Here is a 60,875-nt window from a genome sequence, read left to right on the forward strand (position 1 = left end):
TCTTTTTTCTCTCTCTACCCCTCCTCAAATCAACATAAGTGAAAACCCTGGGCCAGAGAGAAAGGAAGGCCTGAGCTGATAGTCCAGTTGGGATTGGTGTGGGCAAGTCCTATCACTTCAATATGCCTCAGTTTCCCTTAACTGTAAAATAGGGATAATGATGTTTACATTGTACCTTAAGGAGTGATTGTAAGGATTCCATGAGAATGTTGTGACAGCAACCTGCATGGAAACTTGCAGCTATATTTTCATTACTTGTACATCCCCAGCCCTTTGCTTTTTCAGCAAAGATCCTGTCTCACAAAAAGTGTGTCATTAGTGAGCATGAGCATAACTTTGATCAGGGATAAGTGGCTCTGACTTGATTGGTGGAAGTTTCTACATTGGTTGCAGCTGCATAGCTGTTTTTATGCAGGTTGTATGCAATTACCTAGCCGTTTGCAATGGTTGTGAAGAAAGCCAAGGGTCAGTGCTATAGCAAAGCAACCCCTCTTTGCTCTGGCTACAACAGGCCTTTTCCATGCAGTGACAGACACAATCCATCTTGAATCCAAACAGATAAAGAAATAAAGAAGGACAGAGAAAAGTAATAAAAGCAAATAGGGGGCAACAGAGGAATAAAAAGAAAGGGATGCAAATAAATGTGTTTTTGAAACACTCTTCTAATTCTTTGAGAAGAACAGACAGCAGTGTTGAGCTAATGACCCAAAAACAGATCTGAGCAAACATTTGCCAATGATCTGGAAAAGAATTTCTTTTTTCCTGACACTTCCCTAAGTAACAGTAGAACTTTGGATTCTGGGAAGGGAGAGTAGTGCTGAGGCCAGGCAAGGTATTGCCCACCCTTCATAAGGTTCTCTCAGGGACCCCTGCCAAACTTCAGACCTGGCTTGTGACAAGGGAACCTCTGAATGCTGTGGTTTGGATTTTGCTTGTGGCTTAATTTTCATATGTGAGGTCTTCTCACGCCCAAGAAACCAGGCCTTGCCCAATCGAAATCAGACAGAACGGCCACACGCATTTGCAAGAATGCATGCCATCTTGTCTTTCTTGATTATTTTCATGGGGCTTTCTTAACAAAAATGGGAGAAACAGGTAGAATAGGAGTCACGGGAGTTCAGTCCTTTCCTTATGTCTAGACCGACATTTTACAAACTGACTACTCTGAGGCATGGTCATTGATATTAACAAGAAAAGTGCTGTTAGGACAAATAAGTTTGAGAAGTAGGTTTAACAAAATGAAAGAGGTATTTTTCCTGCAGAGCACACTGATAGGCTAGATGGGCATTATGCTTATTCTCAAGCCTCCTGTTATTTGTTACATCAGCATCAATGGACACTGTTACCTACGCCCTCCTTGAAATACTTTCTCCAATTAACTCCCAAGTTGCTGCCCTCTCTTGGTTTCCTCCTACTTCACAGGCCTCCGTTTCTCTGTATCCTCCACTGACTTTGAATTCCTCTTCCACAACCTGAGGAGACTTAGCCTCAGTCTCAGGTCCTCTCCTACTTTAGCACACATATTCATTGAGTAGTTATCTTGGTTTATGGACTATTTATTTTTTATTTATTTTGAGACTGAGTCTCGCTCTATCACCCAGGCTAGAGTGCAGCAGTGGCATGATCTCAGCTCACTGTAACCTCTGCCTTCCAGGTTCCAGTGATTCTCCTGCCTCAGCCTCCCAGAAAGCTGGGACTACAGGTGCCCGCCACCATGCACAGCTAATTTTTTTTTTTTTTTTTTTTTTTTTTGTATTTTTTAGTAGAGACGGGGTTTTGCTATCTTGGCCAGGCTGGTCTTGAACTCCTGACCTCAGGCCTCCCAAAGTGCTGGGATTACAGGCGTGAGCCACCGTACCCGGCTGGATTATGGGCTTTAAACACCATGTATATGCTGATGACATCAACATATCTTTTCCGCTTAGTGTGACCTCACCAATTATCTTCAGGTTCATTCTTTCGATTATGTGTATGAACTTCAGGTTCGTACACACAAGTGACATATATGTAAATATATAAATATATTACATACATATTGAATAAACATTTTACATGTAATATCTCCAAAATGGGACTTCCTCATGGTTTCTACATAGTTTCCCACTTTCAATGAGTGAAATCACTGTTTTCTGTATTCCTCAGGCCAAAAATGCAGGAGTCCTCCTTGATTCCTTGCATTCCCTAACACTCTACATCCAATTCAACCCCATGGTTTAACCGCATTGCCTTTAAAATATGTCTTGAACCTGACTGGGTTTTACCCTTAATGTGCTTATTCCAAGCCATCATCATCTTTCACATAGACTACTGTGATCACCTTCTTACCAGTCTCCCTGGGACACACTCACTCTCCACAGTCAATTAACGACACTGTGTGATCTAAAACACAGAAATCTGATATTGCCACTCTCCTCTTCAACACCTCCTGAGATTTCCCATCATACTAAAAGTAAACTGCAAACTTTTCCCCATATCCTAAGAAGTTCCACATAATCGGACCCCTGCTGATCTCTCTGACCTCATCTGTTACCACTATTCCCCTTACTCACTTGTGTAATGACACATCAGTGTTTGTGCTACTAGAGTAGGCCAAGGTTGGCCTCAGGACCTTTACACTTGCTGTATGATTGGTCAGTACTGCTCTGCCTCACATCCTCAACTGGCTTTTTGCTAACAGTTCACGGAATCAATAAGTACTTTTCCCTCTTACCCTCAGTTTTCTCCTTCTACATAATGATCAAAAAGGAAATCTGCTATACTTTTATTATATGAGGGAGGTGCTAAATGGACAAGTGTGGCAAAACCCAGGATTTGCAGACTGCAAAAATGTCAGCACATGGAACAGTATTTTGGTCCCATGCAATAGGATTGATTCATATTATCAATAACCAGATCAAACTAAAGGACACATTAAACATTTAGCACTACAATTAACCACGGCCTTTGTCATTTCAACATGAAATGTCTTAGTCATTTCAAAGTGAAGACATAATGTATTGTAAATCTTGTTCGAGTCCCATGTGAAAAAGTTCCATTCCTTGGTTAGAGGTTTGAACCAAAGTTGAATCATTTATTTGAGCATAACATTTCAGAGGCTTTTCCAGGTAGTTCATTAGGAAACAGATATTCTCCTCATGACAACCTTCTGATGTGAGTATCATTATCCTAATTTTACAGATGAAGAAACTGATGATTGGTGAGTGAAACACTTCCCCAAGGAGACAGAGCTAACAAGTGACATAGATGGTTTTTGAAATCCACATTTTTAAGAAAAAAATTCACATTGTTTTACATAAGCAAAAATTCAATGTTTGCTCATGAAACAGTTGAGTTATGAGCTGTTTATACTTAAAAGAAGATTCCATCAATAGTAAGAATATCTGATTATGTGTGGTATGGTCAAAAGCCATGGGGCAATAACATAAACAAAGAAAAGTTTTAGGTTGCATCACTTTTTGTCTCTAAATCTCAGAGTATTTTCATAAGGAAGAATATACGACATTATGGATGCATTTAAAAACATAAACTAGGGAAAATGAGAGCCTTTCTCAAGGAAGCAAATTTTCATTGACAGCTGTCTTACATTAGAAAGATTTGCCTCACAAAAGTGGTATTCCCATCCCTGGAGGTACATCAACAGAGAATAGACAATTCACAGTAAGGGATGTTATAGACTAAACTTTGCTGATTCACACAAGCTGGACCAGATAATCTCACACAAGATGGACTAGATGTCCTTTAGGGTTCTTTCAACCTTAAGACATGGCTGCTCAGTCAATTCCATCAATATCAATTGTTCTGTGTTTAAGCTTGGTCTCCTCCCAAGGCAGAGTCTGAGGACTGGGTATCAGGCAGTTTAATTGGGAGATGATCCTAGGAAGTAGAGTGAAAATGGAGAGAGAGAAGCAGGAAATGAGGAAAAGCCAATCAACTGTGGGCTGTTGAATTTATAATTATTGTGGTCCTGCTGACACCCTTGGAGGAATCTTAAAAATTGAGCCTTAGTCCCTTGTTCCCAGAAGGCTGGGGGCTTCATTCATCAGCTTCCACCCAACCGGTCAAGGCTAGGCTTGCGTAAGAGTTTACTGCACTTCTACAGTTCCAGAGAAGGCCATGAGGAAGAAATGTGGAGGGATATTGTGGTTTACCACTGAAGGTGCATTTTATTACATGTTGCATTTTGAGCACATTTTGAATTGTCCATCACAGCTGCACTAAGGTAAGAGATAGGCTAAGCATATAAAATGTGGGGCACCAAAAGCATTTGCTCTACCTAGTCTTTGTTTTGATTTGCTTTCTAGGCTGGAGTCTTGAGCAATCAGCAAGAGCCCGATAAATAAATACTTCTTCCACTCTGCTCTTCTATGAGTACAGGGTTAGCTGTGGTTCCTGTGTTAAGCAGAATAATACCCCCTCCGACCCCCAATGTGGCCCCTTAATAATTTATGGAACCTGTGCATATTTAGGTTACAGATCAAAGAGAAATTAATGTTGAAGATGAAATTAAGATTGCTGATAGTTGGCCTTGAGATGGGAAGGTTATTATGAATTATCTGTGTAGGTGCAGTATCATCACAGGTGTCTTTATAACTAGAAGATAGAAGCAGAAGAAAAGAATCAGAGAGAGGGAAGCATAAAAAGAACATTGCTGGCATTGGTGATTGGAGGAAGGCCCAAGAGCCAGGAATGCTGTTTTTTTTTTGTTTTGTTTTGTTATTTTTTTTTTATTTTGTTCATTTGTTTGTTTTTTAAGACAGAGTCTCACTCTGTTGCCGGAGCTGGAGTGCAGTGGTATGATCTGGGCTCACTGCAACCTCCACCTCTTGGGTTCAAGCAATTCTCTGCCTCAGCCTCCCGAGTAGCTGGGATTACAGGAACCCACCACTACGCCCGGCTAATTTTTTGTACTTTTAGTAGAGACGGGGTTTCACCATCTTGACCAGGCTGGTCTTGAACTCTTGACCTCGTGATCCACCTGCCTCAGCCTCCCAAAGTGCTGGGATTACAGGCATGAGCCACTGTATTTGGCCTGCTGGTCATCTTTAGAACCTGGAAAAGACAAGAATATGGATTCTCTCTTAGAGCTTTCTGAAGGAATGCATCCCTGACCGTACCTTAATTTAGTCCAGTGAGACCTATTTCAAACTTCTGACCTCCAGAACTGTAATAAATTTGTGTTGTTTAAGCCACTAAATCTGTGCTAATTTGTTATAACAGCAATAGAAAATTAATGCAGTGCCCCATTTCACAGTACTGTAGGGCAATCTATGGACTCTAATCCAAAAAGGATTACTGCATTAGTCAACTTTTGGCTAAAATAATGTTGCTGCATGACAAACAACCCTTAAATCTGTGGTTTACAATAATAAAAATATATTTCAGGCTCACAGGTTGCTTAAATTCAGTTGTGGTATATATGTGAATCCGTATATTATCATATGACTGAGCTCTGCTAGGCTTGGCTGTGCTATACTGGGGTCTTGGCTTAGGAATGGGTTCAGGTCAGCTCCACATGTCTTTATTCCATGACCCAGGCTGAAGCAGCAATAACTCTATGGGGCATACTATTCTCCTGGTGGAGGAAAGAAGCTCCAAAAGGCTAACACACGCTCGCCATGTCTCTTAAGGCTAATTGACTAAGGCTGACACACACAGTTACTTCTGCCCACATTCTATTGGCCCAAGTCAGTGATAAGATTCAGCTCGTTATTGGAACCAAGAAAAGCACCCTGACCTACAAGAAGAATGTCAAGGTCAGGGTGGGAAGGAAGAATTGTGGACAAATAATACAATCTATCACCAAAGGGCATCTGTACCTGTGAAGATGTGAGCTCACCTGTCTCCTGCAAAGACAGGTCTCATCATGGTCTGGCCAACATGGTTGGGTCTCCCAGTAAATGATGCAAATCTATAGAGATCTATTAGGCTGCAGTGCATCTCAACAGACTCTTAGAATCCTAGCTTTAAGAATCACACAAAGAAGTGTAATCCAACTGCCATATTTTTATAGGAAAAAAAGTGTTCTAAGAGAGGATTTTCCCCAAACCAGACAATAGTAGAACTGATAATAGAACAAAGATCTCTAAAACAGTCAAGGGCTCAACCCACAGTCTCTTTAATTCTGAAATCCTGCTCCGTAGCCCACCCCAACTATGTTACAGCTCCAAGTCCTTCAGAATCTATATACTAACAATACGACTGAATTGACAAAGATGAGGTTGATTATACCAGCATCAGACTGACAAAGTCCTCATTTTTCTCCTCTAAACCTTAGGTTTGAACAAACCTTTATTTTGGATGGCACTAGGGAAATCCCATTCTGCCTCTGCCTGAGGTTCTGTTTGGGTGTTGTAGAGCAGTGATTCACAGGAAAAGCACCTTCCAAACCCACATGGGTTCCTTCTTCTTCTTCTTCTTTTTTTTCCCCTGATAGAAGTAATTTTTGGACTGCTGTGAGATGCCCAGATGGAGAGTGCTGTAGACACCAAGGCTCTCTTCTTGGCCATGGGTCAGGGAGGGTATCTTCAGGGGCTTTCTCAGCCTTTCTGTCGCCAGGAAGTTTCAATCCTCCAGACAAAGAAGGGTAGGTTTTTCCCTATACCTGAAAAGCTCTTTTGTTATCTTTTTGTTCCTCCCATCCATGGAAAGACCCCAGACTAGTTGTTATCTGCTCTAGGAAACCTTCCCTGATTTTCCTGAGCATAGTTAATTGCTCATTTGTCTGTGCTCACTAGCACTTTGTGCAGCCTCTGTCCTATCACTTACCACATTGTATTATGTTTTTTTTTTTTTTTTCCTTTGTACAGCTACTTCTGTCACCAAATTATGCCCTCTTCCATTGCTGGGACTTTATATTATTCACCAGTATGTCCAGAGCATTTAGTACAATATCTGCCATAGAGTAGGGATTTAGTAGAAACTTCTTGATTAATGATAGAAATTATTCTATTGTTTATTTTATCTTATTTTAGCCAACACGTCATAACATCATATAATGAAATACCGCAATATAATCATTTATTATATATCCCTGAATGTATGAATAAATGAAAGAGATGTAACAATTACTGAGTATCTTCTATGTGCTGATCTCTATTTTACACATCACCTCAACACATAGAAGCAGGCACAGAGTCACACACACACATGTTCACATGATGAATGTTTATTTTAGAAAAAAAAAAAGGAAAATGGAGGTAAGGATATGATGTGGTGTTAATGTTTGTGCCCCCATCCCCCCAGATTCATATGTTGAAACTTAAATGCTAACGTGACAGTATTATAAGGTGGGACCTCTGGAGGGTGACTAGTTCATTAGGGCTCTGCCCTCATGCATGGAATTATGCCCTCATAAAAGAAAGCCAAGAGAGCTTGTCCACATCTTCTGCCACGTGAAGACACACAGAAGGCACCATTTTCGAGGAATGGGCCCTCACCGGACATCATATCTGCTGGTACCCTGACTTTGTGCCCTGACTTCCCAGATTCCTGAACTGTGAGCAATAAACTTATGATGTTTTTACGTTTCCCAGTCTATGGTATTTTGTTATAGCAACCCAAATGGACTAAGGCAGAAATCTTAAATTGATTTTCAATTACTCACTATATTACAACTCAAAGATAATATTCTTTCATGTTTTGTTGAAAGTCATTCCAGAATTTTTGAAATACATGCATTTTTTTCTTGTAAGAATGTAATTATATCATTGTTGAGATTTATTGTTAAATTTGAATTGGTAATAGCTCTTTGTTATTTGTGTTTTAAGCATGTTGATGTTAGGTCTTTTCATTAGCAATAAAGTTAAAATTGATATAATCATAAATATCACGCCTTTTCCTTATGATTTCTACCATCGATGTCATATATAAAAATGTTTTGGAATTTCAAGATGTAAAAATATTAATCTCTATTTTCTTGTGGTTTCATTCATTCCAATGTTTTTTTTTCCCTTTTTTTCTGCCTCCATCCCTTCCTTCCTCCTTTTTTCTTACTTTTTCAGTCAAATCTTAAATCCAAGTGAAATTTTATTATACTCTGAAATTAGGCAAGGATCTACCTTTGTTTCATTTTTTCTAATAGTTTATCAAATTCAGTTTTATATAATTGGGGGAATTTACTAATAGTTTGTGGTAGTTTTAAAAGTTTTAATAATTTGAATTTTCTAAGAGAACAATTATATAATGTGCAAAAAATTTTTTTGTTCTCTTGATTAATAGTTATATGTTCTATATCTTCTTTTTGTATGGCCATGGCTGTAACAGTGTTAATGACAATGTTGATAATGGACATCTGTATGTCCTGTGAAATTTTAAGAGAAATGATTCTATTAAAGTTGCAGTACTGAAAGTGATAGTGGTTGTTACTGTAAGTTAGGTTACTTCAATAATGTGAAATAAATGTTCATATTTCCTAGTCTAAGGTTTATTTCTGTATTAGAGAACAGACAAGCATGAGCAAACAAAAAGTTAAGACAAATATAGAAACAAAAAATATGGCAGGGATATAGCTAAGTCCTTTTTAAAAGTTAAAGTACTACTAAGTTGAGTTTTAAAAAGAAGAAAGTTTATTAATATATAGTTCCCAAGAGTTATTCCTGAATAAGAGACTCAAAAAGACTAAAAATAAATTTTGAACAAAAGCATTTGCTAATGACACACACACACATACACACACACACACACACACGCACACACTCAGCAAATGAACAAGAAACAAGAAAAATAAACAATTTCTTTATTATTAAATAACTCACTTATTACTATAAGCTATTCTTTTCTTTTGAGACTTTTGGCGAAGTCTCTGTCGCCAGGCTGGAGTGCAGTGGGGCAATCTCAGCTCACTGCAACCTCCACCTCCCGGGTTCAAACAATTCTCTTGCCTCAGTCTCCCGAGTAGCTGGGACTACAGGCATGCACCACCACGCCCAGATAATTTTTGTATTTTTAGTACAGATGGGATTTCACCATGTTGGTCAGGATGGTCTCCATCTCTTGACCTCATGATCCGCCTGCCTCGGTCTCCCATAGTACTGGGATTACAGGCATGAGCCACCGTGCCAGGCCCCTAAGCGATTCTTTCAGTTCCTAGGCCTGGCACTTAACAACTTTCCCAAAACGTAACTACTCACTGCTCCTTAAAAACAATGTAGGACTTCTTGCCCCCATTCCCTCCACTTAAAATGTTTTTCCAGTTCTCTTGGTTCTCTTCTTTGTTCATGACACCCAAATGTGTCACTCTTCCAGAAGTCTTCTACAGTCACTATTCACTTTGGTGATTATCCTTTCCTTGGAAGCCCTTTGCTTCTTCCTGCTTGAGTGGTTCTGAAGGAACTCAGAAAGTTCCACTTGTCCCTATGTGTGCTGGTCTTGGGCCTCGGCTCATCATTTCTCTCCTGGATTACTAAGGCAGCCTCTAACTAGTCCCCGTGTCATTACAATTCTAAATAACTCCTCCCCTGCAGTCTAACTGACTTGTATATGATGAACATAAGATTATACCACTCTTGCTCCCAACCATTCTTTGCTTTTATTAGTTATTGAGATTAAGTCAAAGTTTCCTAGTGCGGCCTTCAAGGCTCCTTATAATTTTGGTTCTGCTTGTTTTCCCAGTCTCATCGCATTGCTTCAGACATGATAATTCCCTTCAGTTCCTCACATTTTCCAAGTCTTCTCTCATCTTTGGATCTTTTTTATATCTTTTTCTCTGACTGAAACATCCTTCTCACTTTTTATTGAACTTCCCCTTGAGGTTTCATCGTAAATGTTGCTTCCCTGATTAAAACCTCTCCACCACCTCCTGGAATGGTTAGGTAACCTTACTGTGTACTCTCCTGGTACTGACATAATCCCCTCTTTCTAGAACCATAGAAAAATTGTTAGTTACATTTTCAAAGGTGCATCTCCATAGACACCTAGAAGAGATTGAATAAGGTGTTCTTAACTTATATTTTTCTAGGATCTAACATATCCCCTGGCATATTGAAGTTAATTCAATAAATATTTGGTGAACAAAACAATAAAGCAGTGCTCGGTGAATACCTTAATTAACCTCTTTTCTTAATAATGTAGACAGGGGCAAATTAATAAACACTTATTTGGAAGACATCTTTTTAGAGCTGTAGCTTCCAAATAATTTGTGTGAGCCCAGCAGTTAGTCAATGAGTTCTGTTTTATTGATCTAAAAATAAACAAGGAGTACTACATTGCCAGAAATGATTTCAGCTCACTTCTGGGAGGTTAAGTCTTCATTGGAGGCATTTTTGTTGCTCAGCTGCAGAATGGAGGTCCCCTCCAGCAATATCCAATTAGCTAAAGGGGTTTAGGGATGATTTTGGCAAACTCAACTCAGCTTTGGGCATGACTTTGTTCCATCCCTTACTGTGCACATCTTGCCATTTCTGAAGCTGTGAGTCAGGCTGATGGCAGCCAAGCAAGTAGCTGAACCAGCATGTCCAAGGAGATCCGAGGTGTCCTTGGCTAGGGTCTTTGATGCTATCCACTAGGGGCAGATGTTCTAGAAGTGATGTCACTCTCTTCCTGTTCCAGTCATAGCTATACAATGGGATTTGTGCAAAGAAGATGTCAAAGTGAATTATAAGTGGCCTAAAAATGCTTTTCTAGGGAATGCTTATGTACGTATGCACGCATGTATTTTTGCCTATTTAATTACTAGAGACCCAATGGTTGCGAATTCTAGTCCTTGCTTTGTCATGATTCACCGTATGACCTTGAGCAACTTACACCTCTTCTTTGGGTGAAGCTCTGTTCTCCCATCTACACCACAACTGTGTTAGGAAGGTAATCTATCAGGCTCCTTCTAGCAACTTTGTTCTCTTAATTATCATGGAGAATAGCAATATTTATTTTATTGTGTTTAAGGAACTGATAAATCTTTCTGAATGCATGGCTAGCAACTCAATGGTCCATTTAGTCTTTTATTACCAGTGCCTCAAACAGGTCTGCATTCATAAAAATTCAATACTCTTGCCAATATGTAGTGGAATTTTGAAAAGAAATTGGGTTGCCTTCTGCTGGTTGACTACGGCCAGGTTTAAGAAGCATGGAATTCAGAACCAGAATCCAATGGGCAAAGTGGAGTTTTTGAGATGGCTAAGTTATGTAATGAAGTTCAAGATCCTAATCTGGAATTAAATTTTTTGTCACTTTAGGTCTTCTGAAAATGAATTATCAAGAATGTTATGACACTCCAGACCTCTTCAAAATAAACTTTTCTTAAACACTTACAACTTAAACACTGATGACCTTAGGAAAGCCATCTCCAGTCTCTAAACCTGTAATGTGTGGCTTTTGGATCAGGAAGCCTCTAACATTCCCTTTCGATGAACATGAATAATCATGGAAAATTTACAGGTCATAAAGCATAATCTTGTTGAATGCTTTTTCATTTGGACACATTGCAATATCGTCACCATTATCTGTTGCTATTATACTATCCCTGAAATGTCACTATTGGTCTGAACGTGGAAATGAACAGAAAATAATAGAATAAAGGCACAGGAACAAACATTGACTGAATGCTTTTCGTGAAGCAGGCCAAGTGCACTGTGCTCAAACACTTTATCTCCTCTAACCCTCGCAGCAGCACTGTTATGTAGGAATTTTATTGATGAGGAAAGCGATAACTCAAATTATACTTAGGAAGGCTATATTGGATAGGTTTATCATGGGGAAAAAGATAATTCAAAGGCTTTTGATGAAAGTAACATTTTATTTTCTTGATTTTGTTTTAAATCTTTCTTTTTGTTGTTTAGTTTTAAAACGAAAATCTTCAATATTTTTGTCTAGTATTGATTTAGGCAATTGGTGATATTCAGTATATAAATCTTATTCTAATCTTTTTTTAGATGTTCTTAACTTTGAAATGTTAAATGAATTAATCTAATGTAAAAAATAAGCAAGATATTATTTATTTCAGCAACTGCTTTTGACATTGGTGCAAAGGAAGTTGAACTTTAACGAGGAAATATCATGGGCATTTTAATCACTCCTTTGCTTATGCTTTCACCTTACCCCTGCAATGTCTTTATAGTTGGTTAAAGGCAAATTAGTTTGGTCTTCACAGCCTGGGAGACCTGGGTGTGAGTTGTGCTTGAGCTCCTTCCAATATGTAATCTTGGCCTTGCTCCATCAGAATACTGAGCTTCTGTCACCATGTGGATAACCAGGCCAACCTAAAGGGTTGCTGTTAAGATTCAATGATAAAATGCACTGCGCATTCCTCAATACCAGGTCAGAGTTTTCCTCACAAAATTGTTCCTTTGATTTGAGAATCTGTGATGCTCTCTCAATTACTGTATTTTGAATAACAAATTTTGTTTGGGAAAGGTATATTATCTGGAAATGTTCTCAGCCAATTCTAGGGTTAGATTCTTACAGAAGTCATCTAATAGAAGCAGAATTTCTTTTTAAAGGCAGTTAAATGTAATCAATATTTCATAACAGCCTCATGTCTGGGGAAAGAAAGAGAAGGAAAGAAGGAAAGAAGGAAGGAAGGAAGGGAAAGAAGGAGAGAGAGAGAAAGAAAGAAAAAAGAAAGAAAGAAAGAGAAAGAAAGAAAGGAAGGAAGGAAGGAAGGAAGAAGGAGGGAGGAAGAAGGGAGGAAGGAGAGAGGGGAAGAGAAAAGAAAGAAAGAAAAAAGAAAAAAAGGAAGGAAGGAAGGAATGAAGAGAGAGCCTTTAGATTCTGTGGCCCTTGTTAGAATTCCAAGGAAGACATTATGTAAACGTTCTGAAGCCTTCCTAATTTTGACTAATACAGAGCTATTGGTATAAATCTGTATTGCTCTGAATTACACAAAGTTTATATTTTTACACAAAGTTTAAAAATAAATGTAGATTGTCTTTTAAAAAACATATGTTAATTCAAACAAATTGCCAAGTAGGTGTCTCTAGGGACAAATCTTAGTCAATAAAAAAGAGTGATTTTTTATAAGTTTATCAGCTGATATGTAAAGTGTTTGAGAATAGCTCATTCTCTTACAGTGTTTAAACATTCTTTCAAATGATATCAAAGTTGTTTATTTATTTGATAAGCAAATCCTTTTTTCTCAAAATAATGTAGTGGTAAACTTCATTCATTTATGTGTCCTTACTGAATATTTTATGTTCACTTTTCTAAGATTTAAAATATTAAGAAAATTCATAAAGTTATTTTTATTAAGCTACTTTAGAAGAATAAAAACAGATTTAAGAAAGCTATTGATTCATTTTAAAAATACTTGGTTTCTCATCAATTTTAGAAATTTCTACAGGAAGAACTTTACTGAGGCTAGAGTGGGGGTAGGTAAGAAGAGGGTTGCAAGTTTGGGAAAATCTCTACCAGATGTTTGATTTCTGTTAAACTTTTCACCACCAGTCATCTGGCAGGATTTTCAAAAGACAGATATCAATCTCTTTCTTACAACTTACACCCTATGTTCTAATATTTCTAAATATTAACACACCATCATAACTCAGTTTTTACTGTCAAGAAAATATCAGTGAGATCGTGTTTACCCCTCATGTGCACACCATCACATAGTGCACTCTTTCTTCTACAAAATCCCCATTCTCCTTCGTGACTTTCTCTCCTTCATCCACAAGGATCACATCTCTGCCATACATCCATGGCTATGTTCCTTGAGTTATTTATTCCCAGACTGTAGGGAAACTACTTCTAAAGTAGAATTATAGTTCACACTGTGGTGAGCTATAAAAGAAACAGATTATGAAGTTGAATAGACCTGGTTTTAAATCAAAGTTCTGGCATTTTCTAGCTATATGATCTTGAACAAGCACTTAATCTCTCTGAGCCTCTGTTTTCATAGCACTTTTGAATGAGTTAAGTGAGAAATATAGAGAAAATCCTTATCTCAGTGCCTAATACCTAGTATTAGATATAAGGGGCAAAATAAAGGGTAGGTGATCATAATTTTCATCATCATTATCATCTTTGTTATGGGATAGTGTAATGTACTGAGGCTCCTTGGAACTGAACTCACGTCTTTGACTGCCCAAAGTCATAAAAAATGTGGTAAATTTTCTTTTAGCCATTCAGCAAATATTTACTGACCACACTGTTGCGCAATCTCTGGGAAGAAGCAGTGTACATAACATGGGCATTGCCCCTCCACCCCCACCTTGCATGCAATTAAACAATTAGTCATAGAAACTAGCATACAGTTATAAATGGAAAGTGGTCGACCAAGTGAGAGGGAGATGCCAGGTTATTGTGAGAAAAGATGTGTGTGTGTGTGTGTGTGTGTGTGTGTGTGTGTGTTTAGGTGAAGCATGTATTAGAATTAACCAGGTTTGAGTAAGGAAGTGAACATTCCACATGAAAGGAACAGTAAATGTGAAAGCTCAGAGATATAAAAAGACCATAGAAATGTGTCTTTCTTAAAGACACATGGCTTCCTTGTTCACTTTAGCCACATTATCTTTTAACTTTCAAGAAAATTAAGGAGAGATGGGAGAGGTAGATGAATATCAGAAGACACAAGGTATAATAGGCCACGCACAGAAGGAGCTTGGTCTTTATTCAAGAAGTAATGGGCAAACATTTAAGTGTTTAGGCAAGGCAATAACAAAAATGAACTCATAGATACATTTTTTTCAGAGGGAGGGGACGGGGACTCACTATAGTCCCCAGTCTGGTCTGGAACTCTTGGGCTCAAGAAATCTTTCCATCTCAGCCTCCCGAGTAGCTGGGACTACAGGCGTGGTCCACCATGCCCCAACTCCCCAACTAATATTTTTAAATGCCAACTGACTATTAAAATTGTACTGGAGGTGAGGAAGTAAGTTGATAGGAAAACCATCACAAGATTTCTATAGTAGGTTAGGAGAGAAGTGACAAGTGGCTTGGAGAAAGAAGGTAACAGAAAAAAATGCCCTTTGCCAGTATATCCTTTGACTGTGCTTAGCTACGATGACCAAGTCATAAATATGTGTGCCCTCTTGCTGCCAGTCTATCTGCGGGGCAGGGGAATCACCACAGAATATTGGAGTTGACATGAAAGAGGTAGTGATCTGTGCTTCACAATTAATTACATCATAATTAATTACAACGTTCAACCTTATGCATTCATTCTTTTTTTTTAACTTATCACACATTTATAATTATGAGGATCTATGAGAATCCCTAGGTAATGGTTCATGTTAAGTGAGTGACTGACTTTTCATAACTTCAGCATTCTCTCATTTATCCTTTTTTAAACTAGAAGGGCATGTTTAGCAGACACACAAAGGAGACAGGCCCACTTGCCACTCTGCCTGTTCTGATGGGCTGGGAACAAGTAGGCTCCAAGACTCAGAAATGACTGTGGTTTCTGCTCTACTCTCTGGATAATCTAACTACCCAGGGGATAGAAGATTTGTGCCTACCAGATTAAAAAAAAAAATCCTTATTTTTGGTTCTACTGCTACCAGCTTCTTTGACTAATTTTGAAATTATGTCTCCTTTCTTTCAGCCACATTGTTACAAATTTATTATCTAGGCTGATGATATCATCTGGAGAGGGTCCAGGACTGTGGTCATTCAGCTCCTTTTTCCACATTACATAGGCAGCTTCTTCTCTCCCCTTTCAGGTCATTAATTTTTTAAAAGAGGGCTTGCTTTAAATATCTAGAGGAGTGCTTTCAGCTGTGACACAGAGAAGGTTTCCCCTTTCATAGCCTGCAACACGTGCCTGCTTCTGATTGAAGGCTGCTTGCCCAAGTGGGCATTTGAGATCCCTCAAAGTGTCTCATGAGAAGTCTTTGGTCAAAGTCATGCTAAAGGCACTTGTTAACTTTGTTTTCAAACTGGAAACAAACTGGAGAAGGAGTAGGAGACCTGACCTGGAATTGTATGTAATGGGCTATAGGCCAGGAGATTGGAACAGCTTCTCCACAGATTTATTGTGGGGTGTTAGTAATTCCTTTATGGCTCAGCATCCTTCTGTGTAAAATGAGAATGGCTTCATCCCTCATCTCTAATTTTCAGGAGTGCAGGAAGCATTGGAAGAGGTACCAAGTTTTCTAAAAGCACTTTGAAGCTCATACATTCTACAAGTATGTATTGAGCACCGAATATATGTCAAATACTGTGCTTAGCACCAGGTATACAGTGGTGAATAAAACAGGCCTATATGCCAACATGCAACTTATAATATAGTTGGATAGGCAGATGATATACAAGTAGGCAAACAATAAGTATATAGTTACAAACTGAAAAATGCTCTGAAGGGGTTGGGCTATAATGATATTGGGAAATGGGAGTCTGTGTAGAGTGGTCCAGGAATGCCTATCTGAGCAGCTAACCTTGAAATTAAGGCTTAAAAGTTGAGAAAGAGGCAGCCATGAAGGAGGTATGTGTGGTATGTGTGTGTACAAGTGCACACATCAGGGGAAAAGACAGATGTTATGAGCAGAAGAACCAATTTCTGTGGAGTATATTAAGTATAAAAGAAAGTTTGGTGTATTTCAGGAACCACATACAGAGTGATGTGGCTGAAGGCTGATGACAAATGGGTGAAAAGAATTACCCACATATAAGATATAATAGTACTACATTTTGCAAGCTGTTGAGTGAGAATGCTGATATTAAAATGCATCCAAATAATAGATTAAATTTTCCAATCAAATTACCAAATACTGAGGACATGTTGCCAGCTGCTGCAAAAATGAATGAGTTGTGGTACTTTGTCCTCAGATAACTCATAGTGTGCTAAAGGATGGAAAGACACAAGAATAAGCCAATCACTATAAATACAAGAAAAAAATAAATAAAGGTACATATAACGGGTTATGGAGAACAAAAAGGAAGAAGCGACCACAACCTTTCATAGTGGTTTTGCATATTGAAGCAAAGCTTCTTGGAGGAGGTGAAATTTAAACTTGTCCTTGAAGATGGGTCATATTTCCACCAGTGATACTGTCATTTGTAACCACCTGATCATCTGCTTTTTAATTTTCTATTAAGACATCTTATGTAATTAGCTGGAATTTAAGAATGATTATATGGTGTGAGGTCAAGATCACATTCCTACCATTGTTTTTGCCCTTCTTGGCTGTGATAGATCAAAATGACAGAATGCCAAAGAGTAACAGGAGGAAAAGAAGGAAATCCGTGAGGCTATTTCTATGCTATTTGCTCATGTGATCCCTTTAACCTGGAAAAATGTGATTCATCCCATTGCACTTCCTGTACATTCTTCAAATAAAAAAAAATGCCTAATTCACTTCGTGCCTATTTATCTACCCATTATGTACATACTAACACACTATGCTTTAGGCCCTGTACTGGACACTAGGGATACAGAAGTGAATTAGGATGTCTAGCACATAGTCTAATGCATCATAAACACTCAAAAATAATACTTGCTAAATGAATAAAAGGCATGAGCTAAAGTATATTTTAGACAGAAACAGCATATGCAAAGTCATATAGGCATGTAGCACGTTATAAGAAATGAAAATTATCATGCATAGCTAGAAGAAAGAACATAAAGGAGAGGCCCATAAAAGAGAAGCCTAGAGTGATAGATGGGGACCGGATCATGGTGGACCTTGAGGAAAAAGTTGAGGATTTCGAACATTGACCTTGCAACTATGGAGCATCTGTTGAAGGGTTTTAAACATCTTAAAACAATAACAACAAAATCCAATGAAACAGTGAACGAAAACAACAACAAAAGCAAAAACACTAGAAGAAGGGCATGATCTGTATTTCAGCCTACCTCTGTATAGTGCTTGTACAAAGAAGAGAGAAGTCATTCTTCTTTTCCGAACACATTTTTAACATAGGTAGAATGTGCATAAAAAATTGTCTGATTTTGGTTATGAAGGCAAACATTTTATGGTTCTCAATATTTGTATTAATTATTTTCCCTTATCTACTCAAGGCTGATCAAATAAGAATATTTTCAGCTGAGATTCTTAAGTCAGATACCGTATATTTGGATACACCTTACAGAAGAGAAACATCTTAAATTCAGGTGACCAAATACCTTAATTCACCCGGGATAAATTATCCTATTGTCCCATCCAATTTACAATTTGTTCAGGGTTTTTTTCTTTTTAGTGAAGTATCATTATTAAAAGTTGCATTTTAATTAGGGAGGTGTGTAAGGCCTCCACATTATATTCAGACTTTACAATGGCCTCAGCTTGTAGTGTGTGAGACACATTGAATGCAGACGACTTCCTTTAACACAGACTTCCTTTTAGAGTTACACCTGAATGACAATCATCCTTAGTCCATTTTGTTATTGTTGTTGTTTTCAGACCCTTTCCACACAAAATAACCAACATTTTCCTTTCAGAGTCAGCACGTAAGCCGGACTGTCTAGGAAAACCTCCCCTTCCTGTGTCTGGAGGTGTTGAAAAAAATAATTCAACAATGCTGCCCCTGCTGGCCACCAGTGTACCATGCAATAATTCCATGGCCCCTGCCACAGCCCAGGAAATGGAGGAAATGGCCAGGCAGGTCAGTGAGAAATAAAGAGGTGATGTGTGCATGAAATATGGATGGGAAATAAAGGCTGAGTAGTCCTTCCACAGAAAGTGGTCTGAAGTGCCCTTGCTGCAGTCTTTTTAAAAATCATTTATTGTTTGATGTAAATCTATAATTATATATTGCTTTGTTTGGCAATGGTTTTTAATTTTGTGATAAAGCCTTCCAGTATTAATAAAATCAAATAATGAAAGTGCATCTTTAATAAAACAGAAATTAAAGACTGTGATTCTTGAAACCATTTCAAGAGATTTGTAAAGGTTATTTTGAGAAAACGACTAGATGACGGTGCTTGAATATGAGCAGTGGCAGAAAGTACAGTCGAATGCCATTTGGGGGCATCTAGTCGTGTAGCTACAATCTTTTAAAGGAGATCCTATTGTTAATTAGATAAATTTATATTTAGTGCTGAATTAGAATGAAATTGAGAAGATGTACAATTTGGTAGCACCTAAATTTAGCATCATAAATAGAGATACTTATTTTACAAGTTTTCGTCTTGTAAAAATATTTGTTGAAAGAGCCATCTGGTTAAATTGAGAGAAAAGAGTACTTGTAAAACATATTTGGGCTGAAATATTTACACATTTAAATGTGAAAAAACAGAGTTGATAAATTTTCCTACTTAGCATAAATTGCTCTGAGATTTGCAGGTGTCTTGGCATCTGTAGAGTGTATTTTCTCAATATTAAGGTTTACTAAGTAAAGTCAATTGAGGGTATCAAAAATTTTAAATTTCTTGACCATAATGCAGATCTCTGAGAAAAACTGCAGGCAATTTAGTGGAAATATCAAAACTAAAAGGACCATACTGAGAGCAAAAAGCATTAAAAAAATCAGTGATACTAAATTAGATATAAATATGACTAAGAAAGTCATTATATTAGCTAAATATCCACTGATAAAAGTTATCATTTCCTCTGCTCAAATAATCACTACACTAATTTAAAAAGTAAATTCTGTAAGTATATGTGAACTTAAGCTATTTTAAAAAATAATTTAATTTTTGGAAACAGCTTTTTTAAAGAACGATTTTATAGGTCTAACAGTATAATAAAACCAGTCTGTCAGACAACAAATAAATATTTGAAAAATTATATAATTATTTTAATAGTTTAAGTGCTTTGTCTGTGCTCAGAAGTGCCCCTGTGAGCACTGTGAATTATATGATTATTTCTTATAAAGCCCCTTTTACTTTTCCTTGATCTCTTTGACCAAGCGTACATTGTATCTTAAGGCAAGACTTTGTTACGGTCCCTCTGCTATCACAATCTTGAATGTAATGAAAGGCGTTTTTCCTCAAATCAATTCTAGAGGCTATCCTCTCACCCCATTCCCGCAGTCACTGGTATTTGGAGACTTGTGGTTGAACAGGATCTCTGGAATGAATATCTCAGTGGATGCCAGGCACGATGGTCCTACATAAAAAATTTGCTTTGAGGGCTTCCTAACATCAGAAATGGGTGCTTTTCCAGATTAATTCACCTTTTTAATCTGTCCATAGAGAGGAGTAATAGTTGCAAACTGCTTAGTTTCATTAGAAAAGCTTTCTCCTGTTTTTAATGGCACAGGGAGTCCAAGAAGGGCCTATTTTTAATTGTTTCATGTTTTACTGATATCCTGGCCTTCAGTTATCTATCATTTTCTAAAAACCACTATAAAATTTAGAGGCTTTGAACACTATTTTATGTGTTCACAGTTCTATGAGTCAGCAATTTTTGTTGGGTGTTTCTTGTGCTGGGTTCATTTTGGGTCACTTACAACGACTGAGGTTAGCTGGCAATTCGAGTAGAACTGGATGATCTCAGTTGGCCTCACCCGCAGGACTGGCAGTTGGCAGACTACTCTCTGGGATGCCTCTCATTCAGGTGAACCTGAGCTCCTACAAGTTGTGGTGTCAGGATTTCATCAGAGGCAAGAGTGCAAAGTGTGATGCATAAATACATTTAAAGTCTCTGCCATTGTCACACTTGCTAATATTTTTTGGACCAAAGCAACTCACAATTTGGCCAAGACCAAAATCAAAGTGGAGGGAAGAAACCTCTACTTTTTAATAGGAAGGGTGGCCAAGACATATTGAAAAGTGTGGACATACAGGGGCCGGGCGCGGTGGCTCACGCCTGTAATCCCAGCACTTTGGGAGGCCGAGGCGGGCAGATCAAAAGGTCAGGAGATCGAGACCATCCTGGCTAACACGGTGAAACCGCATCTCTACTAAAAATACAAAAAATTAGCTGGGCGCGGTGGCAGAGGCCTGTAGTCCCAGCTACTTGGGAGGCTGAGGCGGGAGAATGGCATGAACCCGGGAGGCGGAGCTTGCAGTGAGCCAAGATTGCCTGCACTCCAGCCTGGGCGACAGAGCAAGACTCTGTCTCAAAACAAAAAAACAAAAAAACAAAAAACAGTGGACATACAAGGACAGTGGAATTATTGTGATCGTCTTGGCAAGCAATTTACCATATTGTCTAATTTTTGCTCACATTTACATCACTTTAAGAATGCAATCATGGCTAAATGCCTATGTGAAGCACAAATAATACTGTAGTGAGGCACATCTGTGGGTGAATTCTTTCAAGGATCAGTTGCCCCCATTACAGTGGGGGTAATAAATAAGCCCTGTCAACTTCACAGTTTATTGTGAGCTAGATTGAACTTGTGAATACAGAAATGCCTTATAAATTACCAAACAGATGAGAAGGATTATCATTAATCAAAATCCAGCACAAACTGTGCTCCTCCCAAGACATCTCTCTTGATATTCCATCCATCACCAATTTCTTGAGTCTGCAGTTTATTGGCACTTGGAGTCTAAACCACATTTTATTGTCTCCTAATTCTCTGTTTCTTTGTGTAATTATTCCAATGCCACTTCCAATAATTCAGGATACACATGCTCAGTATCATCTAAGTGTCAAGTCTAGCTAATTACTGGAGAGACAGGAATGAATCAGGAATAATCCTTGATTGGGGGGAACTTAAAGTCTAGATCCTGATCTTGGCTAGCCAAGTAATCTCAAACATGTTTTATGGAAGTTTAAAATTAGGTGTCCAGACCAGACATCTGAGGACTGAGCCATGACTCTTGGGCATCTCTCTTGCCCTGAATAATGGTCCCCTTCCTCCTCCCAATTCTCTGGTCCCTATAGACGCTGTAAGTGTATTAGTCAAACTTCCTTATTTACTTTGGCTACTAGTACTCTCAGAACCACAATTCTAAACCACCTTGGCAGATAGGGGCAGAGGCCAGGTCTTACTTATCTTGGTGTCCCTAGCACTTGGGACAGGTCACTACTGGCAGATATGTTATATGTGCTGGATAGAAGATAAGTTGATTTGTGTATCGCACTGACACTAAGTCTTCTCTTGACTTAATTGTCTTTTTTCTGGACTTTTATTATTTTTGTTCTGGCTTCTTGTTATAGAAGAACTAAATATTAAAAAAATAGCTGTACTAGTACTATCAGTATTAAAACTGAAAGCTTCCAGTGGGTATTAAGTTCTGTCATTGGTGATATGCTAGCAATGACAAGTATGTATCAGATGGTGAGTGAGACTAAATGTCCTTGACTTTTGTCTTTTGTGAGGATGATATTTGTGATTATTAACTCCCTTTGTAATGGCCTGACTTCTGTCTCCAGTGTGATTTAATATAGCATTATTAGACTGTATGTGTGTTGTGTGTGTGTGTGTTTGTGTGTGTTAATGAGAGCACAGTGGCCTTTCTGATACCTCTACTAAGATCATCACCATTTTTATCTTTATGGGGCCATTTACCCCAAGAATCTTGTAATTGGAAACTTTTTATGAAGAAGCCATGTTTCATTTTAAATAAGACAACCACATAAAATATTACCAAGTGTGTGTCTTGAGTTTGCTTTGGGCACAAAACTATTTTGAAAAGCTGGCAACTAGAAGCAGACTAGTAAAGCAAAATCCTGGAGTCTTCAGAATGTACATGTGAGATCTAATTCAGGCTTAACCTTGCTGCAGCTCTGTGACTTTAGACAAATCACTTCCTCTCTCTGGGCCCCAGTTTTATCATCTATTTCTCTAAAACAAGAATGTCATTCTAAAAGAGGCAGTATCCCCTCACCATCCAGGAGCCCACATCAAGCCTTCCAGTGGGTGAATGAAGGCAACACGGTTTCCATGGCTTAGATGACCTCATGTCGTCCAAATCATTGATGAAATTGACCAGGATAAGGCTGTGTCAACTCTCCCACTAATACTACTTCCAGTAATAAATTTGGATACATCTCCAGTAATGGGTGTGAGCTCAGCTTACTGGACCTGTTTTTCTCAGAATAGCTTTATGGAGAACTGCTGCTCACAGGCAGATGCCTGCTTTTATCACAACATATATCAGTGAGTGAATGACTGTGAAATCCCTTCTTACTGTGCCAGCCAAATGGATAAACAGAAAAATATAGTCATCTCACAGCCAAATCACCACTGGTATTTATGATGCTTAAGGGGGAGAGGGATCGCATGCTTGCATATTGTTTCAGAATCCATTCATTCAAGCATCTTCTTTCATGCTACTTCCCTCCAGACATTGTAACTGGGAGACGAGAAGGGAGCACATGTGGATAAAATAGTGCATTTGCTGTGAACCAAGCCCTCAAGGAGTTTATAGACAAGTGGGAAGGATAAGATGTGCACAAAAAGAGTTTATTTTATCTTTGGACGTGGTCATTTTCACATCGCTTGCTATTTATTAATTATCATTTGCTCATCTAGAAAACTATGACTCTTTTAAGGCAGGGACAATGACTTGCTTATTTTCTGTGACTGTCCTAGTCTGTATCGGCTGCCCCTATTTCCCTACAAGAACACTTCTCCTATTGGGTGTTGAGTCGACCACATCCTCTCAGTGGTCCATGAGGAACAAGAGGGTGAAGACTGATCATGTCTTTTCTAACTTTGTAATCATCAATTTATTCAACAAGTAATTATAGGACTCTTATTATGTGTAAGGTATTTTTCTAAGCCTAAGGGGTTCAGCTAATGTTCTAGTGGCAGAATCAGTAAATAAATAGTAAAAACATAGAGTAAATCAGAAGACAGGCACTGGGGAGGAAAGTAAATCAAGGGGAAGATAGGAAGTGTCAGGATCGGGGGTGATTGCAATATTACCTTGTATGGTAAGTGAAGGCCTCATTGCAGAAGGGGCAGGTAAGCAAAACCTTGAAGTAGGTGAAAGATGAGGCAGGTTGGTACTAGAGAAAGATTATCTTGGGCAGGAAGGACAGGAAGGTATGAAACACAGAGATTGGACTACACCATGCATGTTCCAGGAACAGTAAGGCCACCAGTGTGGCTGGACAGGTCAGAGCAGACTAAAACATTGCACAGGGCTTTGTAAGCCATTGTAAGGCTTTGGCTTTTACTCTGAATGAGTCTCCAAGTTCTGGTACACTTCTTGGTACTCAATAAATATGTGTGGAATGAATGTTGAATACATATTCCTGATGCAGAAATAGGAATATCAAAATTTCTGGGTCCTATATTCAGTTCACCCAGACACTCAGCATGTTCTGTTTCTGTCTTGGGTGGGGGAGAGGACTGTAGCTAGATGTAGTAGTAAGGCAATCACATGCCTAAACTTTCCACTTTGGGGACTGAACAAAATGGAAAGAGCTGTAACAGAGAAACCAGCCATGTGGACTGGGGTTCAGAGATTATGAGACAGAATCAATGACAGAGTCTGTGTGTAAGGGCCATCTAAGAGATAACACTGGGTGTAGGATTTGGAAAAAAAAGTGGAAATTAAGAATGTAGAATGAAGAGAGGGACATCCCAGGGAAAAAGAATAGTATATGCAAAAGCATAAAGGATAGAGAACATGTTCAATGAACAAGGGATGGGCAAGGTTTGCTGAAACAAAGAATAGGTAAAGGAGAAACATAGATGGGGCATCATATAGAGACTGTGGCTTAGAAATAGATCACAGAAACTTTGAGTGCCAAACTTAAATATCAGCAGGGAAAGAGGAATCATGGATGGTTCTGGAGCAAAGAAGTGGAAAAAACAAGGAATTAAGCCACCAGCTTTAGTTTAGTATGTGAGGGAGAAACCAATCATGGAGTTGCTGTAATGAGGGCTCATCTAGATTTTTGGTTGAAGCAGCGGGAAAGCCATGAGAAGGGTACACAGGAAATATGGAGGAAGGCAAACCCCCATGGCTTAGAAACACATTGTATGGGGCAAGGAATTCTATCAGTTCACATTCTCTGTAGGTTTTCCTTATAATTGTTTATGTTCAAATATTAATCAGCATGACTGCTCCATTTTCTCTGTCTTATTTCCTTAGGTAGGTAATTTAGAATATTTTGAAAACTCCCACATTTTTCAAAAATGCACATCAAATGCATGCTGCAGCTCAAGTAGGAGCTTCTTAAATGCAAACTTCCAGCTAGGATAATTCGAACGTGGTGGGGGTTTGAACACTTTGCAGAAAGGTCTGGAGTAGCACAAATGTCAAGGCAGCTAAAAAATGTTTTCTTGTGTTAAATTACCTTTGATTTGTGTTACACAGAAGAAAATGAATGAGGTGCTCTTGAGACGTTTTAATTCAAAAGCAGCAGTGTAGCACAATAGTCAGGAGCAAAGAATCTGACAAAACACAATCTGAGTTCAAATCCCAGCTCTTATATTTAGTGGCTGTGTGACTTTGGGCAAGTTTATTAACCTTTCTGTGCCTCAATTAGCTGAGGAGTAAGAATGACCTCTAAAGCCTTGTGCACACTCAGGTAGGTCCACATGAACATGACTAGCCGTAATTTGGGTAGTCTATATACCTAAACACACATAATTATTACTGACACCACGAAAGCAATATGGTGGGTAGGACACACTTACATTCATGGTGGTGTGAACAGCATTGGTGTAAGCACCTCACCTGCAGTGAACCAGGCCCCAGGCTTGGCCTACCTTGCTATGCAGGAGGACTAAGCAGGACACGCAGCTAGTAAGTGCACAGCTGAGAGTTGAAGCCCAATTAAGCTGTAGCCTCTACACTAAGATACACTTTGAAAGTCACCAGGTACAACTTCCTCATTTCACAGAGGCAAATGGAATTCAAGGATATTAAATGATTTGCTCATAACCCCAGATCTAATCAAGGCAGACCTAAAACTAGTACTAGGTGTGTCTGACTTATGAATAAGGACCTTTTTTATCTTCCTCCCCATATTCTCTCTAAAACAAACTCACACCTGAACCTCTTCTTCATAGTCCTTTTCCCATTCACTGAAAGCCATGGCATCATTAAAGAATCTACTTTGTTCTCTGCATACCTAGACGTTGTCCTCAACACGGTCTGCAGAGTCTCATCCTTGATTCAGTGTGAACTTTATGTCCCATCAGTGACAAAATCAAGACCAAGGAAGTGCCCTAGCTGCCCCTTAAGCTCTCACCGGATGTGATTCACCAACAATAACATACTTTCTCCCAGCCGAATGCCACCTCTCACTTTCCACCTGTGGCCTGATTTTCTTGGGTCGGGTTTCCTGGTTAGACAAACTTGTGGTATGCAATGTGTGGGATGAATGGAGAAGGGTTAAAATAGCCCAGCCACAAAAGGTTACTTCTAAGCTTAGTCTCCTGAAGTTCCAACCTCCCCATCATTTTTGCTTTTGTATTGAAAAACATGCTCTGTCCAGAAAAATCCCCAGAGAGTAGGTTGCCAGGTTGTGGGAGTAATTACCTTTCCAGAATTAACATGAAGCCAGAAAACACCTTGTTGGGGGCCTGGCATATGATATATTCATCTTAAATTAGAAGCACAGCATCCCAAACTTGGCAAGTGATAGCCATCTTCAACCTGCTCTGGCCAGCCCACACAGAAAGTTTTGTACTTCATTTCAGGCTTTGCATTTATTTGTCAAAATGAAAATATGTTTATTGATTGCTTCTTAACACAAGAAGCAATTTATACTTATTTTAAGGCATTTAAGTTGTAACAAAGTGTGTAAGGTATAAACTGAAAGTCTATCACCCATAATTTCAACCCAGAAATAACCACAATTAATGGATTGATCTTAGACTTTTTTTTCTGGGTGTATATTAGCATTTTTTTCTTCAGGAAAATAGGCTTATACTCATATATATATAATGTCTTTGTCCTATTTTTGGCTTTAAAGTAGTTTGTACATTTTTTTCTTCTATGTCAGAGTGGAGTTTTTAAGGTAGTAAAATATACGTAACATAAAATTTTTATTGTAACAATTTTTAAGTGTGCAATTTACAAACAGTAAGTACATTTGTACAACCACCACCACCATCCATCTTCAGAACTTGATTCATCTTCCCCAGTTGAAACTCTGTACCCATTAAGTATAACTCCCCATTCTCCCTACTCCCAGTCCCTAGCAAATAGCATTGTTCTTTCTGTCTCTATGAATTTCACTACTCCTAGGTACCTCATGTAAATGAAATACTGCAATATTTGTTCTTTCGAGTATGGCTTATTTCACTTAGCATAATGTCTTCAAGGTTCATCCATGTGGCAGTATGCGTCAAAAGTTCTTTCCTTTTTATGGATGAGTAATATTCCATTGCATTTACATACCACATTTTGCTTATTCATTGATCCACTGATGGACATTTGGTTTGCTTTCACATTCTGGCTCTTTTGAATAATGCTGCTGTGGACATGGGTGTACAGACATCTGCTTCAGTGTCTGCTTTAGCTATTTTGGATATATACCCAGGAGTAGAATTGATGGATCAAGAGGTGATTCTATTTTCAAATTTTTGAGAAACTGCCATATTGCTTTTCACAGCAGCTTTATTATTTCACATTCTCACCAACAATGTGTGAGAGTTCCAATATATCATCTTCCTCACCAACACTTGTTTTCTGCTTTTTTTAAAAAATAGTAACCTTCAGAATAGACATGAAGTGGTGTTTTATCGTGATTTTTTTTCTTGCATTTCCCTAGGAATTAGAGATGTTGAGGGCTTTTCCATGTGCTTATTGGCCATTTGTATACCTTCTTTGGAGAAATGTCTATTCAAGTGTTTTGCCCATTTTTTTGGAAAGTTTTTTTTAAATTATACTTTGTTTTACATTCTAGGACACATATGCAGGATGTGTAGGTTTCTTACATAGGTAAACGTGTGGCATGATGGTTTGCTGCACCTATCAACTCATCACTTAGGTATTAAGCCCCACATGCATTAGCTATTTATTCTGATGCTCTCCCTTCCCTCACCTCTCCACCCCAGCGACAGGCCCCAGTGTTGTTCCCCTCCTTGTGTCCATGTGTTCTCTTTGTTCAGTTCCCACTTTTGAGTGAGAACATGTGGTATTTAGTTTCCCATTCCTACATTAGTTTGCTGAGGATAATGGCTTCCAGCTCCATTCATGTCCCTGCAAAGTACATGATCTTGTTACTTTTTATGGCTGCATAGTGTTGCATGGTGTATATGTAACACACTTTTTTGTCCAGTCTATCATTGACGTTTTGCCCGTTTTTTTTAAACCAGCTTACCAGCTTCTTTTTTTGTTGTTGTTGAATTGTAGGGGTTCTTTATATATTCTAGACACTAATCCCTTATCAGGTGTGTGATTTGCAAATATTTTCTCTCTTTCTATGATTGCTTTTAACTGTTGATACTGTCTTTTGATGCATGAAAGCTTTTAGTTTTGTTTAACTTCAACTTATCTAGTTTTTTTCTGATTGAATTTTAAATAAGATGTCAGGTCTGTGCCTGTGTGGAATTTATACGTTCTGGTGGAAGGGACATAAATTTAACAATTAACTACACAAATATTTATTTGTGTGGTAATTAAAGCTATGAATGCACTGACCAAGTTTACCTTACCTATTTGGTGAGTGAAGACCAACTGAGGACCTGAAGGTCTTCTATACAGGAGTTAGTTAGAAAGGGATGAGAGTAGTGTTGGAGACAGGCTTCCAGGATAAACATATGAATCTGTGAAGCCCCTGAAGAAGGTGAAGGGACCAGGAAAGGCTGCCAAATTTGGATGCAACGGAGTGAAACAGACCCAAAACAGATCAGACAGGGTGCTGAAGGCCATGCCTTTATAATCATGGCCAGCTTGTCGCAAGTTACTGAAAAAAATAATCTAACTTTCATGAGAATAAGAAAGTATGCATGGGAAAGGGGTGAGATGTGTGTGTGGGGGTGGGGGTGGGTGGGGGGAGTGGTACCAAGAAATATATTTGCTCATATTAAAAAAAAAATAGGAGTAACACTAGCCTTGGAAATAACCAGATCCAGGAACTCAAATCATGCTGCCTAGACACTCCTTAACTCTCATGCCTGTTTTTAATCTTTATTTCAGCCACATTCTCTCATCCTGCAGAAGGACCCTTCTAGGTGTTAGAGGTTGAGGGATTTTGGCTACATATGGCCCCATACATCTTCCTAGCTATAGATTCCAATGGAAGAAGAGAACTTTCTTTCCTCTACTGAGTGCATATAAACTTCTGCATCTTGCTTCTGGCCTCAACTTGATCTTCAGCATCAACATCAAGCAGAGCAGCATGAGATGCAGTGCAATGAATAAACAGTTCTTGGTCACGGGCTTGCCCTTGCAGTCTGGAAAGAAAATCCTGCAACTGAGAGAGCCACCATGATTTCCTGAAGTATTTGGTGAAGAACCATTCTCCAAACGTGAAGTCAGGAGATATGTATTGCTATTATCAGAGCTGAGGAAAAGACACTAGAAGTTTGAAATCTCAGATGTCCACAGCATCATGACACATAGTTAGGATTCCATGCTGAATAGAAGGGGGAACCTACTGAAGAGTTTTCAGCAGAAGAGAGACCCAATAAAACTTGCGTGTAAATTATAACCATTGCTTCTGTATAGCATTCTGATTGGAGAGTCAGGTATAGATGCACAGAGAGCAGTTAGAAGGTTATTATAGTAGTCTAGAAGTGACTGTGGACTTGTAGGGAAATGGCAAATATTTAGAAAACAAATTCAATAACACTCAGCAATCAGTTGGACTTGGGGTATGAGGAAGGGAGAAATGTCTGGTCTGATTCCATCACAAGGCCTTGTATATGCTGTTCCCTTTGCCTAAAAATTCCCTTAGCTCCTCTTTTAACCTGGCGAAATGTTGCTCCTTCATCAGGTCTCAGCTTGAGCATCTCTTCTCCAGGGAAATTGATCCTCTTGCCTTTCCCCTGTTTAATTTCCCTTCCCATCACTTATCACAGTTTATAACGTTATATTCACTCACTTATAAAGTACTTTCTTAAATATTTTAGCTCCTCTACAAGGATGTATAATCCTTGAAGCAGGAGCTGTTCCCACCCAAGAAAATGAAAATCTCAGTCATTAAGTACACAAACACGGGTCCAGATTGCTTGGTTTCAAATCTTGGTTCTGCTACTGGCCAGCTGTGTGATCCAAGAAAAGCTACTCGACTTCTCTGTGTCTTCATCTGCTCATCTGTCAAATGGATATATGAGTAGTCCTACTTCATGGAGTTGTTGCGAGGAATCCATTAGGTAATGTATCCAAAGCCTTTAGAAGGATGTCATGTTTATAGTAAGCACTAGCACAGTGATAGCTGCTTTAATTGTTCTCTTCTTCTTTGTCCCTAGTACCTCTCCTAGTGCCTGCAGCCACGCAATACATATTTGAAAAGTAAGTGGAAATCTGTCAAGTGTAAGTTACTGTGTGGATATTGGTGTGATGCACAGAGAAGAGGAAGCACTGGAAGATGATCATGGAAGGGAGAGAAGGCAAGCTTGCAAAATCAGCATTGGCTATTTAAATAATATCTGCCTATGATGCTGTCAAGGAAAAATGTTGTGGAGCCGTTGGAAATGTGACATTGAAGCTCAAAACAGAGGCCTGAGGGGATTGATTAATTTCCCAGAGCCGCCATAATAAGGTACCACAAACTAGGTGGTTTAAAACAATAAACATTTATTGTATCACAGTTCTGGTGGCCAGAAGTCTGAAATCAGGTATTGGCAGGATTTTGCCCCCTGAAGGGCCCTAGGGAAGGATTCTTTCTTGCCATTCCAGCTTCTGGTGGTCCCAAGTGATCATTGGCTTGCAGTAGCATCACCCCAGTGTCTGCCCCTGTCTTCACATGGCCTTCACTCTATCTGAGTCCAAATCTCCCTTTTCCTACGAGGATAGCAGTCATGTTGCATAAAGGGTCCAACTACTCCAGTGTGACTTCATCTTAACTACTTACATCTGCCACAGTCCTACTTTCAAGAAAGTTCACATTCTGAGGTATTAAGGCAATCAGTGTTTCAGTGTATCTTTTGAGAGGACATAATTTCACCCACAACAGAAGTGATATACATTTGGGGGTTACTGGCATTTGAATGCTATTTTGAGCCAAGGCTATAGAGAAGAGCAGCCTTGTAGCTAAGAGCTCAGGTCCTATCAATCCATACAGACCTGGGATTGACACTCAGTTCCATTACTGACTGGCTCAGATCTTGGTAAAGTTGCCTAACATTTCGAAGACTTAGTTTCTTAGCCTGTTAAAAAAGGGATAATAAAACCTCCAGGTTTCTTGTAAATATGAACTGAGGAAATGATTGTAAAGTGGTGAGCATAGCACATCTTATAGGGTGAGTCTTCAGTAAATGGTGTCTGTTAGTTAAGATTTTGTATGGAAAGAATCTAACCTGAGAAAGAAGGAAGAGTGAGGAATAAATTTTTAACCAAGAGGAAACACCCCATTTTAGTTAGAAATGACCCAAGAGAGCAACCAGAATAATGAAAATACTATAAATTATTTTCTGGTGTTTTGGATTTATATATAGTTCAAGAATTTAGCCCTGTGCCTGACCTAAGACAGATAATCAATATGCAGTTGGATGGCTAGACTGAATGAACATCAGGGACATATTTAGCCACCAGAAGAGGAGTATTAAGGGTACATAGGTAGGGAAAGAGGATTGAAAGTTACCTAGAAATCTGGAAGGCTCTGATGCAGAAGAGATATTATACCTACTCTGTAAATGTGGAACTAGAACTAGGGGATAGAAATTATAGGGAGAATCATTTTTACTCAATACTGAACATTTGCTGAGGTCCCCAATCCTCAATGTTTGCAAACAGAGATGGATAACACCTAGCCAAATCATTTATACAAGGTGTCTTTGTACTGGGGAGATGGTTGGATTAGAGGTCTGATAAATTTATTTCCACCTGTGATTCCAAATTGATGTTAAAGAGACTATAAATAAGAAACATTTATTAGATGAAAGGAATATGATAGACACAATTTAAGAAGAGACATTAAGCAGTATAAAATTCCTTCCTATCTAATTTAGTTTCTAACTCAGCTCTATTTTCAAAGGCCAAAGCTACCAGCCCTTGAATTCCCATTACACTTATTCTCCCTTATGTTAGATTTTATATGGAGGAGGACCAACAGTTTTTGAGAAGCACCTCTGGATCAAAACAATGATCCGTAATTCCTTAAGTAAAAGCTAGTAATCATATTAATGTTCTTTAGAAGAAAGAAAGCCAAGCCAGGATAGTAAAACAGAAAGCATTTCCCATCATTTTTGGATAAGGCAGAAGACAAAGTCCAGTTTCTTTCGAGTCTGAAGGGGAAGTTTAAAATTTTCAGGACTATAAAGGACAATGCAAGAGAGGCATTGAAGCGATGGGGGAAGAAAACAGTAGGGGGTTCCCTATTTTAAAACCACTTCTGAAGTGAATTCTAGCTTCATCTTGCCTTCATTCCCAGCTCCATCCTTGGGAATGAAAGATTTATTCTTCTAGCTGCCTGGAATTCTGCTGGCTGAGAGCTCTACATTGCCAGGCTTCTTCAGGAATTGCCCGAGTGGAACAGGGCCACCTTGCCCACAGGTATTCCCTTCCTTGAGCAACCCTCATTTAGTGATTGATCAATTAATGCATCAAAAGGTCTGACATACTTCCATCATCCAGGGACGTCTCTGAAGGCCATCTCAGCTTCAGAGCTCCCCATGAAGTTGACTGAAGTTTTTATTGGATTTTGTGTCAGTCAACTTCTTCAATCATTTTTTAAGATCACTGTATTTATTTGAAAAAATTGCCAAAGAAGATTGTTTCTTTGCGATTTTGTGTTATTATTATTATTAAACAGCTTTAGTGAGGTATAATGGATATAAAATAAACTGCACTTATTTATGTATAAATAGAATGACTTTGGATATATGCATATACCTGTGAAATCATCACTACAATCAAGGTAATAGGGAAATCAATCACCTCCAAAAGTTTTCTTCCATTGCAATTTTAAAAGATGTGTTTTATATACCATGTAGATAAAAATGGAAAATTGGAGCAAAAAAAACAACTTCTTTTTATGAGAACGTTAAAAAAAATATTTTCTAGATGTACCAATTAAAACATGCTTAAAATAATTGCACATTTATCCAATTTAGAAATATGTCCAGTAGCCATTATCATTCTGAATGTTCACTTTTAATTTTCGACATGGATCTACATCGGTATAGAAAACTGCACACTTTCCTTTTCTCTGCAAATACGGCACAATTTTATTAGTTATTATTCTCATGTTATACAATAGATCACTGGTCTTGTTCATCCTACATATCTGCCACTTTGTAACCTCTAACCTACTTATCCCCATTTTCTTCCCACCCCCAGCTCCTGGTGACAACTCTTTTATACTCCATCTCTGTATATTTTTACTCTTCTTTAAAGATTCCACATGTAAGTGAGATTATGCAACATTTTTTTGTGTCTGTCTTATTTCACTTAGCAGAATATCATCCACATCCATCTATTTTGGGACAAATGCTGGGGTCTTCATTTTTAAGGTTGAATAATATTTCATTGTGTATGTGTGTGTATATTAGGCAGATAATCAATAAGCAATTGAATGACAAAATTGAATGAATATTAAGGACACATACACACACTTTTTTATCCATTCATTTGTCAAGGCATACTTAGGTTGTTTCCATATCTTGGCTATTTGTGAATAATGTTGCAATGATCATGAGAGTCCAGATATCTTTATGGAGTGATTATTTCACTTCCTTTTGGTATATGACCAGAAAAGGAACTGCTGGGTCATATGATAGTTCTATTTTTAATTTCTTTTGGAAGCTCCACACTGTTTCCATTATGGCTACACCAATCTACATCTCTACCAACAGTGTACAAGGGTTCCCTTTTCTCCACATCAACATTTTTGCCAACATTTGCTATTTCTTGACTTTTTGATAATAGCCATCCTAAGGAATGTGAGGTGATAACTCATAGTGGGTTTGATTTGCATTTTCTTAGTGACTAAAATGTTGAGCACATTTTCATATATCTGTGGGCCATTTTTTATGCCTTCTTCTCTATTCAGGTCCTTTGCCCAATTTTTAATTGGGTTGCTTGTTTTTCTACTGTTGAGGTGTGTGAGTGCTTTATACATTTTGGATACTAACCCCTTATCAGAGATATGGTTTGTAAACATATTTTTCCCAATCCATAGGCTGCTGTTTCATTTTTTTGATTGTTTCCTTTATGTAGAAGCTTCTTGGTTTGATGTAGTAATATTTATTTATTTATTGTTATACAGCCTAAGATTTTGGTATAGTATCCAAATATCATTGCCAAGGCCAGTGTCAAGGAACTTTCCACCCATGTTCTCCTCAAGGAATGTTATGGTCTCAGGTCTTACATTTAACTCTTTTATCTATTTTGAGTTGATTTTTGCATATGGTATAAAAATCCAATTTTACTCTTTTACATATGGAAATAAAGTTTTCCTAGTGCCATTTACTAAAGAAACTATTCTTTCCCAATTGTGTTCTCTTGGTGCCCTTGTCAAAACTTAGTTGACCCTATGTGTTCTAATTGATTTCTGGGCTCTGTATTCTATTCCACTGGTCGATATGTCTGTTTTAATGGCAGTACCCATACAGTTTTAATTACTGTAGTTTTATAAAATAATTTTAAATCAGTAATTATAATGCCCCAATTTTCTTTTGCTTGCTTAGAATTGCTGTGGCAATTTTTTTAGTTCCTAAGAAATTGTGGAATTATTTTTCCTATTTCTGTGACAAATGCCACTGCTATTTTTACAGGGATTGAATCTTTATGTAGCTTTGAATAGTAAGAACATTTTAACAATATTGATTCTTTGAATCTATGAGCATAGGATGTCTTTTCGTTTATTTGTATCTTATTTAACTTGTTGCATCAGTGGGCTTGGTTACATTTATTCCCAGGTATTTATATGCTATCATAAATGTGATTGTTTTATTGACATATTTTTCAGCTAAGTTATTATTTATGTATAAAAATGCTACTAATTTTTTGGGTGTTGATTTTGTATCCTGCAACTTTACTTAATTCATTTATTAGTTCTAAAAGTTTGTGTGTGTGTGTGTGTATACACTCTGGGGTTTTCTACGTATAAAATCATGTCATCTGCAAATAGAAATAATTTTACTTCTTTTTTTTTCCAATTTGGGTGTCTTTGTTTTATTTTCTTCCTGTTTGATTAGTCTTGCTAATACTTCCAGTACCATGTTGAATAAAAAAGGCAAAAGTAAACACCCTTGCCTTGTGTAGGATTGTAGTAAATATCCTTTCAGCTTTTCTTCATTGATCATGACGTTAGTTGTGAGTTTTTTTAAATAAATGATCTTTATTATGTTGAGAAACTTTCCTTTTATACCTAAACTGTTGATGGCTTTTATCAAGAGAGAAAGTTGACCTTTGTTGAATGCTTTTTCTGTGTAAAGTGGGATAATTACGTGGTTTTAAGCTTTCATTCTGTTAATATGATGTATCACATTTATTGATTTGCATATGTTAAACCAGACTTGCATGCCGAGGATAAATTCCGCTTAATCAGGATGTATAATCTTTTTGTTACGTTGAATTTGTTAATATTTTATTAAGGATTTCTGCATCAATGATTCTCAGAGAAATTGACCTGTAATTTTCTTTTATTGTGATATAGCTGCCTGGCTTAGATATTAAGGTGATACTTTTCTCATCAAATGTGTTTGGAAGTACTACCTCTAGTTTTATTTTGTGGAAGAGTTTCAGGAGTATTAGTATGAATGAATTCTTCTTTGAATGTTTGGTAGAAGTTATCTATGAAGCCATCTGCTTCTCGGGTTTTCTTTGTTGAGAGGTGTTTTATTACTTCTTTAATATCTTTATTTGTTATTGTTCTGTTCAAGCTCTCTACCTCTTCCTGTTTCAAATCTTGGTAGGTTGTATTTTTCTAGGAATTTATCCATTTCCTCTAGCCTATTTAATTTGTTTGCATGTAATTGTTCATAATAGCCCTTTATGATCCTTTTTATTTCTGAGGCAAATGTTGTAATGTCTCTACTTTCATTGTTGATTTTATTTATTGTTTTTCATTTATCCTTACTTAGTCTAGCTAAGGGTTTGTTGATTTTATTTTTGTTAAAAAACTCTTAGTTCTATTTGTTTTTCTATGGTGTTTGCATTTTCTATTTGATTTATTTCTGTTTTGATCTTTACTATTTCTTTTCTTTTGCGAACTTTGAGTTTAGTATGCTCCTCTTTTTCCAGTCCCTTGAGGTGTAATGTTAGATTATTTACTTTGAATCTCCCTTCTTCTTATTTTGTTTTGAGACAGGGTCTCATTCTGTTGCCCATGCTGGAGTGCAGTGGCACAATCCTGGCTCACTGAAACCTCCACTTCTGGGGCTCAAGCAATCCTCCCATCTCAGTCTCTTGAATAGCTGGGACTACAGGCACGCATCACCATGGCAAGCTGATTTTTGTATTTTTTTTGTAGAGATGAGGTTTCACCATGGTGCCCAGGCTGGTCTTGAACTAATGGGCTCAAGTTATCCACCTGCCTACACCTCCCAAAGGGCTGGGATTACTGGTGTGAGCCACCATGCCTGGCCCTCTTTCTTGTTTTTTAATATAGACATTTATTGCTATGCACTTCCCTCTTAAAACTACTTTTGTTGCCTCCCATAGGTTGTGTTTTGCTGTGTTTCCATTACATTTGTCTCCATATACTTTTAGATTTCCCTTGTGATTTATTGTTTGACCCATTGGTTGTTTCTTTATCCAATCTTGCCTTCCCTTCCATAGATATTGATTCTGAAAGCACAACCAACCTTTCTGTACTCTGATCTCTGTCTTAAAGTCTCCTTCTTAGCAAACCAACCTGTGCTTTCTTCTTTCATATCTTTTCTCCTTTCAGCTACAATCTGATTTTTCTTGTGTTTACAGCAAAACTGAAAAGATTTTTTTATATTCATCATTTTCACATCCTTACCTTCCATTTTCTCTTGAACACACAACAATTAGACTTAGTTGCTGCTGCTCCATAGAAACTGTTCTTGTCAAGGTCACCACAAATTCATCCTGTCAAGTCCCATCATCCTCATGTTGGATTACCTCTCAGCAACATCTGCCATAGTTAAATAATCTTCTTCCCAAGAATGTACTTGGTTCCTGGGATATCACACTCACTTGGTTTTCCTTTCCTCACTTGCTGTTTCTTCTCAGTATCTTTTGCTGGGTCACCTTCATCTTTCCAATCTTTAAATGTCTGTGAACTCCAGAACTTCATCCTTGACTTTCTTATTCATCTTCAATTACTCCCTAGGTCAAAAATCAGCAAACTTTTCCCATAAAAGACCAGATAGTAAATATTTTAAACTTTAGGGCAATGTGGTTTCTGCTGCACCTACTTAACTCTGCCATTGTAGTGCAAAAGTTTCCATATAGAATATACAAAAACAAACATTTTCATGTTCCAATAAAAACAACCAATGGCCATATTTGGACTGATGGTTATAGTTTGTAGATCTCTGTTCTATGTAATCTCATCTGGTTCCACAACTTTAAATGTTATTACTGACTACCGTAAATTCCAGACTGAGATAGTTAAGCTGCTACTTGGCATCGCTCAAAAGTAGTATGTACTAAAAGGAAACTTTGGACTTTTGTTGATCTATTCCTCAACCTGTTTCTCTCCCAGTCTTTCTTACTGGCAATGCAAGACACATCACCATTTGCGCCTTATTGATACCACCTCATTACCTTTATCCTTCATTGCCAGCCAGGTTCAAGACATGAAATTCATTCATCTGGATTAGTTCAGTAGTATTGAGCAGGTCTTTCTGCTTTCCCTCTAAGCTCCCAAGAGCCTAGTCTTTGTAGAATGGCAAAAATAAATTTCTTGAACATTTCTTTTAAAAAAGAAAATTAGATTTTAACATTTCCTTCTCATTTTGAACAAATTTCAAGCTTCTTCCCAAGACCCAGAAGGTCCCAAATGATCTGGTCTTTCCTCACGTTTGTGGTTTTGTGGTCTGTTCTTCATGCTCATTCCCTCCCAGCCACACTTGTCTTTTTGCTGTTTTGAGTGTTCAGTTTATACTTGCCATGAGGCCTTTGCTGACCCCTCTATTTGGAAATATTTTCCCCCAATTTCTAACTTGCCTCATATCCTTAACTAATTTGGGTTTTTGTTTAAATATCATCTCTTCAGAGAAAGATGTTTTGATTCCCTATCTTAATAGATTCCTCCCATCATTACCCAGTTCCTTTTTACCTTGCTTTATCTTTTAAAAACGATACTTAATGAGTACCAAAAATTATTTTGTACATTTATTTCTTTATTTGTTATTTCCCTCTACTACAATAAAAATTTGAGAGGGCAGAGACCATGTGTCATTTGTTTCTTGCTCTATTTATGATGCATATAAAAGTATGTGGAATGTATCAGGAAAACAATAAAAATTTGTTATTGTTTTTCATTTAAGCATGATGTATTTAGAACATACATTTTTCTTAGAATCTTCTGAAATGCCATGATCATGCCTGTAAAGGAATAAACATGGTATAAACCCAGAAGTACCCAGTGGAAAAAAATAGAAGGTGTAAGTAAACAGATGAGGTATGTCAACAAAATTCAGGAAGATGGGAAGCAGATGGATTAATGAAAACCACATCATCAGTGGTGAGGAAGCAGAAACCCAAATGACTGAAGGAGCATGAAGAAGATCAAAAGAAACAAGATGATTCATGCCACAAAACTTTGCAAAGGCTCAGGAAAGTCACCTGGTATCTTACAAGGTAGGAATGAGGAGACAGTTGAAGAGAGGAGGATTCATTGAAAGTTAATTTTTAAAAAGTTTTATAATTCCAGATTATCTTCTCCTGGCCAGAATGCCAGGTGCTGCTCTTCCCCAAACCAGGCCGAAAGAACGTGGGAATTTTATTCTTTGGAGAAGTGAAACTAAAGATGCTCTTGATGTGGATACCCAGGACAAAGCTGAGGTTGAGATAAGACATGTATTAAAAATAGGAAACTTAAGCAAAAATCTACAACCTGAATGGCAAGATTGCTAAGCTCCCTTTTCTACAACTTGACTTCCTTCAAGATGGAAGCTGGTTTATATGCCCAAAGTCAAGGAGAGTGAAAGGTTTCTCTCTAAGAAATTTGACCAGACTAAAACTACAGATATTCACATTTGAGGGAATCTCCAATAATATGGTCAAGTCCCTGTTTTAACATCATTCAATGAGGCCCACCAATCAGAAAGTCCCACTCACACAACCTGAAATTCAAATTAATTTTTCGCTACCTTAAATCTTGTTGATGAATGAATACTCAAGGACTGGCAGATATTTGAGTAAATCCTCTAACATGAAAGGCAGAAACCAGAGCAAACTAAAAATGGAAGCTCAAAAAACAGAATTTCTGTAAAGACCAGAAGAAAAACTAAAAAGAAAAAAGAGAAAGCTAAACAAATATAGTGTTCTTATAGAAATAAGATAATATCCAGCATTCAAATAAAAACAAACAAAAGGTAGGATCTTATGAAAGAAGAGCATTCAGAAAATAAGAACAAGCTTTTGAAAATTAAATATATAATAGCAGAATCAAAATTTAAATAGATAGGATAGAAGAAAGATGTGTTAGTTAATTTTATATGCTAATTTAACTGGACCACAGGATACCCAGATATTTGGTCAGACATTATACTGGATGTTTCTGACAGGGTGTTTTTGAATGAGACTAAAGCAGGATGCCCTCCATAATGGGAGTTGGTCTCAACTAATCTATTGAAGGCCTGATTAGAATAGAAAATGCTGAGCCTCCCCTGAGTAAAAAAAAAAAATTCTTCAAGAGACTGCCTTTAAACTTCATCTGCATCATCAGCTCTCCCTGGAACTCTGGCTGCCACCTTTGGAATGAAACTGGATCATAAACCCTTTTAAGTCTCAAGCATGCTGATCCACATTTTAGATTTGGAATATAGAGAAACAGATGGATAGATAGATAGATAGATAGATAGATAGATAGATAGATAGACAGATACCCTCTCATCCTATTGATTCTCTTTCTCTGAAAATTCCTAATTAAATAAATTTGAAGATACAAAAGTACAAAAATATAAAAATATGAAAAATAGGAGAAAATACATAAAATCAAACTTTTTACACCATAATCTGTTTAATTGTAGTTCCAGAAATAGAAGACAGGTGAAAAGGAAGAAAGAAAAATGTCAGGGAAAAGTGACAAATCCCTAATCTAAACAATTTTCATGTTGAAAGTGCCCCCTAGGTCTACTACAAATAGATCAGAGGCAGGAAATTATGGAGCACAGATAAAATTCAGCCTGCCGTTTATACTTCTAAATAAAGTTTTATTGAAAAACAGCCATGCCCACTTGTTTAATATTGCCTGCAATTACTTTCACACTACAGTGGCAGAGCTGAGTAATTGAGATAGAGAATTTATGGCCTGCAAAGCTTACAATACTTACTATCTGGATCCTTCCAAAAAAGCTTTGCTAACTTCTGCAATAGATCAAAAGATATACACAATAAGGAACATCATCACAAACTTTCAGGACCCCAGAAACATAAAGGAGAAACCAAAAGTTATAGGAAAAATAAGAAAAGGTATAATAGGGCATAAACAAAGTATAGAAAAAAAGGAATATTATTAGAATTTTCCTATGCATGTAATGCATGTGATACACTAAAACTTCTAATGGAAAATGATTTGCAACTTTAATTTCTATATGGGAATTATCTCTACATGTTAATTTTCAAATGAAAACAGGTTTAGACATTCGTGATCTTGAAGAATTTATCTTTTATTAATACTTTTTCCAAAAATAATTTGGAGGATATGCTCCAAAAAAACAGACAGTAAACCAAGAGAAAGGAAAACAAGAACCCAAGAAATCTTAGGTTCCAATGTAGGAGAAAAGAGGAAATATAAATCTCTAGGATTGTGTAGAAGGAAAATCTCAGGATAACAAATGATTAAAAGGCTTAGGGAAAAACTAATCCACATAGAATCCAGAAGACAGAAGATGCTGGAAGAGATATATTCAAGTTTTAAAACCTTATAACTGATTGAATAACTACTAGTTTTGACCACACATTTTTTAATGGAAAAAGCATTATTGAAAAGGGTTCTACTGAAAATAAAGGTGTGATGTTTAATTTTATGTGTCAACATGACTGGGCTGAGTGATGCTCAGGTAGCTGTTAAAACATGAACAGGTGTGTTTGTGAGGAAGTGATATGATTTGTCTCTGTGTCCTCACCCAAATCGCATGTCGAACTGCAATTCCCAGTGTTGGAAGAGGGGACTGGTGGGAGGTGATTGAATCATGGAGACAAACATCCCCCTTGCTGTTCTCGAGGCAATCATTAACACCAATAACAACTAACACACACAAAAAGTATACCAAAATAGAATGTGATCATAGAGCGAAAACTGGTGGTTTAGTGTCTTAGTCCATTTATGCTGCTATAACAAAACATCCGAGACTGGGTAATTTATAATAAACAGAACTTTACTTCTCACCGTTCTGTTTTTATTTAAACTTTTATTTTAGGTTCAAGGGTACATGTGCAGGTTTGTTATATAGGTAAATTGCATGCTGTGGGAGTTTGCTGTACACATTATTTTGTCACCTAGGTAATAAGCATAGTATCTGACAGGTAGTTTTCCAATCACCACCCTCCTCCCATCCTCCACCCTCAAATAGACCCCCATGTCTTGTTCCCTTCTTTGTGTCCACAGCTACTCAAGGTTTAGCTCCCACTTACAAGTGAGAATAAGTGGTGTTTTGTTTTCTGTTCTTGTATTAGTTTGCTTAGGATAATGGCCTCCAGTTCCAACATTATCTTGTTCTTTCTTATGGCTGCATGGTATTTCATGGTGTGTATCACATTTTCCTTATCCAGTCTACCGTTGGTGGGCATTTAGGTTGATTCCATGTCTTTGCTGTTGTGAATAGTGCTGTGATGCACATACGCGTGAATGTGTCTTTATGGTAGAATGATTTATATTCCTTTGGCTATATACCCAATAATGGGATTCCTGGGTCAAATGGTAGTTCTGTTTTAAGTTCTTTGAGAAATTACCAAACTGCTTTCCACAATGGCTGAACTAATTTATATTCCCGCCAGCAGTGCATAAGCCTTCTCTTTTCTCCACAACCTTGCCAGCATCTGTTGTTTTTTGACTTTTTAGTAATAGTCATTTTTACTGGTGTGAGATGATATCTCACTGTAGATTTGATTTAAATTCCTCTAATGATTAGTGACATTGAGCATTTTTTCATATGCTTGTTGACTAAATGTATGCCTTCTTTTGAAAAGTGTTTGTTCATATCCTTTGCCCACTTTGTAATGGGGTTGCTTGTTTGTTTCTTGTAAATTTGTTTAAGTTCCTTATAAATTATGGATATTAGACAATTGTCAGATGCATGTTTTGCAAAAATTTTCTCCCATTCTCTAGGTTGTCTGTTTACTCTGATGATAGTTTTTCTTTTCTTTTTTCTTTCTTCTTTTTTTTTTTTTTTGCTGTTCAGAAGCTCTTTAGTTTAATTAAACACTATTGTCAATTTTTGTTTTGGTTGCAATTGCTTTTAGCATCTTTGTCATGAAGTCTTTGCCAGGTCTTATGTTCAGAATGGTACTTCTTAGATTATCTTCCAGAGTTTTTACAGTTTTTAGCTTTAGATTTAAATTTTTAATCCTTCTTCTGTTAATTTTTGTATATTGTATAAGAAGAGGTTCCCTTTTAATCTTCTGCATATGGCTAGCCAGTTATCTCAGCACCATTTATTGAATAGGGAGTTCTTTCTCCATTGCTTTTTTTGTCAGTTCTGTTGAAGATCAGATGGTTATAAGTATGCAGCATTACTTCTGGGCTCTCTATTCTGTTTCATTGGTCTATGTGTCTCTTTTTATACCAGTATCATGCTGTTCGGGTTGCTGTAGCCTTGTAGTTTCATTTGAAGTCCAGTAATGTGATGCCTCCAGCTTTGTTCTTTTTGCTTAGGATTACCTTGGCTATTTGGGCTCCTTTTTGGTTCCATATGAACTTTAAAATAGTTTTTTCTAATTCTGTAAGAATCCCATTGGTAGTTTGATAGGAATAGCATTGAATCTGTAAATTGCTTTGGGCAGTATGGCCATTTTGACAATATTGATTATTTGTATCTATGAGCACAAAATGTTTTTCCATTTGTTTTTGTCATCTATGATTTCTTTGTCCAGTGTTTTGTAATTCTCATTATAGAGGTCTTTTGCCTCTTTGGCTAGCTATATTCCTAGGTATTTTATTTTTCTGTGGCTATTGTGAATGGGATTGCATATTGATTTGTCTCTCAGCTTGGATGTTGTTGGTGTATAGGAATGCTACTAATTTTTGTAAGTTGATTCTGTATCCTGAAGCTTTGCTGAAGTTGTGTATCAGATCAAGTAGCTTTTGGGCAGACACTGCAGGGTTTTCTAGGTATACAATCATATTTTCTGCACACAGGGATAGTTTGACTTCCTCTCTTCATATTTGTATGCCTTTTATTTATTTCTTTTGCCTGATTGCTCTGGCTTGGACTTCCAGTACTATATTGAATAGAAATGGTGAGAGAGGGCATCTTTGTCTTGTTCTGGTTTTCAGAGGGAATACTTCCAGCTTTGGCGCATTCAGTATGTTGCTGGCTGTGGGTTTTTCATAGTTGGCTCTTATTATTTTGAAGTACATTCCTTCAATGCCCGCTTTGTTGACAGTTTTTATCATAAAGGGATGTTGAATTTTATTGGAAGATTTTTCTGCATCTGTTGAGATGATCATATGATTTTTGTTTTTAATATTTCCCACAATTCTGGATGCTGGAAAACCCAAAATATGGCACCAGCAGGTTTGATTTTCTGGGGAGGGATACATCCTCTGAAGAGAAGAAATATCATGTCCTCATATGGCAGGAAGGTGGAAGGGCAAGGGACCTAACAACGCATGAAGTCCCCCCTTTTTTAAGCACCTTAATCCTGCTCGTGAGGACCGAGCACTCAAGGCCTAATCACAGCCTAAGAGCTGCATCTCCTAATACTATCACATCAGCAACACCTGAAATTTGGTGGGGAAACATTTAAATCATAGCATTCAGCCAAGCACAATATTTACATAGTCAGAACTATACAAGTAATGAATGAAATTTTATCCGATAGAATAAAGAAAGTTTGTGCAGTTGCATAAACGTTATGCCCAGATATTTAATCTGGGTATTCAAGTGATTTAATTATTTAAACCAGAAATTGTGATATAATTAAACTTGTAAGATCATGATTGAAAGATGATGGGTGTGTTTGCAAAAAATATAAGTCCTTGTGCTCTGTAAGAACTCAAAAGAAAATTTAACAACAAAGAAATAAATGATATATTTTTAAAGAAAAGGTAAGAGAGTTAAAAAGTGCCATTCCAAAAATGATAATCCAAGTAACAAAAGGGGATTGCCACTTCTTTTTAAAATGTTTTGGTCTTTTAAAAATACATAATGTAGTGCTTTCATAATTAAAAAATTGTTTTAAAAAAATGGACTCGATCTATCAATCAAATGAGAAAATTCCGACTTTCCCTGGACCAGGCTGAATTTGGCCAACTCACCCCCGACAACCTTAAAAAAGAGTTAAATGATATCTACATTAATTAAATGTATCCAGTGCATAGTAAGTCTTCACAAAAATACGGCTAATCTACTCATTATAATAAACAAGGAGTAAAATTTGGTTAATATGATTTAGTTTGATTATAAGAATTAATTAGCTTATAAATATTCTGCTTTCATAAAATAATTTCTAGAGTTCAAGAAACGCAATAATTATTCTGCCAGCTTCAATAAAATGGTGACTAGACTAACTGTAGACACACCTCCTCAAATTCTCAGTCATCAGCTTTCTAGCCATCCATCACTTAATGGGCTGCTGAGAACCCTGCAGGAGTTCAGAAAACAATTGCCAACTGACTGTCTTGCTAGGATGAGCTACCACACCACTAGAGAGAAGGAAGTAAAATTGATTTATAAGAGGCCAACATTTACAAAACACAATTCCATTGGGTTAGTTACAACTATTTAATTTCCCAAATAAAAATAAAGGGCTTACTAAGTAACAAATTACCCTTTCAAAAGAGCAAAACAAAACAAAGCAAACAAATGACAACAACAAAAATATTTTGCTATTAGATGATATTGCAATTTTGCTTTATTTTATACCTTTAAAGAATCTGTTTTCCTAAGGTTCTATATTCTGTTTCAGAAATATGTCTTTTCTGTGATGGAATGTATTCTTCCATGAATTAAAGCAATTTTCCTCTGGAACTGGTTGATACCGAAGATATTTATGACTCATCAAAACATGATAGCTTGTGACTCTTGCTCATAGAAACCCATATGTCTGAGAGACATGTTTTTCCAAATATGGGTACAACTTTTTTTCTTCTGTTACTGATGAGCCTCACTGTTCATCCCAAAGACCAAAGGCTGTGGGTGGCCTTTCTTTAACTCAGGTTTCTAGGAAAAGGAGCCAGGAGGGGTGTTTGCATCCCCACCTATGATAAATGAAACCTGCAATTGAGAATCAACTTTTAATCATTTAAAATGTATTAAAGACTTACTATGTCTAGGTATTTGTAGAGATGAGAATAAAATGGCATAGTCTCTGACCTAATGGAGGTACAAGCACATAAACATATAATTGCATACCTCTGTGAGAAGGACTGTGATAAAGGGAGGCAAAAATTATAATGAAACGTCCAAGATGAGAGTCTAAACAGGCCTGATAGCTTCTCTGAGAAATGAGGAAGAAAGAGCAAGTGGGAGCTCCCTTGAGAAATATCTAAACCAAATAAGGCCTGTGGGAGGCACACTGAACATTTACTTACTGTTTCCAAGTAAAACCTATCAAATAAATACTATTACTTTTATTCCCATTTTTAAAAGGTGCAAACAGGCATTTAGAATGAAATGACTTACCCATAATGGTTACTTCCAAAGCATTAAAGTGCTTTTAGGAAAACAGACATAAAATGTCTCACAACAATCCCCAAGAAAATGGTCTCACACAAATCCTTTTTGCTGTGAAAACAAATCCTCTTGCTATGACCTGAGTTGTTTCTGAAAAGAAATAGAAAATATTTAGTTCAGGACAATATTTTAATTAATAGGAATTAAAATATAAATTCTTGTCTGGTTTTAATGAAGATTTATTGTTATTAACTTAGTGACTGGTTTAAATGCTTGGAAATATATATATATGGATGCACATAGCTTCTATCCTTGAAAACATCACAGGCTACTGGGGGTAGAGCCTGGAAAAATCATCGCGTTTTGTCAATTTTACCTCCATTCCCTTCATTCTATTTCCAATCAGCAACCATCGTTTTTTATCTACACTTTTGTTACAGCTTCCTTTCCCATCTTACTTTCAACCTGTTTAGTGTAGCTAGAATGATCTTTTGAAATTCTTTGGTTGCATACGTGAGTTTTAAGATGGAAAAGTAAATGTATCTCTAGTTTCTTCTTCTCTCCAATTTCAATGGAATTCAGTGAAAACAAAGAGGAGAAACATGAACCTTATGCTCCTGTCTCTCATTTTGACATTCCCTTCATGCACACACATACACATACTATTCCATATTAGAAGGGATTAGACTATGAGTTGGTGAGTTCTCCTACTACTCCTAGGACTTTTCTCCCACCACCACTAATTTTTTTACAAAACTGCTAAAGAAAAAAACTAATGTTATTCAATGAGGATTATAATACAAGGGGAGACAGCATAGAATTTAGACGAATACCTACAAAAAGAAAAGGTAAAACAAAACTTACAAAGGGATGGCAATTGAAGAATACCTTTGAAAATCTTGTCAGATGAAATTACATTTGTTACCAAATATTTGGCTGAATTTATAAAATGTGAACAATTTTTTAAATTATTTAAGGGATCAAAAAATATTTGAGGACACAAGGAAAAACAAAAATGTAAACAAACAAGCAAATAGCAAGGCAGCAAGCAAGATCAGTAATGAAATAAAAGTGAAAAATATAACAGTCATTTAAACCTGCATTAAAAGCACCATCTTTATTGGTGGAAATAAGGTCAGAGCTAGGCAGACTTAAGGAAATTGACCTAAAGAAATACAAAGCAGTTTAAAACCATTAGAAAAGAAAATGTGTATGAAAGACAGACAAAGGAGATAAAATATACATATAATTGGTGTCACTGTGAATACAATCAGGAAAAATGAAAGAAAATTAAAACAAATCAAATATTTGAGTATGTCTCCTCTTTTGTATAAAATGTCAAAATATTTCCAATTCTTGGCGAGGGGGTAGGGATGGCTCACACCTGTAATTCCAGCCCGTTGGGAGGCTGTGGTGAGCAGATCACTTGATGTCAGGAGTTCAAGACCAGCCTGGCCAACATGGTGAAACCCCGTCTCTACTAAAAAATACAAAAATTAGTGAGGTGTGGTGGCACGTGCCTGTAGTCCCAGCTTCTTGGGAGGCTGAGGTGGGAGAACTGCTTGAACCTGGGAGGCAGAGGTTGCAGTGAGCTGAGATCATGCCACTGCACTCCAGCCTGAGTGACAGAGTAAGATTCTGTCTCAAAAAAAAAAAAAAAAATGCCAATTTTCGACAAAAGTGCCCCAAACCTTTCTGTATTGACTAATTTCTTCATGGGATGCTCCTGTGTACTTTCCAATGGAGCCTTTCTTCTTTTTGCTTCTTACCTTCCATCTCCACTTACCCTCCTTCCTGCCTTTGCATATGATGGTGTTGTATTTACCAGAAATGTTCCCGTACTCTTAGCACTTCCATGAACATTATCTTTGGTGAGGAACATTGTTTGTGGTGGAGAACTTTCTATCTTTTGAGGAAATCTAATTTATTTTCAGAGCACTCCAAGTTATTAATTTAATAATAATTGTTATTTTCCCCCACTAGAGAGGAAGGGCACTGAAGAAAATTTGAGGATTCCATGTGTATTTGGAGATATATTTCAGCCTTAGTAAAGCACACATTTTGATGTATTAAACAAAAGAGTGATATAATCAAATGTTTGATTTATTTTATTTTTATATTTTATTTGTCTAGATCACATTTTCAGTGACACCAATTATATTTATGTTTTATTTCTTTTGTCTCTCATAAACATTTTCTTCTCTATTTTTTTAAACTGCTTTTCATTTCTTTTGGTCAATTTTCTCAAGTCTGCCTTGCTCTGACATTATTTTAGATACCCAAAACAAGTTGTTGACTAAGTGAAAAAAATCATAATTAAAGAAAGTAAATGAAATGATAGTAAGTAACCAGGCAGAATGGGGAAATAGTGGGAAAGAATTTTGGCTTTAAAAGAAAGGCATGTGAAAAGTCAAGAGAGTCCTGGGAATCTTCCAGGTACTGCAGGGAATTCAATCTGGCTGGGGAGTTAAGATGTCTAAGGAATGAGTGTGGTAGATATTGCTGGAGAATTAAGGGCCCAATAATGTAAGTCCTCATAATTCAAATATATGGATTCATGACACTGAGTGTGATAGAAAGTCACTAAGTATTCTAAGAAGAAAATGTCATGATCATATTTGTTTTACAGCTCCTCTGCCTTCAAATCAAAGCAGCTCTACTGCCTTTTTGAAGGACTTCTATTAGTCAAAAGGTGGGAAGTTTCCTCATATCCCATGTGGAGCTTCTGCAACAAGGACAATCTCTTTCATCTGTTTCACAATTCTAAGTCAACCGAGAGTCATTGCCCATTTTGCTTTGATTTCAAATGACAAATATTTTCTCATATGCATTTCAGGAAGTTAATTAAAATTATGTATGACTATACCATTGATAGATTGCTACAGCTCAAAGTCAAACTCATAATTTTGAGTTTGGTAAATCTTGTAAACCACTTGGTTACACTTTGCTTGCCCTCACGCTTGAAAAAAAGAAAATCTCTTGTGTGCTACCAGAAAATGTTGATCCATGGAGCCAGTGCTCAACTTCGGCTGCATCTGTTGCATCTCATCCTTGTATGTTGCTGCTTAAATGAAGGCCAGGAGGCTCCATAAATTTTTGCTTATCCTTGGCAGAGAATCCACACTGATCTTAGCTGAAACAGTAAGCACTATTTTCCTGGAAGCAATTTAAAATAGACTTGGTATGTTTAAACCCCATCACTTCTGTGATATAGATGACCAATTCCTTGAGGTTAAGAGCATCAATTAACTAATCACAGACTATACCACTTAGCTTTATGACTTTGGGCAAGTTATTTAACCTCTCTGAGCCTCAGTTTCTCCATCTGTAAAAGAGGAATAATAATAACGCCATTTTCATAGGGCTGCTGGGAGTACTAAATGAGAAAACTGTTGTAAAAATACTCAAGATAATTTTTGACCCATGTTTAAGAGCTCAGTAAAAGGTAGCCATTAATATTTAAAATAATATTATTGTTATTTCTGACCTTTTATCAATGTATAACTCGCATCCTGCACTTACAGAACATTTTTGTGGAATTTAATTTTCTAATTCCTAATAAAGCAGAATATATTTTTTATCCCAATCAGTAAAGACAGTACAAAATAGACCACAAACATTTATAATAATAAATGATTACTTAGCTAATATAATTTTTTTACACTTTAGTTTTTTAAGTTTTATATATTTTCAGAGTCAAGTGAAGATTTCTTACATGCATACATTGTGTAGTGGTAAAAGGGGGGCTTTTAGTGTACCCATCACCCGAGTGGTAAACACTGTACCCAGTAGACAAGTTTTCACCCCCAGCCCTCCTCAGACCCTCCCATCTTTTGTAGCCTCCAGTGTCTATCATTCCACTCTGTGTGTTCATAAAATAATTTTTGACAAGTCAATAGACAAATAATTGATTTTAAAATATATAAACATAATATTAGGTAAAAATATTTGGGAACATACAATCATAGTCCTTAGGTGAGGTTCTAGAACTTCCATAGATGTTTTTCTGTGAAATATTAATTTAGTATTTCTCAAAAAAGATAAATTCTATGGTCAAATAGTTTCTTTTAGACTGATAGTTTTCTTTAAAAGGACTTATCAACATTCTAAACATCCTGAAATGCAATGTGATTTCCTAAGAGGGGGCTATAATATATAATTTCCCAAACTTTTTGGCCTGGAAACATTTTGGTTTTTGCTTTGTGTTCGTTAACGTCTCTTACAATAGGTGTTCTGAGGAAGTCATATTGGGAATTACTACACTAGAAAATAGAAATAATTGTGCCTATTATTTTTATGAGCAGCTATTGTTAACTTCTGCTAAGTTAGGAAGCCATAGAGGATACCTAAGAAAAGAAAGAGTTTCTTTCCTTTCTCTGATGAAAAAAATGAACGTATCAGAACAGAAGCCAGTGAGAGTAATAACTTGGGTCATGGTGGTTATTTGAACTTGGAAGTTGTAATGATTGATTTTGGGTGCATACTGGCCTGGATTAAAGATTGCCCAGATAGTTGGTAAATAATTAATTATTCTCAATGCTTCACTAGGCACTGTGCCGGTCCCTTTTCTGCTAAAAGGGAAACCCAGGTATTTTGGCATTTGACTAGCATAATTGTGTCGCCTTAGGTGTTTCTGTGAAGGTGTTTCTGGAGATGATTGATGTTTGAGTTGGCAGACTGAGTGGGAATGAGCTGCCTTCAATGTGAGCAGTCAGGTAAGCCAATCAGCTAGAGGCTTGAATGGAAAAAATGGTGAAGTAAAGGTGACATTTTGCTTTCTTTTCCTGCTGCTGGACATCAGAACTCCAGGTTATTTGGCCTTTGGACCCCAGAACTCACATGAGTGGCCCCCTGAGTGCTCAGGCCTTCAGCCTTAGACTGAGAGACAACCCACCAGCATCCTTGGTTCTATGGCTTTCAGGTTTGGACTGAGTGACACTACCAGCTTTCCTGTTTTGAGGCATTTAGATTTGGACTGAGCCATAATCGAGGCTTCCTAGGTTCTCTGGCTTGCAGACAGCCTATTGTAGGACTTATCAGTCTTCATAGTGGAGTGAGCTAATTTCATTCATAAATTACTTTTCCTTTCTCTCTCTTCCTGTCTGTATGTACATGTATCTGTCTATCTATCTATCTATCTATCTATCTATCTATCTATCTATCTATTCTATCAGTTGTTTCTCTCTGAAGAACTCTTATTAAGACAGGAGTCAAATGTCAGTGCTTTGCCTTATGCTTAGAAATTGCTTGTTACATGAGGTCTTTATTTCTATAACCATCTCCATAAGATTATGGTGCATTCTATCATTCACATTGTTAACACTGATGAAGAGATAGTTATGAACCAGCTTTGAACTTACCCAGGACTTTTAGGAATCCTTCTATGCTCCATAAAGTATAGGATGCTACACAGATTGGAAAGACAACATTTATAAAATTTCATTCTGAACAATTCTTGTATTCCAGTTATTCTTATTGTCTTAGTTCAACTATATATAAGCTCTCCTCTAGCCAGATTCTCTTTTTGGCAATTCCTTCATTCTTAAATTTGCTGAATAATTTTCTAGGTTCAGCTCAGTACCCTCCCCTTTGGGGAAACACGGAAAGGCGGCTTCTCTCACCTTAGCTAAGTTTCATGACCTCTTGGATATACCTAGGTTCATCTCTACCAAAATTCCTGTGTCCTAGGCCCTTAGTTCTGTATTGGTGAATACGAAGGTATCAAATCAGATTAATGTGCTTATGCATATTCTTTGAGCAACCACATAAATAGGATTCCAGGCCAAATACAACACACTCACACTTGAACTTGCCATACTTTAGGTCAGTATTTTAAAATATTACCAAAACTCAGTGTTTACCAAAAATTTTCCAAAATCTCAGTGTTTACTGCCAACAGTCCTTACTGTCTACTTATAAATTATCAACCTAAATGGTCATCAATGGTAGATGGGATAAAGGAAATGTAATGTATGTACACCATGGAATATTATGCAGCCATAAAAAAGAACAAGATCATGTCTTTTGCAGGAACATGGATAAGGCTGGAGGCTATTTTCCTTAGCAACCTAATGCAGGAACAGAAAATTGGATACTGCATGTTCTCACTTACAAGTGGGAGCTAGATGATGAGAACACATAGACACATAGAGGGGAACATCAGACACTGGGGCCTATTGGATGTTGGGACAAGGGAGAGGATCATAAAAAATAACAGGTACTAGGCTTAATACCGAGTGATGAAATAATCTGTACACCAAACACCCAAGTCATGAGTTTACCTATACAAAGAACCTGCACATGTATCCCTGAACTTAAAATAAAAGTTGAAAAAAAGTTGCACCAACCCTCCAAATTCTGCATTTTTTTTTAATTTGGAGACAGAGTCTCACTCTGTCACCCAGGCTGGAGTGCAGTGGCATGATCTCGGCTCACTGCAACCTTCGCCTCCTGGGTTCAAGCAATCCTCATGCCTCAGCCTCCAGAGCAGCTGGGACTGCAGGTGCCTGTCACCACACCCAGCTAACTGCTAACTTTTATTTTATTTTATTTTTTTAGTAGAGGTGGGGTTTTACCATGTTGGCCAAGCTGATCTCAAACTCCTGACCTCAGATGATCTGCCCGCCTCAGCCTCTCAAAGCGGTGGGATTACAGGCATGAGCCACTGTGACTGGCCAATTCTGCATATCTTTAAGAGAAGCATTTAATCCCCAGGAAGTGACAAAGATTATTAAAGGTTTTACATGATACCCTCTGGGATCTCATTCATTAATTTAGCACATATTTATTGCATGTCTACAATATACCTGACACTGAACTAGGGATATAATGATTAAAAACAAAAACAAAAACACAAGCCTGGTCTTTAGTTTCATGAGAGCTTACAATTTAATGGAGGAGAGCAAATTAAACAGGCAATTACAATATAGCATGTTAAGTGCTGAAATAGATGTTAAGACAGGTCTTTGCAAGAGAGTGTGGTTGGGTGCTCCAGATTTTTCAATGAGTGAAAGAAGAGTATTTAGGCAAGGTTTTTCAGAGTAGGTAACTTCTAATCTGAGATATGAAGAATGAGAAGTTAGCCTAGCAAGTTTGGCCAAGAAAGTACAGGACTAGAGATGAGGATGAAGGGGAAGGGGAGCCCATTGACAGAGAGAGAGGGGGCTCAAAGGGTATTGCAGTAAACGGGACAATAATGTATGAAAATATCAAGGGTATAATTTGGTTTGGGAAGCATGGGGGTGGGGCCGAAGAAGAGCAAATGAAGCTGAAGAGCAATGTGAAGGTCACAGCAAAAAGAAAGCTTGGTGCTATAGTGAAATAGAAGAGAAAACTTGAAATGTTCCCAACAAATAGGATGATAGATACCCAAAAGACTCTGACTTCATCATTGTACATTCTATGCATGTAACAAAATACACGTGTACCCAATATAAATGTACAAATGTCTTGAATCAATAAAAAAAAGAAAAAGAAAAAGAAAGCTTGGTGCAATAGCAAGGTCCTTAATACGAGTATTCTAAGGACTTATTAGAGTATTTTAAAGCAGAAAACCAATGTGAGTGGGTTTGCATTTTAGAAATTCCCTCAAACCGCTCAAAATGAAAGATGAATGTCCAGTTTTCAAAAGAATGCTAATGAACCAAGGAAGATTTGTAAGAGGTTCTCTCCCAAGTCTCAGGTTTTCTGAGAGCAACTTGGTTTTCATCCTCTGGGCAGTTTTTAGTCAGTCCCTTTTGAGTGACCAGGCCCACCCACAAACCCAGCTGCACAACCTTGGCTTGTGCAGCTGGGTTTGTAGCATGGAAGAGATACAGTCAGACACCAACGATATATCTCTGCATGTTTCTCCCTTGTAGAAATCAAAACCCTTAAATCACTAGACATGCTGAAGAAGAGAATGTTGGGACTACATTATTTCATGGACAGAAGAAACATGAACTTTTTACTTGGGTAGTGGCATAACCAGCCTCTCTTGGCCTAGAAGGAATTGCATGGAGCAAGAAAGGTGGACACCTGTCTGAATTGAGTGATTGATCCACACAGGGGTCCCGTGGCTGGAAAACAAATGCCCTGGATATTAGCTGGCTCTTATCCAAAAGTTCTAAAGCCTTTTCCTATCCAAGGGAAGCCACATTTCTCCCCAGGTACAGCAATTTCCAATTACTTTAAGAGGAGGAAGAAATAGAGGAAATTTCACAAAACGACAGCCAGGCCTCTCTGGGAGGCTTGTCCTGAATGCTCCTCACCTCTGAGCTCCTTGTGTACTGCCCACCCACAGACTCCTTTATGAAGTTCAGCCAGCAAAGCCCCCAGCCCCCAGAGGGAAATGGCCTAATTAAAATCACACTTCACACTGCCAAATTGGATATGCTAGTCTCAGCTCCAAGAATGTCTTGGAAAAGTATCTGGAGTTGAGTGAGTCTTTCCCAGAAGGGATTTTTTTGTTGTTGTTGTAACAAATGGCAAATTCAGCAGATGGAGGGAAGAGGAATCTTGGTTTGAAATTTTCTGCTGGTCCATGGTTCACTTCTCTTGCTTTCTTTCTATGCCCCTGTTTCTTGTCATATGTTATTGGACTTCCATCTCCTCCTTTTACATGAATCTTGCCAGGATGACAAGATGAAATATTTATCATCAAACACCGCATCTGTGTAGCACAGAGATAAAGCATAAGAGAATTAGACACAGCAAAGCTTGTGTTTGATTTCTGACCTTTCTTTTGAAAGCTGGGCAAGGTACTTCATTATTGAAATCACATTTTCCCTATATGTGAAATGGGGATAGTAAATGCCCCACACAATTGTAATGTGGTTGACACATTCTGAGTAGTAGAGAAATGATAGCTATTATTATTATAATTATCAGATTTATTTGTAGTATCAGAGTATTATCAATAGATAACTTGAGCAAGACATTAAAATATTATCAATTATCCTTGAGTGTTTTGCCATTAGCTAACTATTGGATCTTAGAAAAGTAGTTTTGGCTCCATGAGCCTCAATGTTGTCGTCTATAAAAAGAGGAATTTTGAATAGCCAATATGTAAGAACTCTTCCGGCTCTAATGCTCTACAATTCACGCTAACCAAGATTGACATTCATTGTTCACTTACTCACTTATTCAAATATTTCAATAAAATTCAATGTTTATTCAGTCCATACTGTGTACTATACACTATATTCAGCAACCTACATAGATTAACTCACGAAGTCCTCATAACAACACAACTTATGATCCAAAAATATCTTTTGTTTCAAAGTTTGCTGAAAGTCTTATTCTCCTCTATTCAATCTATGCTCTTTGACATAAAGATAATAATTTTAAATCAAAGTTCTTAACTGCATAATAAAAGAGAAAATAATAACCAATATTTATTAAATTAGGTGCCTTTTATGTGCCAGACACTGTGCTCAATTATTGGCACACTGTGTTGGACACATCTTCTGTGTCATATTGGGTTCTCTTAGTGCTAATCCCTTCTGGACCTCAAAATGCTGGTAGCATTTTAGACCTCAGTAGCTCTAAGTGTCATTTCAAAATTTCATAATCCCCTTAATGATTACCAACAGTTGAGCACCTACTGTTTACCTGGAATAATGATGGTCATTTCACATAAAGCTTCAACTCCTTGAGACATCATGAGGAACTGTTATTATCCTATTTCATAAAGAAGGAAACTAAGACTCAGAGTAGCTAAGTAATTTGTCCAAGGGCTTATAGCTTTGGGATTTGAACTCAATTCTGTCTGATTCTGGAACACATGCTAATTGTCAAATTCGTAGTCACAAAAAACGGGTCACAGGTACACTCTGGAACAAGCGCTATAGGGTACCTGTGACCCATTTTCTGTGACTAAGAATTTGACACCTTGTAGTATTTGAAGCATCTCTCATGAAGCTTGCCTCTTCACCTTGTCATGGTGCAGAAATAAAGTAACTGGCCAATTAATTAATAAAGGTAGAATTCAGCATAAGAAGTTTTACTTCATTTAGACAACCTAAAATTTAGATCTGAAATAATGTTTTTTCTAGTTATAAAAGCAATATGTATTCATTTTTAAACTTTTAGAAAATCACAAAGAAGAGCGTAAAAGTTATGCATCATCTTACATCTATGAAAAACATAGCTAACATTTCTTTTTCTGAATTACTTAATGGTTAGGTGCTCAAATTATGGAGTCAGACAGGCTTAGGTTCAAATTCCAGCTCAGGCAATTAATTGCTAGATGGATTTGCATAGAGAGGATTCATTTTCTGTTTGTTACAAATTACTTCACTTTTAAAATTAAAAATAGTAGCCAACACTTCTATATTTACTTTGTGCCAGGTAATCTTCTAACGCTTCATAGATATAGCTTATTTAATTTTTACAAAAAATCTTATAGTGTGGAAATGAATGTTGTCTCCCCTTTGCCAATGAGGAAACTGAGACAAAGAAAAGTAAAGTAATTTCCAAAATCACATAGCAAAAATGTTGTAGGGCTGGAATTTGAATCCAAGGTTTCTGACTCCACAACCTATGTTCTCAAACATTAATGACACTGTTGCTGGTATTGTTTAATATTATTTCTTTAATGATTTTTATTTTACAAAATTAGAATCATATTGAACATATTGTTTTGTTATCTGCTTTCCTCATTTAACAATATGCCTTCAACTTGTTTCCAGGTCATTAAATACTTTTAGGGAATACAATTTTTTGATGTCTGTGTGGTATTCAGTGAATGCCTAAAATGTAATTAACTTAGCCAAATCTCTATCATTAAGCATTTTGGATGTTTGTGATTTTTCACTGTAATAAACAATACTGAGATGAACATCATTGTGCATGCGTTCTCTGGTTATTTCTTTTGGACAAATTCCTAGAAACAGAATTGCTCGGTCAAAAGGATACAACATGTTTTATATGGATATTGGTATTTTTTGTGATTATTGAGAAATTGTGGATCTCTCTCTGTAACCTTACCACATCAGGCATACTGCTGTGACAAGGGAACTATTAAAAAGTCACATAACTAGAGTTAAGACACACATTACACAGAATCTAGTATTTATTATATACAAAACCAATGGTTCATGAGACCAAACTTCTTGCTAATTCAGTTTGGAAAAATGTAATAACTACTTAACTCTACATGTTGAAACAACCCTACTTCAGGGTCTGGAGACAATAATCCATTGTATCCATTGTTCAATTTCCCATTGTATAAGGTTCACACCCTGCTGAAGGGACTAGTGCTTGGTTGAGCAATTACTATGTGTCAGGCACTTAATTAGACCTGTAATAGTGGTGCATTTGGCACTGGAAAATGTGCTTCACAGACAGGAAGCTGAGGGGTCATTTGATTTATCCAATGCCGTAAAGATAGTGAAAGGGAATTAGAGTGAGTCCCAGACCCACCTGTCCCTAGTTTGCTCCTTCTGTATGCCACCACACCACCCTAAAAGTTTAACATCCAGGAGGAAGTGCCACTGTAATCCTTCCCCTGCTTCTAATCTTAGTCTACTATGCAATTCTGGTCTCCCATCCAATAACTTTCACCTGAAATCTTACCTAACCTAAAAACTTCACTGCATCAATTTCTCCATGTTATCACTATCAATATCAAGAAAATTGGGTGTGTATAGGGCAATGACCTCATCCTCATTTGCCCAGGAATATTCTGGTCTTAGCACTGAAAGCCTCTTATTTCAGAACTTCTTGGTCCCAAACAAACCAGGAAAACTGGTTAGTCTTGGTGTGGAACTAAATAGTAAAACCTGGGTCAAATATTCACAGATATGTTTCTGTATGAATCAATTAATTTTTTTATGTTTATTCACTGTCTCCTTCATTTACACATGTTCACTGAGTAGCCATTTCATGCTTAACTTTGCACTCTAGCTGGGATTCAGAGAGTGGTAAAACTTTACTTTCTTTTTCCCCTGGGTTAACAGTTTCCAAGAGGAAAGTATCAGGAAAGCATAATTAAACTGTGGGATAATGCTACAATACAATATGGAATAGGCACTAAAGTAGCACTGGGAGGGATCACCATTTGGGAAGATCAGAGGCAGTTTCCCATAGAAGGTGATATTTGTGCTGAGTACGGTGGATTCTGTGGGATTTATGCAGTGAAAAGCATGGGGTGACAACGGAGGACAGGGTGGTCCAGGAGGAGGGAACAACAAGAATAAAGGCTAGGAGAGAAAGGAATGGTGCATTTAGGAAACTTTAAGTGGTTAAGTATTGCTGGGACATAAGTGAAGTACTTTAATAGCAGGATCCTGGTAATTGAGAGAAGGGAAGTAGAGGTAGAATGTGGTGAGCAAATTGCTGTCCATTACAGAAAAGGATAAGATTAGAGAAAGAGTGATGAAAGCCTATATTAGGACATTATGCAGAAAACAAGAGGAATTGGGGCTTGGTATTTGGGGACTTCATTCATTGGGCAACAGTCACCCATTTGTTCATTTATTCTCTGATTTGTTTATTCTATAGATATTTTTGAGCATCTGCTAAAATGCCAATAATATTCTGGGTGCTGGTAATACAAAAATGAATAAAAAAGAAGCAACAGTCCCCCTCTTATGAAACTAACATCCTAATAGAGATCTGACAAAGAACCAAAAGAATATACAAGTAAAGTTCATTCCAGAGAGGAATAAATAGAGCATAAAAATAAAAGGAGTGATGTGACAGCTAGTAGCTGGATAACAAGTTCAGATTGGGTTGTTAGACTAAGCTTGTCCGAAGAAATGTCATTTGCACAGTAACAGGAAAAATGAGAAAAGCTAGCTATGCTAAGGGAGTAGAAGATTGTTTTAGACATGGAAAAGAGCAAGAGCAAGACAAAACCTAGTTCAGCATATTGGAGGGATAGACAGAAAATCAGTGACACTGGAATATGGAAAAGAAAAAGGAGACGGGGCAGGGATACAGTCGGAGAGATCAACAAAGCCTAGTTGGAATAACGCCCGGTGCAATGGAAACTTATTGGAAGTTTATGAATGAAGGAGTGATGTCATTTAAGCTAGGGCTTTCTACACACAGACACAAAGTCACATACACCCATGTCGATCACCATTCAATTTCCCATTGTATAATTCTTCAGTTTTATGACTGTGGGGAAATCATTTAACATACCTACTATGTGCCAGGCATACTACTAGTTCTGTGGACGTAGTGATGAGGAAAACAGATACACTCCCGTGTCCACAGAGTCTTGTCTCTCTGAAGCTCAAGTTGCTGACCCAAAATCGTGGTGATGATAGCTCTCATGTTGTAAAGATGGTATGATGATCAAACAGACAAGACAAATGATAAGTAAGACATCTAGCTCAGTGCCTGATACTTAGAAAATGTCCAGTAAATGTTGAGCAGTTTCCACTTCCATTATGAACCCATCATTTATAAGGCCAGCTCAAGGCCTTTTCCTATTTTTAGCTAACGCTATCTTAGTTCAGCTCAGTTAAATTTTTCAATCACAGATCACCCATTTGGTGAAATGATATATCCATACTTTGGTACTCCGATTACTCCCTCAGAGTTCCAAGGGCTACTAATTCATTTCAAACCCCAGTTCTGATTATTCTAACTCTTTTTCTAAAGAATTTGTTACAAAGTTATAAATATAATGAGAATAACCAGAGGTCAGCATGTCACTAAATGTCCTGTGTAGCAATGATCAAGAGCAGTGTATGTTCAAGCAGTGTATGATCAAGAATACATGTATGTTCAAGGTAGAAGGTGAAGCTGAGGCAGATGCCATATGGAGAATCTCTTAGGCTCTTAATTTCTATTTATTAATTTATTTTATTGTTTATTTATTGTAGATTGCATTTTTTTAATTTTTAAACTATATTTTCTTTGAAACATACAAAACAACACCTACTCACTTCACTTCCTGGAACCAGCCTTTTACAGGGTCACGCACTATCTACTAGCTATCGGGGAAGTTTACTAATTACCAGCTCAGTGCGTGAACAGGGTCATAACATTTTTGAAGGAGCCATCTCTGAAGTTATTTCCTGTGCTTATTTTCGCATGTTAAAGATTTCTTAGAAAAGTGAATGTTGGCTGCAAGTTTTCAGAATTTCTTCCAACTTGCATCAACTCCAAAGGGATTTTGCAAGTTCCTCCAGCCATGCAGGTTCTCAGATTTGGAAATCTAGCATTATCAAGCAACCACTCCTCAAATTCTACTATGAGCCAGATATTACATGCCAGGAAGTGTTCATGAAAGGGACATGAACTAGAATTCTGCCCTCAAGTCATTTGTATTCCAGTAAACATGACTTCCCACTGCCTTCAGGCTAAAGCCCAGACTCTAAGCAAGGCCCCGGAGGCCTTTGGCAAGCTGCTTCTGCTCCACTTTCATACTTCCTCCTCCTCTGATCAAATAACAGCTCTTCTTCCTTGGACATTTCTTTTTTTTATTTTTTAAATTAGTTTTTAAAATTTCTGTGGGTATATAGTAGGTGTATATATTTACAGGGTACATGAGATGTTTTAATATAGGTATGTAATGTGAAATTAGCACATCATGGAGAATGGGGTATCCTTTCCCTCAAGCATTTATCCTTTCAGTTACAAACGATCCAATTACATTCCTTAAGTTATTTTAAAATATACAATTAAGTTGTTATTGACTACAGTCACCCTATCATGAGATCAAACAGTAGATTTTTCAATCACTGCAATCTTGCCTCTCTTTGAATTTGTCTCAGGTGATTTACCAGAAACAATTTCATGCAATGAAAAGAACACAAAAATCAAATTCACACCCTATAACTCATTTGTTGTGTGTTCTTCAGAGGTCAATTTCCCTTACTCAGTCTCAGTTTCCCTGGCTGTTAAATGAGTAGGTGTGGCTGTATTATCTCTGCTCTTACTTCCATCTAGGATTCTAGTGTCAAAAGTAGAATGAACAGAACATATCAAGAAATGTTACTAGATGTCTTCTCAGACAAAGGAAAATGAACTTTCTTCTGATCATTCAATCCCATTTTCCCAGAATGATGAAGATGATGTCAAGAGAGATGGCTTAGAACTCTATGCATGCTACTTTTCTCCTTCTGTTTCCTAGTGGACATCTAATAACACTGATTGAGGACTTGCTCAGTGTCAGGCATCAG

At 37.3% G+C, this 60,875-nt stretch overlaps 1 long non-coding RNA gene across 2 annotated transcripts; it reads left to right on the forward strand.

The window, feature by feature from the left end:
• The first annotated feature begins 7,379 nt into the window (after window positions 1–7,379).
• On the forward strand, window positions 7,380–30,425 carry LOC105376236 (uncharacterized). 2 transcript variants are annotated; one of them, XR_001746909.2, is made up of 4 exons: window positions 7,380–7,495; window positions 18,305–18,468; window positions 28,811–29,988; window positions 30,085–30,425. It is a non-coding gene; the product is annotated as an uncharacterized LOC105376236 (long non-coding RNA). The 2 variants fall into 2 exon arrangements; XR_930271.3 differs by having other exon boundaries at window positions 28,811–30,425.
• Window positions 30,426–60,875: the final 30,450 nt, after the last annotated feature.

The sequence above is a fragment of the Homo sapiens genome, chromosome 9, assembly GCF_000001405.40.
Source record: "Homo sapiens chromosome 9, GRCh38.p14 Primary Assembly".
NCBI lineage: Eukaryota > Metazoa > Chordata > Mammalia > Primates > Hominidae > Homo > Homo sapiens.